Source organism: Pinus tabuliformis, chromosome X, assembly GCF_031772625.1.
Source record: "Pinus tabuliformis cultivar Carrire ecotype Pingquan chromosome X, CPIR1, whole genome shotgun sequence".
In the NCBI taxonomy this organism is placed as follows: Eukaryota; Viridiplantae; Streptophyta; class Pinopsida; order Pinales; family Pinaceae; genus Pinus; species Pinus tabuliformis.
Window position 1 is genome coordinate 320,873,828 of NC_142308.1, and position 72,089 is coordinate 320,945,916.

General features: G+C 37.5%; 2 protein-coding genes across 3 annotated transcripts; one reads left to right on the top strand and one right to left on the bottom strand.

Annotated features, from left to right (window-relative positions):
* Positions 1–22,851: 22,851 nt before the first annotated feature.
* Positions 22,852–23,367, bottom strand: LOC149139759 (uncharacterized). Its single transcript, XM_089450811.1, has one exon. It carries the CDS (start codon positions 23,365–23,367, stop codon positions 22,852–22,854), a length of 516 nt encoding a protein of 171 aa, XP_089306937.1.
* A 29,508-nt stretch (positions 23,368–52,875) lies between these two features.
* Positions 52,876–62,778, top strand: LOC149139760 (uncharacterized). Of its 2 annotated transcripts, XR_016264865.1 has the most exons (3): positions 52,876–53,765; positions 53,979–54,444; positions 62,577–62,778. XR_016264865.1 is itself a non-coding variant. In XM_089449742.1 (2 exons), exons 1-2 carry the CDS (start codon positions 53,589–53,591, stop codon positions 54,174–54,176), a joined length of 375 nt encoding a protein of 124 aa, XP_089305868.1. In that variant the 5' UTR covers positions 52,876–53,588; the 3' UTR covers positions 54,177–58,302. The 2 variants fall into 2 exon arrangements, 1 of the variants encoding a protein (XP_089305868.1); XM_089449742.1 differs by lacking the exon at positions 62,577–62,778 and having other exon boundaries at positions 53,979–58,302.
* Positions 62,779–72,089: the final 9,311 nt, after the last annotated feature.

Consider the following 72,089-nt stretch of genomic DNA (forward strand, 5'->3'; position numbering starts at 1 on the left):
TGATAGAGAACATGTAACAATACATAGTACAATACTCCTCACAAGTACTCAGTACTATCTCCACCTGTTACACACAAACTAGCTCAGATCTGAAGCCTCAAATCTCCTCCACTGTTTGCCTGCCTCCACTGTGCAATCCTGCATGAGAATCAATCACTATGTGAATTCGAATTCCCTTGGTTATACTACGCAAGCCTCATGGGCAATCTCCATGCATGCATTTGCAAATCTCATGCACAACTATAGTCACAACTGATAGCAATCTCAACCTCTAACACCTATCTCCACTGAACTATCCATGCACTGAGTTAACTGATGTGTTCTTCAGTTGCTTTATGAGTTAATAATTAGTGAATTAATTAATAATTAATTCACACAACTCATCACTAGTGTATTATGTAGTTAGACTAAATACAACTAGTTTAACCAAGTCAAACTGAACACAACTCCATCAACTCCTCAATTAACTCCACCAAACTCAACCACATGAGTTCTAATTGAATTCCACCATGTAATAGCTCAACTGACTCATAAGAAAAGCGTATTTCCTTCTGACAGTTGCATGTGCCACGTCTGTAGCTCAAACTGAAGTGCTCCAAGAGGATAAGATAATGTTTATAGTCCAAATATTATTATGAGCTAATAATATTTGACTGTTCTATTTTTAGCCTGGCAGTCTAAAAATAGAAACCGCCCATATGTCTAAAAGTAGAAGTCCATCTATTTTTACCAACATGACCAATCATCCAAAAATAGCATCCTGCAACTCATAGACCATGATCCATATGTCTAAAAATAGACATAGTCTAAAAATAGACTTTGCACCAAAAATAACTTGCGGGCCCACTTAGTGAAGGCAACTTCTTTCCACTAAGCTCCATCATCTTGTTGCATTCTCAACACTCCCTCTCAACAAGATATGGATTATCAGCAACCCCTATCCTGCCTCGGTGGTATTCGAATTTTCTCCTGGTGAGCGCCTTCGTCAAGATATCAGCACCCTGATCCTTCGTTGGAATGTATGAAAGTAACATGACTCTCCGCTGCACATAATCTCTGATATGATGGTACCTGATGTCAATGTGCTTAGATCTATCATGAAATACTGGATTAGCCGAGAGTTTAATGCAACTTTGGTTATCACAATAAATCACTATAGGCTCCAAGTGAGAACCGAACAACCCGACCAGGATCTTCCTCATCCATATAGCCTTGCATGCAGCCAAACTTGCTGCCATATACTCAGCCTCTACTGAACTGAGTGCCACGGATCTCTGCTTCCTACTGTACCAAGAAACTGTTGTCGACCCGATACTAAAGACCCCTCCAGATGTGCTCTTTTTGTCCGTTGGGCTCCCTACCCAATCTGCATCCGTGAAGCCACATAGATTCACCTCATCCTCTTGCCTGTACCACAATCCATATCCCAATGTGCCTCTGAGATAACACAATACATGCTTGCCTGCCTTCCAGAAGAGCTTGGTTGGCTAAACCATAGCTTGTGAAAGCTGGTTAACAGCATAGCATATATCGGGTCGTGTATTGACCAGATACATAAGCGACCCTACCAACTGTCGATAAACAGTGGTATCCACTACTTCTGTTGAAGTAGCATCCTCCTTCCTCCAACCTCCAGGAAGAGGAGTATCAACAAGCTTGCAGCCATGCATGTTGAACTTCTCCAGTATCTCCCGAACATACTTACCCTGAGAAACAAATAGTCCATCACTGCGCTGCCAAATTTCCAATCCCAGGAAATAATGAAGGAGGCCCAAGTCCTTCATCTCAAACTCCTTAGCAAGATCATCCTTGCATGAAAGTATCAACAGCTCATCACCTGTTAGAATCAAATCATCTACATAAAGTACAATGATAAGCAACTTACCCTCCACCACAATCTGGTATAGGTTAGGATCCGCCTCACTCTTGGAGAATCCAAGTCCGGTGAAATAATTGTATATCCGTGTGTACCAAGCACATGGTGCTTGTTTCAACCCATACAACGCTCTCTTGAGCCTGCACACATGCGACTCGCTGCTGAAGATCTCGAAACCTTCGGGCTACTCTATGTACACCTCCTCCTCAATGACTCCATTGAGGAACACAATCTTCACATCCATCTGATGAATGTGCCATCCCATCAGCACTGAGAGAGCAAGAATCGTCCGTATGGAAGAATACCTTGCGACAGGTGCAAAGGTCTCCTCATAATCGATCCCCTCTATCTGTGAAAAGCCTCAGGAACCAAATCTTGCCTTGCACTTCTCCACACTCCCGTCAGCTGCCTGCTTTACTTTGTAGATCCATCTTGAACCCACCACTAATTTCCCTTCCGGTCTTGGGACAATCTCCCATGCACTGTGTCTGACAATCGAATCATACTCTTCCACCATGGCATCTACCCATGCGGGATCCTCCACAGCTTCCTCGAAAGAGGATGGCTCAGTCACAACACATTTGCTCACAAGAGTCATGTATCCAGTGTACCAATCAAGTGACTGTCTCTGCCTGTGTTGAGTTGTAGGTGGTCCTACAACCTTATCTGCATCTTGAGCTAGTCGCTTAGCTTCTGTAATGCGCTTTCGCCCTCTGATGGTTGGCGCTGCATGAGTGGTTTCTTCCACTCCATGAACTTCGTCCTATGGCTGATCCACGTCCCGAAGCTCATCCTTAGGAACTAATATCTCCTCATCTGCATGCAAGTGCAGCTCCCTCTCAAGCGAACACTTCATGGCTTTCTCCTCCTGAAATTTTATATCCCGTCGCACAACAGTCTTGCCACTGTCTGGCAAATACACATGATAGTTGTGGGGCGTATCAGTGTACCCCACAAATATCCCAACCTCTACAGTCGACTCCAGCTTCTTCCTGGCATCCTTCGTCACATGCATGTAAACATTAGTACCAAAAATCCTCAAATGAGAAATATCAGGCCTCTTACCAGAATAAGCCTCCTCGGGTGTACTCATGCCAAGTATCCTGTGAGGACAACGGTTTTGCACATAAACTGTCGTATTTCATTCTTCCGTCCACAAGTGAAGGGGTAGGCCTTGATCATGCAACATTTCCCGTGCAGCACCCACGATCATTCTATTCTTCTGCTCAGCAACCCCATTCTGCTATGGGTTATGGGGAGCTATGAGCTCTCTTCGAACCCCTTCTACGCTGTAGAAATCCTTGAACTCGCTAGAGATGTATTCACCACCATTGTCGCTCCTAAGAGTCTTCACCTTCTTCCCCGATTCCTTCTCGACCAGTGCTTTGAACTCACAGAACTTTGAGTATGTCTTGCTCTTCTTCTGCATGAAAAAGATCCAGCACTTTCGAGAGAAATCATCAACAAAGATCACATAATACCTGTGCTTTGCTTTCAAAGCTACTGAGAAAGGTCCACACACATCTGTGTGAATTCTCTCAAGGATCGTCGTGGCGTGACTATCCTTCTCGTGAAAGGTGGCTTTCACAAATTTTCCCAAAGTACACCCCTTGCACTGATCTAACTGTGCAAGAGTGCCTTTAGGAAGCCTTGTAGTAATCTATCGTAGTATCTTCAAGGCTCCATGGTGAAGGTGACCCAATCTCTTGTGCCACAGCCCGCCATCATCCCAGCTCACCAATCCTTCTGCCTTGCATGCCATTGCTGCGCAGCCATCTACATGCAACTGATAAAGGTTCCTCACTCAAACTCCTATCTTTTGGGTTTCTCCAGTTGTCTTACTGCGCAGGAAAGCCTTTCCCTCGCTGAAAACAACATCATATCCCTTGTCTTCTAACATCGCCACAGAGATAAGATTCTTCTTCAATCCTGGAACATGCATCACTTCCTTCAATACGAAGGGTTTACCAGACTCCCTCTCAAAGGAAATGGTACCGATAGGTCGCACTGTATCTACCATCATCGCCCATCTCGATGTGCACTCCAAGATCTTTCTCCTCCAAATCAGAAAACAAATCTCGATCTCCTATCATGTGAAAGGCAAACCACTGTCCAAGAACCATACTAATCCCATCACACTTGAAACCAAGCATGCGATCAACAAAAAATCAAGCTCAAACTGCGAGGCTAAGGCCTTTCCCGCTGCAGATCCATCAGCTTGCTTATTTTTCTTCTTCTGCGGAAAATTTGTGGCATAATGTTCGTGCTGGTGACAGTGAAAGCACTTCACCTTGGACCTGTCTTGCTTCTTACCTTTCACACTGGAATGAGAAGCCTTCTTGTTCTTCCCCTTCTTTGCTTTGGTAGCCAAAGCACAATTTTCTTCATCAGTTGCCTTTGATGAAGATCCATCCCTAGTATTCCGCTAGATCTCCTCCCGCACAAGGTCTGACCAAAGTCTCTCCCATCCTGGAAATTTCTCCCGACCATTGACAGAGTCTTGATAGGAATGCCAACTCTTCGGAAGACCAAGGAGAGCCAAGCTCACCAAGTCCTCATCATCGACAGTCACCCCCACACTTCCCAGCTCATCCCTACATTGAGTGAACTTCGTAAGATACTTGGGCATACTATCTCCCTTCTCGTACTTAATGTTTCTGAGTTTATCCTTGAGCGCCAACTTCCTCTGATCACTCTTGCTTTGGAATAGATCTGTCAATGCTTTCCACATCAAGTATGGAGAAGCCTTTCCATGCAGGCTGGACACAATGTGATCCTTCTCGCCCTCCAACAGAATCCTTCGACACTTTGTTGTCTTCTTTTGCCAAGCATCAACTTGCACAGTATTAGTAGGCTTTGGGACCTCAGCCTCTATGAACTTCTTCAGCCCATTGTCATCTAACACCACCTCCATCCTGTCCTTCCATGCAATATAGTTCGAGCTGCCCTCAAGAGCATACTCCAATCACAATCCATTGAAAGACATTGCAACGTTGACACCAAGAAAACACTGCTACAAATTCGAATTCCACCAGCTCAAAACTCAACCGCCTCTGATCTAAGATTCGTGAGAACAAAGTATTTCTCATATAGAGATTGACTGTATGGGCTTTTACCGGATATCTCACCTTCCAAAGGAAGGATGAATCCAGAGGCTACCTGTCCCGATTACAGACTCTACCTGAAGAAATAAAATGTAAATACTTTCTGAATAATAGATCTGATGATCAACAGCTCTGATACCATGTAGAAATTTTGAATAATATGACACTTATTCACAAAGATTATCCTGATTATACACTATTTCGGAATACATGCATAATACATAACCTCCTCTATGTTGATCATCAATTTTGCAGCATTAAAAAATAATGAAACATCAATTGCATATGCACATAAACACAGTATGTAACCCGAGAAAAGCATACAGCTGAAAACCCCACACTATCTGTATATTATAATGATAGAGAACATGTAACAATACATAGTACAATACTCCTCACAAGTACTCAGTACTATCTCCAACTATTACACACAAACTAGCTCAGATCTGAAGCATCAAATCTCCTCCACTGTTTGCATGCCTCCACTGTGCAATCCTGCATGAGAATCAATCACTATGTGAATTCGAATCCCCTTGGTTATACTACGCAAGCCTCATGGGCAATATCCATCCATGCATGTGCAAATCTCATGCACAACTATAGTCACAACTGATAGCAATCTCAACCTCTAACACCTGTCTCCACTGAACTGTCCATGCACTGAGTTAACTGATGTATTCTTCAATTGCTTTATGAGTTAATAATTAGTGAATTAATTAATAATTAATTCACACAACTCATCACTAGTGTATTATGTAGTTAGACTAAATACAACTAGTTTAACCAAGTCAAACTGAACACAACTCCATCAACTTCTCAATCAACTCCACCAAACTCAACCACATGAGTTCTAACTGAAGTCCACCATGCAATAGCTCAACTGACTCATAAGAAAATCGTATTTCCTTCTGACAGTTGCATGTGCCACATCTGTAGCTCAAACTGAAGTGCTCCAAGAGGATAAGATAATGTTTATATTCCAAATATTATTATGAGCTAATAATATATGACTGTTCTATTTTTAGCCTGGCAGTCTAAAAATAGAAACCGCCCATATGTCTAAAAATAGAAGTCCATCTATTTTTACCAACATGACCAATCATCCACAAATAGCATCCTGCAACTCATAGACCATGATCCATATGTCTAAAAATAGACATAGTCTAAAAATAGACTTTGCGCCAAAAATAGCCTACGGGCCCACTTAGCGAAGGCGACTTCTTTCCACTAAGCTCCATCATCTTGTTGCATTCTCAACACTTTGTTTATCCAATCTGGTTGGATAATAGAAATAGCACAAAACAATGCTTCCACATCCTCATCCTTTCTTGAGAGTGCATCTGCAACAAAATTTTGCTTCCCTTTTCTATAGATGATGTCAAAGTCATAACCCAACATATTCGTGACCCATTTTCTCTATTCTTCTAAAGATAATAGTTGTTCTAAAAAGTATTTAAGACTATCATGACCCATTTTTACCTTAAAGTGTCTTCCCATTTGGTAAGGTCGCCATTTCTTAAGTGCATGTAGTATTGCCAACATTTCCTTCTCATAAATAGCTTGCTTGAGATGTAGCAGTAAAAATAGCTAATCACCTACATCAAAACATTTTTCACTATGATGTCGATCTACCTGTTGTTTCATTCGATTTTGCACCAAAGTGGAGTTATGCTTTAAAAGTTGGGGAACTTTTTGTTGATGCTCGATGTGATATTTCACTGCTTGAACCTTTTTCTTCTTGATATGTCCCTCTATCTTGAGAGTTTAAGGAGTGGTAATTTTTCCCAATGCTTTACAAGATATGGCCAGATTCATTTCTTGATGCTCGATGTGATATTTCACTTCTTGAACATTTTTTTTCTTGATATGTCCTTCTATCTGGATAGTTTGAGGAGTGGTAATTCCGGCCAATGCATTACAAGATATGGTTGGATTCATTTCTTCTTTCTTGATGTGATCTTTCACTTCTTGAACCTTTTTCTTCTTGATATGTCCTTATATCTTGAGAGTTTGAGGAGTGGTAATTCTTGCCAATGCTTTACAAGATATGGTCGGATTCATTTCTTCTTTCTTTGGGGTTGGGTCCTGGCACATATCCCCTTCTTTTGGTGTTTCTTGATCCTTTTTTCCCTCCTCTTCATACTTGATGTAAAATAATTTCTTCTCAGCACACTTATGACCTTTAGTGCATTTTCTATCACAATTGTAACAAAGCCTTTTTTTTCTTTTTTTCTTCCAATTGTTGTGGTGTAACCCTTGTAGGTTGTGGAAGGCTAGGAGAAACAACACTTCCATTATTATAGTTGTGAGGGGTGGACTTCATTTTTGCCATAATTTTACTTTCCACTTTGAAACAAAGCCCTTTTTCTCTTTCCAATTGTTGTGGTGTTGCTCTAAAGAAGGTGTTTCTCTTTGTATCCTCATAATGTGCTATCATTTCCTCCGTGAAAATTGACCACGTAACAAGTTGTTTATGAGAACAAAGCCCTTTATACCATAAAAATTGATTTGGTTCTAAATATGAAGATGAAACACATACCTTTTGTAATAGTGGTACACCATGTAGATCAAAATATTTCTCCATCTGTAGTATCCAATTTATCGGATCCTTGCCACCAAAATTCCTCATCTCACTTTTTCTTGATTTTAGGAGCTCGATCTTGAAACGACTGTAACTCTGTAATTTCAAATCTTCTAGTTCTGAAATTGTGACCTACGGTAGCCCTCTGTGTCCTCTTTCCAATGCCACCAGTCTGATCAAATTTAGATTCTCCAAGAAAGAGTTATGCACAATCTCCCAAGATGACCTGATTATATACCTTTTCAGAAGAGCGAATTTGTATGAAGTGCCATGTGTCACTGTTTTGACCTTCGAGTCTGAAAAATATACAGAGGGAACTATAGTCTGTCCTCTTTCTGTAACTTCTTATGAAATTGAAATGTGATGCTCAAAACAAAAGTTATGATGATTTTCCCAAGGTCACCTGTTTGGAATGTAATTCAGGACTCTGCAAAAAGACCAAATTCCTCAGATCATATATCTGCAAATATTGTGCAAAAAGCTTTGAAATTTGGACCTGAGGTTCAGCGTGATTTTGTCTCAAATGGGTTTTTTTTCGCTTTTGAAATGTCGCAGAAAACAAATTATAGTGAAGATTCCACGATGACCTATTTGGAGCAGTGAAACCCTAGAATCCAAAGCTCTGATACCAAATGTTATGAAACCAGCTCACAAAAAGATAGAGAAGATAGTTGAACGCCTTAGAATTCAGACTCTTCGAGGGGGCAACCTCCTTTACATTACACAAGAGAACAATTCTTTGATGATACAAATGACAAGACCCCCTTTCTATATATAGGAGTCTAAGGGGTCATAATATAATCAGAGCCAACATAACAATAATAATGTAAGGGCACAATAATAACAATATTGGGCTTCTATGGGGCACAATAATAACAATAGTGGGCATCTATGGGGACTACATGGGTACAACAAAGGGGGTTGTACTAATAACAATAAGGGGTTACACTAGTAGTATAGGGGCCCAACACTGAGGAATATTGTGTGGCTTTTGGCCAGTTTGGAGGGCTATTCTTTTTTCCTCATACAAGGTCATTTCCCTTATAATCCATGACAATGAGGTTTCGGGTTTGATTCCCCTTCGAGGAGAAAAAATATATCTACAATATCACATCATTAGAACTAGCGAAGGCCCTCATTCCTTCAAATGACATATGGGAATATGCTATAAACTTGTTTCTTCAAAATAAGATTACAAAATAGAATAGTGGGCATCATGATGCTTGAAGATCAAAAGTGCCTCATTTCTTAATTTTTAAATATGATGAACCCTCTTTGTATTTCATAAGAGTCATGTCAATGAATATTTTAATTATTTTAAAGGACTATTGTATATAAATGGCATATTCATTCAACCAACTTTTCACAAAGATGCTAATATAAGATTTCTTAAAAGGCACACCTGCCTCAGTTTCTCGAATCACAGAGAATTTCACATGTACTTTCACAACATTCATTGATACACAATTCTAATCTTTAATTGATTTTTTCTCATATTCACAATAACTTACTGATAAAAATCATGTCTCCCAAGTGCCAATGATATCTAGTTGATAGATACCTAATAATTTCCAAGCTCAGAATTTATTTCATACCATTTTTGAAAACTCAAAAGAATTTCAACTCCTTTTTCATATACCTTGTGTCTGCAAGGATTGTCATTGCTTTGGGACATTTATGTTAATGTAACTTTCTTCTTAAATTTAAACTCCTACTACACTCTTTAGAAGATATATACAAACTCAAATTCCGATTGTATTTCATTGTCTATATATTTTTCTTGATTATTTCCTTCCACATTCCCCACTTCGCCTATCAACGTTCCTTTGAACCTATCAGTGCAATTTCTAGTTAATTGTTTTTTTTTCTTTTATAAACAAATTGTTAAAAACTCATCAGCTTATTTTTCGGGGTCACTGGAAATTTTAAATACAGGACAAATTTGTCAGTTTCGACAACCGTGAAATGAAAATATGTCGCCTAGTTAGTAGCCTCCAAATTTAGAGGATTCTGCCAAATTTATCAAGTCTACTAGTTTTAGCTATGCTCCAAATTTAGTTGGCACCTTGCTAAATTTAGTTAGTAGGGCCAAGTTGACCAAAGCTTTGACTATGAATATCTTGAGCATACAAAGTCAGATTTGAGTGTTGCCTATGTTGTTGGAATGAGGACGATGAAATCTATGTTCCGGTCCTGGTTTTGACGAAATTGGAAGACCTTTATTTTTAAGCCTTTCCAGAGCTACCTAGATCATGTGTCCCTAATGACTAGGATAACATGTCTAGTATAGTGAAATATCCTCTACTATATATTTATTTTACAGTAGGAGTCAGCCATATTTAATGTAAACTCTAGCAAGTGAAGTTTTACATTTAGGGGGATTTCATCATGAAATTGTATGCACTATGCATACAAAATACATCCTATTAGATTAATGCTTACAGTGTTTAGTTACCCATGAATTCTCATAGATGGTTATTCCTTTATATGGAATTTAATAGTTTGGTAATATTTTCATGATTGAGTTATGGAGTGTAAATGCCAAGATGGACTAGAAGTAGATATGATTGATCAAGGGGTTCTTCAATTCACAGTGAAACATTTGTTCTAAAGGAGTAAATGATGAAAAAATTACTTAACAAGGACTAAGACAGCTAGTCATTTTAACAACCCTTTAAACCCATGATTTTATAATTGTGATTAAGAATTATGATGTTGAAAATGGCTAGCATGGATATCTTAAAAAATTTTATTTGATGTAATATGGATTCATTTAATATATTTCCAAAACCTAAAGAAGAGAATATCTAACATGTATCTCGTTGCATCAGACAAAGATGTAAGTGAGATTTGGAAAGTTTCATATTTATCCTGAATTTAATATCCAATTTTCCCTATTTCCCATATTTTTGATTTGGTAATTGAACTACCCAACTACCAGTAATTATGAGAAGAATTGTGAGTGGTATTTAATTTCTCCAGAGGTACATGCTAAATTGACGTAATTTGATACTTTAAATTGACCACATAGTCCAAAACTAGGACCTTGAATTCTCAAACAAGTAGATTGTGGTGTGATGTGAATGAGCAATGGTTGCAGAGCATTATGGCATGGTTGCGAACATAGAGAACAAAGAAGTGCATGCAAACTAGCAAAACCCACGGAGAGAAACAAAGACATACAAGGGTTCAAGTATTTTGACTCTAAACAGAAGGTCACATAAACACTTGGAGAAATTAAACAACCCACATGGCACCGTGAATTACCTAATTTGGATAAGAATCCAATTTTGAAGACTTTAGTTTGAGCTAGAGGGTTAAGAAAATTTCTTATTAACTTGTCTAAACTAAGCATGAATGACACTAAGAATAGAAAAGTAACAAGGACTTTTTGGATTAGAGATAAACTCTAATTTGTCCTATGTAGGCCCATTATGGAAGTATTTTAAGCGTTAGCAAGCCATGCTCAATAGTTGAAAGGAAACATATTGATTTCTGTGTGTGAAAGAGAGTGGCCTTGAGGGCATTTACCATGACCTAAACCTTGTTAATCCTTGAGTAATTCCTCCTCTTAAGGCATCCTATTTGTGTCAAGGGTGGCCAACTACAAGAAAAATGTAGTGTAGCTAAACCCATATTTTAATGGAATGTGTTTCTCCTTGTTGATTGTTTGGAAAATTTTAAGTGACATAGATAAGTGTATTTACTCCTCATTAATAAAATGATATTACTTGCTCAAGATTCATGAATGTTTTCATGTTTAGCTATTGAATGTATATGAGTGATGAGCTTGAAGTGTTGCTTAACTATGCTTGAGTACTAGTTGTGAATACTTATGAGAATGAACTCTATATGTAGAAGTAATCCTTAAAGTATGTTATCCTATAACAGTTTTGAAGTATCTTGTGTTGTGGAAAATTAAATAAAAATGGTGTAATGAGCTCTATGGATCCTTCATCTACTTTGTCAGTGTGCATGGCCTAGGGTAGTCTTATTGTAGGACAAAACAATTGTGTTATATCCACGTTTAGTGATAATAAGGCTTAAGGTTATTTTCTTATTGGGGACCCTACTTTCTCAAGAGACAAGACAAAATGTTGACTTCTCTATTCATAAGAGTTTGGAATTTCATCTGTGAAGTTTGTGTAGAAATTATGCAAATTCTCTACAAATCTAGCTCTAAGACCATGTAGAAAATCTACCTATAGGTTAACCCGATAATGCAATATAAATCAAAGAAGAATATTATAACCTACTTCTACTATCAAAGTTTTCTTTGCGGAAGCCTAAAGATCGAGTTGAATCAAGCTGAACAATATAACCATAAGAAGAAGAATCAATGCACAATACACATGAAAATACTTTGGGGAAAGCCTCAGCTAAAAACCCCACTATCTGTATTATCATACAAGGTGGAAATACATAGGAATTATAAAAATCCTTAGCTCTCACAGCTAGCTAGCTCTCAGTACAATCCTCATAGATGCTCATAGGCAATCAAAGCTTCTCTCAAGCCTTCCCCTCTGCCCTCCAAGCTCCTATTCCCTTGCATTGTTCCTCTAGGATGATCTTCTCCAACCAAGTGGAAAACTTCTTCTACCCAGTGGATGATCACCTGATCTCACACACTGTCAGAACTGAACAATCCTCAAGGAATGATTCCTTTTGCATGCATGAGTTTTCTCTATAGGAAAACACATGCAACTGATAGTACACTTTCCTTGACATTTAGCTCAACTGGGTCTTTCTCAAAATAGACAAGCATGAGTTTCTGATGAGGGAATCATGAGTTAACTGGAGTACACTAGTTGAGTGCATGCATGCATCAACTGATTGTTATCTCACCATTAGTTCCTCAAACAATTTAGAACTAATTTAACTGGACTTAACTTAGTAAACTGAGTTAACTAATTACAACTCAAATATAACTCAATGTTATCTCCTTAATTTAAGGCTTATCTCCTTAATTCAAGGGATAACTCTTGCATGACTTCAGAAAGACTTCTAACTTGAATTTCTCCAACTAATTAAGTCAAAATAACTTAATTAATTATTTTCAAGTAGCTGCTAAGACTAAATTCGATTTTTAATTCACAATTTAATTCAAGGACAAATTAAATTGGAATATTCTGGATTCTATTTTTATCATTTCTTGTTGCTATTTTCCATAGTTTGTAGTTCCAGAGTGAGAAGAGTCTCAATCAAGTGGGTGAAGTTATGTATTTGGCCATGGGGCATATCTTTGTCTTCTTTAGAGAAATAGTTTGGTTGGGGATAGCATTTTAGATTTTTTGTATATGTTAGTAAAGGCTTCTAGACCTTCAAAATTCTTTTCGGTAAGTCTTTGACCTATCAAAATCCATTTCATTCATTTGAAATCGACTTGAAATCTTAGTGAATATTCAAAAAATGAGGATTGGGACTTTGGTTGCAACCACTAGTCACATGGCCTGACATAAGACTTGACCATGGAAAAGTGGAAAGGACCAAAAGGAAAATAAATCCAAAATCCATCAAGTATCCAAATCTATCAAGTGTCGCAAATTGGACATCAATATCTATCACGTGACAAAGATCAAGTATCGAGCTTTATCAAGGGGTGAAATTGTGGGCATTTGGGAAATTATAAAGTGATTTACCAAGAAACTCATATCTAGATGCTAGAAAATAAAATCATGTAGATATTATGTGGAATCCATCTAAACACACATAATCCTTACATGTAGGGTAGTGTTGTCACAACATGATGACATATCACATCAAGATATCACAAAGGACAATTTATGGTGATGTGGCATGGCAACATCGAAAGATGATGTGGAATTATGGTGAAAAATAGTTGATTTATTAGTCAACATCTCACCTATCATGATAGATGATGTTGATCCCAAAATTCAAATCTAGAGTTTTGCGAAATTTGGCATTTTAGGTATTTTCAATCCAAATGCATTTGGATCAATATGGAAAGGCTAGAAAACTAGACATTTGAATGAGTGGAGATTTTACCCCACTTACTGGTGATGGTATGGCATGAGAGTGCCTTGGATAGTGAATCACATCATTGTTGACATGGAAGTTGTACTAGACGTGGAGATGACATGCATGGCAAGAGTTATGGATGGAAAAGATCCAAAAATTTAGAGTTTCATTTGAATGGGACTTTTAATATTTCCTAGATCCAAATATCCAAAGGGTCAACTCATTAAATATAGTGGGAATCCATAAGATTTAGAAAATCCATTGTAGCAGGAAAATGAAACCCCATATTCAGATGGACCTGAAACTTTTGAAATTCTAGGTGAAATTCAAAAGACCGGAAATTCAATTTTTTTTAATAATGGCGATCTATAGAAAATCCTAGATCTAGATATGAGTGGGATGCTAAAATTTTCAGATGCAATGGTGACACCAGGGTAGAGACTACCACATGTCAACCATAGGTTAGTTGATGTGGTGTTGTGTGGTGCAAACACATGGGCATAACGATTTTTACATGTATGCCACATATCAATGGTACATATGCTAGCATGGCACCGAGGTTGAATCTTCTTATGGGCATAAATTTGTTCTCAAAGCTTGGATTTGGATGAAATTTTTATCGTTGTAAAGCTCTCAATGAGTAGGAGACGATGACTATCTCATAAAAAAAATTATGATGGTTGAAGGAAGAAGAATTTTGATAACCACACTTCCATAAAGTAATCTTAGAGGTTAGGTGTAGACACCCTATCCCTTAAAAATCTATAAGGGGGCTAGGGATTGTTACAATCATCAAGGGTGAGTGTTGATATAAGTAGCTCCTACTTATCTTAAGTTTGATCACATTTGTAGCTATTGTCATTATTGGTCATGATTAGTACACTTGGTCTCTACAGGGAGTTTGTTTCCAAGTATAATGAACTCATAAGATCTTGGACTCAATAGCTTATCTCCAATGATATGCTTCCTAGATTGGTGTAAAGTTGAGGTATTTTCTCAATTATGTGATACTTTGATCAAAATAATCTAACTATCTTAAAAATTGTTTCATGTATTTATTTGTAACATTATCAATGTTAAATTAAATACTCAACTTATTATGTGTAATCATTTCTACCCTCTCATACTCTCCCATTCTCTACATACTTTCCCATTTACTCTCCCATTCTCTACATGAGAAACCTTATCAAATAAAACTTTTAATATTTTGCATCATCAACCATATCACATTGACAAGCTTGAGAGTTTTAAAAATGGAACATATCTAATAATGGAAGCATGGAAGCCTATAATCCTAGTTTCCTTCTAGGTCATTAGAGAAGGCCTAGACCCAATATTAACTAAAGCTTAGATTTCCAATAAGATTGGTTCCATGTTTGAATGAGGTTAGGGTTTTTGTAGAGTTGAAGAGCATAAAATCACACGAATAGACTCATTCAATGAATCATGACTAGTTGTCTTTCACAGTATCTTGAATCATGAATTATGAATGATGAAATATTTATAATTTCTTGTGTTTAGAGAACCCAAACTATAAATTACATGGGAGTAGCTATGATTTTGAGTTCATGTTTTCAAAGATTATTGAAAGACTCTGTGCAAAGCTTGGTTAAGCTTAGGCATTTTTTATATGATAGTTTAATTTCCAAATATTTACTGTATTTGAATGTCATTTTTAATTTACTGGAGGACAATTAATTTCCACATAAACTAATTAATTTGTCTCAATAACAAGTGTTTATAAAATTTTAAAAAAATCTAAATCTACATTAAACATGTTTTTAATTTATATTTTTTATTAATAACATATGTTTTTATTTTTTAAAAGAAGATTAAATTTATGGAATTAGGCATTTTGATCTTGTTTATTGTTTATTGAGTATCTTATTAGCATCAAATGATAACCTAGACGGTTAAAAGTGCCGAGAATATGGCTAAAAAAACCAAAAAATCTTGTAGTAGTAGTATTTGATTTATTTGATAGTGGAAATGGATTCAACATCATAAAAAATCTCTGAGCACCCAAAACCTTGAAATTTGACACCTATAACTTGAATTTACAAAAATTCCTTCAAAATTTTATCAAAATCTTACTAGAATTTCAATGATTTTCAAAACAAATTTACAAACTAGTTAGACTATGGCTCAGAAGATTCTTCTAGGATAAACTAGAAAAAGCAATAAACCCATTATAAACTTACTACTTAGTTCTCAATATTTACCGTTAAGAGATATGACTCCACTTTACATACTAATGGCAACTCTCCTTACAAAGCCCTACCCTTTTCTTTTTCTCTTCTTGATCCAGTGACCAGGCATGTCTCATAGACAAGCGTCTACGAGAATTGTGGGCAGTGACAATCTCTGCTCTCGATTGCTACAGTTTTGTGCCACCTTGGCAGCCCGCAACCGAACGCAGAAGGATACACCTTATTTTTATAAATTAAAGTAGCCATGAGCACCCCTGGGCTCACTTTTTGAATCATAGGTACTTACTTTGATTTGTGTATTTTTATTTTGATGTTGAATTTTGAGAATTTTTAAAATCAGATAAATCGGAATAGTGTAGAAAGAATATTTAAATACAAGTTCAAATAGTTAACAGAATTTCAAAATATTCATAAATCCATAATGTAGATGAATTTAGGAACTCAACTTTAACCCAAACTATCCTTAGTTTAGCAAGGTCACCGGTAAGAGGTCTTAGTTAAACATAGACTTCGTTACCTTTATTAAATTTAACTATATCTAATAATAGATAAATTGATTATTTTCAAATGTTTAGTTATTATTTAGTTATTAATTTTAATTAATTAAAAATAATTTAAATTATATTGTTGTTGGTGATGATGATTAATGTTTTACTAAAATTAAAATAAATTTAGAGATTTTTAAAAGTTAAGAGATTATATTGTATTTTGTTTCTATGCTCAAAAAAGTTGGTAGTATGTGACTATAGGTCTGTTGAATTTAAAGGTCAACAAAGTTGGTAGTATGGAAAACATTTAGAAATATAAATTTAGTGCGAGTATAATCTCGATAATTTAAGAGAAAATTATTTTCATCTTCAACTCTCTTACTTTTGCAAAGGTAATAGAATTTTTCAACCCATAGTGTTTTCTGAATTGGCAAACATCTAATTGCAATATGAAGTTCAAAATTTGTTCTTAGTTTAGTAAAGTTTATTTCCTTCTTTACATGAATCAAGACAAAGATATTTGTTTATTTTAGAGATTTGGGATCACGAGCTACTAATTCTTATTTTGTAGCACTTTACAAGTTTTCCTTAAATTTTGAAGTAATAATATTTCAATATTATCCTTATTCTACAAAATGATCTCCTCCTTTATCCTCCAACCCGAAGGTGGTGGTTTTGGCTAGAAGGAATTATAGGAAATCTTTTTTTCTCCATGTTCTTTAATTTTAGCTTATACATAAAGTACATAGTCATAGCCATGCTTTCAATGGGGAAGGGGAGCTTCAACCATGAGAATATGATAGGGTTATTCCTTTAATCTTGAGATTGTAAGTTATGAACCAAATTGTTGTCATATATTAAAATATTATATATGACTATCATTGTCATATATGAATGCATTATATATAATTTTTTTTGGATTTAATAAACATCTTTTACATAAAGAAAAAGAAAATATGACTATACTAGTGATTATGAATCAACACAATCTTCATCTTCTAAATACTTTTCTAACTTAAAAATACAAAATCCATTTAAAATGATCCTATTATATTTAAATAAATGCTTCTATATATATATATATATATATATATATATATATATATATATATATATATAAACTAAGATAAATTATGTTTTTTCATTATTTAATATATTTTAAAATTTAAAGTTTTATATTTCTGAAAATAAATGTTAGGATATTATCTAAAATTTAAATTTATTTATTATATTAATTATTTTCTTAAAATATTCTTTTAAATTTTTAAATATTTTCTATACTTTCTCTCTAAATAATAATTTATTTTGTATCCTTTATATTATCCCCTTATTATTATAAAAAAAAATTGTAGGTAAGGTACTTCCATTCTTTCTATTCATGCTAAACATAGAGACCAGATACAACGTTTTGGTGGCCTCAACCTGCCCCGAGGGGAAACCAGGTCTGTTGGCCACCTAAGTTTACTATAGGCATTCCAAAACCAAAATTTGATAATTCTGTCCATACTGGCTATATATACCAAACAACTAAAACTACCTATTAAGCTTCTGTTCAGCATAAAACTGTAAAAGTAGAGAAACACAAAACCTCCAGCATAGCTTCCAGAGAATCATGCCTTTCTGGTTCCAGTATCCTTGTCTGTCTCCATGGGGGAATTCGTTTGTTCTTCCTGGCTTGGGTGCGAGCCTGCCATCTTGGACAGAATCAGGGACATCTCCTCCAGCTTATTATTCTGGTTGATCATAATAACTTGGAAATTTTTCATTTCCTTCTGCAGGTGTGGCAGCCCATTGGCAATATCTGCCATTTCTTTTGCAACTTGTTCCAGGGCCTTTGCCAGAAGGCTCTTTAGGACCCAATAAATGTGCAGAGACCTCCGGTAAAGAGTCAGTCTACCCCTTGTGTATCCTGGGTCACTTACCATAGCTGCCCACTCTTCAGTTTCCGAGTCTGACTGTTCTTCCAGGACTCTGGACTCCAGATTTTGGATTATGCGACGAATGTCTTCGTCTGTTTCTTCCTGATAGGCGTGGGCCGCCTCTTGAGCTTCGGTCTGGGTGGACCGCCTCCCTCTGCATTGGTTCCCTGGTTCTTCCACAGGCCTGTCATCCGGGTTGCTTTGCCTCGGACGGCCTCTGCCTCCACGACCTCGCCTCCGGCCCTGCCGAGCCATCCTGTCCTCTACCTTCTCCTGTTCACAATTATCAATCACAGGTGTTAGTTTGTCAACATTTTCATCACCGTCATCGTTTACCACTTGACCTTTGGAGGCTTCTCTATTCCTACTGCACTCCCCTTCATTTTTTTTCTCTGATCCTGATATCCCTTCCCCGAGTGCAAGAGATGAATTAATCCCTCTGTCTTATGTGTCAGATAAAGAGTTAAGGGCTCTATCGTCGACTCCCCGCTACCTGACCTCCCCTCGGTTCCTACCATAGGGTTCACTCGTTGGTTTCCCGCATTGCTCCTATGACTTTGCTCCCGATGGCAATTTCCTTTTTCTTCAGGGTACTCACCCTGGGACCCCTCCGGATGACCCTCGCAATGAGATACAGGGGGCCGGACCAGCTTTCTCAGGCTCTTTTCTACCTCCAGATCCTCCCAAGACTGACATTTATCCATTCTACTTATAATAATGGTTACAAGTAAGATGGAGAAAGCAGTATGCACATACCCAAGCTCGCAGATCACTCTGGTAATGTTTCCGACCTGCTCCTCGTTCCGCTCCTCCTTCAATCTGTTCGCATTATCCTTTCCTTTGCCCCCCGCCACCTTCATATGATGCCTCTTCGCCGTCCTTCTCTCCCTGCCATTACCACCGCCATTTTTCCTAATCATCTGCACTCCTCCTGCCCCACTCCTGCCACTTGAACCTTGAGTTGGCCTAATACTCATTGCTTTTGTTGGGAAGGTAGCCTGATCCCTATGGTCACGTCCGACTGTCTTGTCCTTATGATAAATGCACCTGCCTTTGTCACCTCCACGCTTCCTCATCCCGATCGGGAGCCATCTATCCCTACTACCTTTGGGTCGTGTCTTCATGGTTGTCTTGGTTGAGAATCGTACTTAGCTGTTCAAATCCTGAATCTTTTGAATAGCTCGTCCATAGATTATCCACTTTTCTTCCTTGTTCTTGGCATCCCCTATTCGCAAGGAAGTCTGCTGCTCTATTTGCCTCTCTTCTAGCATGTTTGATAATCATATAGTCGAATCTCCGAAGAATGATTGCCAATTCTTGTATTAGGCTGGCTGTCCTCCAGCTCTGAGTGACTTTGTCCTAGGAGGTCCCATTATTGAGTTTTTTGAGTACTTGTATAACCATTAGAGAGTTTCCCTCCACTTCCAGGTTATTGTACCCATTCCTAATTGCTATCTTTAAACCCTGGCGAGCTACCATCAGTTCCGCCTCATTGTTACTCATAATACCTCCGTTGTCTGCATAAATCCATTTCGTTCTTCCTTGTTCGTCCCTAAAAAGACCTCCAATCCCTGCTGGGCCTGGGTTCCCTTTGGAGGCACCGTCGAAGTTTAGCTTGATAAATCCAGCCGGGGGATTAGTATAATGCATGGTGCCATTGTATGCCGACCTGGGTTCTTTCCACAGCTGGGGGGCGACCATCCCTTGATTCAGATTGAGTTTCTTAAGGATCTTCTCTTCTTCCTGTGTCACCTCCCAGTCTTCTCCATTCCAGGTATCCGCTAGTATAGTTTCTCGTATATGGCTCACGGTTTTTTCCCAGAGTTGGTTCTTTGTCATCTCTCTGTTTTGGAAGATTCTTTTGTTTCTCTCTTTCCAGATCATCCACATGTTCATCCCAGCTGCTAGGCTCCATGCCCTTCTTACCACCTGGCTCGTGAATTGACCTCTTCCCCAGATTTTAATAGTGTTTTTAATGCTCTGCTGGTCTCGGTTGGTTTTGCCGAAGAGCCTCCTAACCTCTTCCCACTGATGCTGGGCTTCTGAGCATGAATTTAGGAGGTGTTCTTGCGTCTCCTTTTCCTGTTTACATAGAGGGCATCTTGAGGGGCCATGAATGCCTCTTTTTTGGAGTTGGTCCCAGGTCAGTATCCGGCCTTTGGCAACCAGCCATAAGAAATGGGCCACTTTCGGCCACCAGTTACTATTCCATATTTGCTTCCAGATATCTAGCATATCCTCTGGATCTCCTGTGTTTAAAAGATGGTATGCTTCCTTAATTGAGAAGTTTCCTTTAGTTGTGTGACCCCATCTTAAGATGTCTGGTCCATTTCTTATGGGAATCCTCCTTGTCTGCATCTCCTTTTGATATATCTCTTTTTGTTCTCCTGTTATCTGATCCATCCATTCTTCCGAGCTCTTCCAGGTTCTCCATACTTCATCTTGGCTTTCCCTCTTCCAAAAGTCCCTGACTAGAATCATTCCTTTCTCTGCTGCTTTTTGGCCTACTTCCATTAGGCCTTGCAGTCCATTCATTCTTTCCCTTTGTTGCCAAGCCTCATCCCAAAATTTTGCTGAGCTGCCTTCCCTTATTTCCCAGAACGCATGCTTAGCAATCAATTCTTTATTGAGACTGGCTAGATTCCATATTGTCGACCCTTATCCTTAGTATTTCCTCTGGTTTTGTAGGCATGTTATATTTTTTTGTCCATATTCTTTTCCACAGGTCATTTCCCCCATTTAGCCACCGCCACCATAGCTTTGCTCCCAAAGCCTGGTTCAGAACATAAGGATCTCTGAGACCTAATCCTCCTTCCAGGATACCAGGGAGAATTTATTTTGCTCTTTCTGGCCTCCCCATATAAAATTTTTGAATATCTCTATCATCTTAGCACACGCTCCTTTAGGGGCTGCCATTGCTGAAAGTTGGTAGATTGGTATTGATTGGAGAACCGCTTTAACTAAGACTATTCTACTTGCAAAATTCAAAGATCTGAAGGACCAATTTGCTAGTTTCCTGGCGATTTTCTCAAGATTTTGTTGCCAGTTAGACATCCTCAGGGGGTTTAGGGCCAGCGGGGTTCCAAGATACCTGGTTGGGAGTTCCCCTGATTGGAATCCCAAAGTTCTAGTCAGGAAGTTTCTGATGTTTCCAGTCGTGTTGAAAAAATACGTGCAGGATTTTTCATTGTTGATTTGGGTACCAGAGGCTGACATGAAAAGATCTAAAATTGCCTTGATTCTTCTGGCTTCTCTCAGGGACACCTTACAGAATAGCATGATGTCGTCAACAAATTGTTGATGGGTAATTGGGAGGTTATTTCCCCAAAGTTGGATTCCTTTAAGCTTCTTCTCTCTGACTTCTTTTTTAATGTACCTTCCTAGCCCTTCTACAGCTATGATGAACAAGAATGGGGACAGAGGGTCTCCCTGACGAAGACCTCTGGACGCTTTAAACGGTTGGGAGGGAGTTCCATTCACCAGGATAGAGAAATTAGTTGAAGAGATCGTGGATGCGATCCATTCAATCCATCTATTACAGAAACCATAAGCTCTTAAGATTTCTCTCAGATATTTCCAGTTTAAACTGTCATAGGCCTTTGAGAGATCCAATTTGATCATCATGCCTGCTTCCTTTTTAACTTTTAGAGAGTGCACTATTTCTTGGGAGACCACCAGCCCGTCCAAGATTTGCCGACCTTCAACAAAACCTGTTTGTTCCGGGGAGATAATGCTAGATAAGAGGGGTTTGAGTCTTTTAGCTATTAAGGTAGCTATGATCTTATATATCACATTACAAAGGGCAATAGGTCTAAAGCCCTGAGGGGTTTCAGATTTAGCATCCTTAGGAATTAGGGACAAAAGAGTTGAGTTAAGGCTTGTACTTACCTTTTGGTTCCTTCGTGATTCTTCCACAACATCCAGGATATCTTGTCCGAGGAAGTCCCAACCAGCTTGATAGAATTCCGCTGTGAAACCATCAAGGCCTGGGGCTTTATTCTTTTTCATGCCTTTCACTATCTCTTCGACTTCTTCCAGGGTAGCTGCCCTCATCAGAGCTAGGTTTTGTTCTCTAGTGATCCTGCTCGAAATTTCTTTGCATATTTCCTCTATCGCTTCTCCTCGGTCGACATTTGGTTCCATGAGTAGATCCTTGAAGTGCTTTGACAATACTTGCTCTATTTCCTCATGCTGCGTGACTCTTGTCCCTGTGTCATTTTTAATAGAGAATATTCTATTTCTTTGCCTCCTCTGGATCATTGCTTGATGGAAGAACTTTGTGTTTCGTTCCCCTTCTCTTAGCCAGTTAACCCTGGATTTTTGCCTCCACAAGATTTCTTCTTGTTTCTGCCTCTCTTCAAGTTGCCCTAGAACAAGATCCCTTCCTCCTTGGCTAGGTCCTCACTCCTACCTGTATTTATTATTTCTTGTTGTATTTGCTTCATCCTTTGTTCTAGCATTTTCTGGTCCTTGAGTATATGACCAAACTCTTCCTCATTCCACTTCTTGATGTGCCCTTTAAGCTCTTTTAATTTCATCTGAAATGTCTGCATCTTATTTCTTCCTCTCTGGCTGCTTTGTTTCCACCAATTCTCTACTTTCTTCATAAAGTTTTTGTCCCTAAGCCAAAAGGCCTCAAATCTGAAGGGCTTTCTCTTAGGGCTTGCTTTTATATCCATTTCGGCTTTAACCGGCTAGTGATCCGATCCCATCCCAGGGAGGATCACAGCTTCAATGTAAATATCCCAATTCATGATCTGTTCTGAGAGGAGGAATCGGTCTAGTTTGGAGGCGATCTGGTTTCTGCCTCCCCTCCTGTTATTCCAAGTGTGTATTCCATTTGTAGTCTGGATATCTACAAGTCTTTGCTCTGCTATCCATTCCCCAAATGCTTCCATGTCTGTCTCCGTTCTTCTGAGCCCGCCTTTTTTTTCGCTCAGATCTTTTATCATATTGAAGTCTCCTCCCACTATCCAAGGAGAAGCATGGTAAAGGGAACGCATGACTGCCAAGTTCTGAAGGAAAACCCTGCGTTCATTCTGTATATGAGGCCCGTATACATTTGATAATAGGATCCATTCTTGAGAGCCTAAAATTCTAAATCTCCCTGAGAGGATGCGGGGTATGCTGGTCCAGTCTTCAAATTGGACTTCCTCTGGGTTCCACAGAATTGCTACTCCCCCAGCACTGCCTGTTGCATCTTGTCCCATGATCTCATAATACGGTTTAAAATTTTTCATCACTTCTCTTAGTTTACTTTCCTTTAGTTTTGTTTCTTGGATTAGCATAATATTTGGCTTATCCCTTTTGAGTCTCTCTTTCAAATATCTCTGCTTACCTTTGCTGTTCAGTCCTCTGATATTCCAGGTTGTGATTATCATTTTAAAAGTTTTGAGGGTTGTTGGAAGACCTCCGACAATGGTACAACTTTCCCTGAATTCACTAGCATCTCTCCTACCATTTGAATGGTCTCGCTCATAGGCCTTCTTCCTCTTTTCCGTCCGCCTTTCCCTGTGGTTCCTATTTCTGTGTTCTGGTCTCCTTGTGATCCGAGTTGCTCTGGTTGTTTTGCTGTCCATCGTCCTCGTTTTTCCTTGTATCTTTGGAACATATCCTTGTAGAGTTGTTTTTGATCCTCTGGTATAAATCGTTCATCCAAATGCTTCCACTCCTGTAGTAGTTTCCTCATTATCTGTTCTTCCTCTCCTTCTTGTTCCTACTGCGGGTCTATTTCCATTTGGATCTGTTCCTGAATTCGATCTTGTTCCCTATCATCCTTTTCTCCCTCTTTTTCCACTTCTATGTTCTTCGCTTCCTTGTTATCCTTTCTGTAGTCTTTCTGGATTTCTGTTAGTTCCTCTTCCTCTTCTTCTCGTTCCTCCTCCATTTCCAGATCCCGCAAGATCTCGAACTGATTCAAATTTCTCTGGTTGCCTTCTGGATTTGGAGGGTTTATTTTGGTTTTTCCTTTTTGAGATCTCTTTCTTTTCTGTACTTCCGTGAACCCTTCTGTGCTCCCTTCGTTCATCTACCTCTCCTGCTCTGTCCTTTTCTTTTCCTCCCCTTGGTTTGGTGGGTTATTTCCTTCATTCAACGGGCAATGTTTAAACAGATGGCCATACTCATGGCACCGTCTGCACCTAAATGGGATATGTTCATAATCGATTGGTTGTTTCCATACTTCATCATGGTATTCTACTTCAATGTGCTCTGGCAGGGGTTCTGTAATATTCATGTAGACGCAGATCCTGGCGTATGATGTATATCTTCCTCTCTTGGTGGTTTCTGCAACCTTTACAAAGGTCCCAATCGAGTTCCCAATTCCTTCTAAAATTTTTGGGTCCCAAAACTCGATCGGAAGTCCAAACAACCGTACCCAAACTGGTGCTGCTAACATCCTTTCTTTTTCCGGATTGTAACACTCCTCCCATTGCCGCATGAATAGGCCTGCGTTGTTGAAGAAATATGGCCCTTCCTCAAATATCCTCTCCTTATCCTCCAGGTTTGTAAATATTACTGTAAAAAACCCTTTTGCTCCTAATTTGAGATCTATATGGCCTTTGGGTTTCCACTTTAGGTGTATCCATTTCATTAACTCTTTTTCAGACGGCCATGTTCCTACAAACTTGCATATAAGTGCATGATCCTTCATATAACCTCTGTACTCTTCCAATTTGTTATTCGGGACTACGAACCTGGGTTTTTTGGAAGCCCTCGGTAGGCATTTGCTTGTTGTTCGCGCCTGCCAGGCTACTCCCATCACCGGTGATGTCTTGCCGCGATTTCCTAGTCCGCCATTTGCTCCGACTCGGCTTGTTTCCCCTGCCGTAACCTCCTTGTAGGAGGGGATCTCTCCCCCCCCACTTACTTCCGTCATGTCCTCGCAGTCTGACTTAGATACTGTGACTGCTCCCCTCGTATTCTTTCACCGTTGTTATGTTTTCATCCCCTTATTATTATAATTAATAAAATTGATATGTTTTTTAAGTTTCTAATGTTTTCTTCTCTTTCTAAACATTTTCTTCATTTAAAAACAATTTATTTTATTTTAAGAATAATTTATTTTGTTTTATTTTTAATATTTTTTTATTTTCATATTTTTTGTTTTTTATATTTCGTAAATTTTTTATTTAAAATAATTTATTGTCATTTTATTATTATTTATTGTTAGAAGTAATGGTTTCATGTCATATCTAGATGTCATTATGAACCACCATGAGTCAATCTAAATGTTGTTACTTTTTATGTATGATTTGTAGTAGTGATTTAGATGTGTCAGAGTCACTTATTTATGCTCTATATATTTGTAACTATTGTGATCAATAAAAAATAATGAGTGATTGGTTGTGTATTTAATGTCTCAACTCTCTCAATTTTTTTAACTTTTATAATAATATGAGTTTTAATATATTTCCAACATGATTATTATGTTTTTGAAAGTTAAAAAAAAATATTGTTTTTTTAGTATAATTTTTTTTGTTAAAATTAAATTTTTTAAACGTAGGATCTAATTATATATTTATAGATGTAATTATATATAATTAAAATATTGTTATTATATAATTAAAATATATTTATTATTTAAATTAGTCAAGATTCAATTAATTTTGGATTTATCAATTCTGAAGACGGATCAAATTTCTGTAATTCTTTTTGAGTGCAAAACCTAAAGAAAGGTTTGCATCTTGAAAGATTTGGTCCTTCTTAACACTTCATAGAACTTAAATGGATCTAGACATGGCCGTGTGTGTGTGTGTGTGTGTATATAAACCATATTGGTATTTGAGTCAAAAGGTGAATAACAAAATATTTTTTAAGCTTTTAAATATGTTATATTACATAACAATACTATTCTTAAAGCTATGTGTTTTTAAAACAAGAGACCCAAATCTTTATGAGGTCCATTTTCACAATATTTATAAATATAGTTTGTTAAAAAAATTTCATTCTAAATTATTTCATCTCCCTAATTTTTAGTTGTAATTTGTTTACTTGTTTTTTTTTTCCGAAGAAAAAGCGAACTTTTTATTAAGAGATAAAAAGTTACATTGCAAATGCAAAGCATTCCTTTGTTGTTATGGAGTAGTCCATAACACTGCTATGAAACAAAAAACTGTCCTTTTGTTAAGGACCACCTGTCCATAAGCTTGCAAAACTGTTCTACCCAAAAGCTAAAGCTTTTCCAGCTATTAGTTTTACGAGCTCCTCCCTAAAGAGGTTAAACAAACAGTCAATGAAAACAGGTCTCCTCAGAAGAGGAAATCGACCTTTACAGCAGAACGTATTTGCTGAAAAGTATTTTGTTTTATGATTACATTCCCCTGAGTTCCAAAAGAAAGACTTTAAACGCTGAGCTAAGACGGCTACCTGGACATAAAGCGTTCTGAAACCAATTTCCTAAATGTAGGGGGGAATCTCTGACACTCGGATCTGTCCGTGCTCTTCTGCAACGATTTTCCAGCTGCCCATATTCAGCTGCAGACCTTCCTTAGATAGCTTATCTGTTGTATCATTACGGTCCCTGTATATGTGGGATAGAGAGAAGCTGTTAAAAGAAGTTTTTAGAACCTGAATATCATCAACCAAAGAAATTAAAATATGATTTCTGCACATGCTTTGACCATTAACCCAGTTAATGACATTTAAAGAATCTCCGAAGATCTGAATCCTGAAAATGCTCCTTTGGATGAGCCAACAAAGAAGGAGTTTTAAGGCCGATAGCTCTGCATAGTTGTTCGATCCGGAACCTAGACCAACAGAGGCTTTATAAGTCTGATGAGTATTTGTGTGAAAAACTATTCCTGCACCTGCCCTATTGTTTTGAGAGGCCCCGTCGAAATATGCCCAGGGAATGCCTTCTTGAATTTGTTCTATCCTATTCTGTCTCGGAACTTTGTTCTTCTCTGGTTCAGGGATATTTGAGTAGATCATAATACTTTGTATTGCTATAGTTGTTCCCTGGAATTCCTTATCTTGAAAAATGCTCCGATTTCGTGCGATCCATACCCCCCAACAGATTATAAGAGGTAAGTTCCGCATGTTGCCTTCCGGATAATTTTGCCACCATTTGTCCCAGGCTTCATTCAGATTCCTTCCTACCCAATCTATCTTCTTATTCATCAGTTTTTCTGCCTCTGCCCAGACATTTTTGGCTACTGGACAAAAAAGAAATAAGTGGTTGATAGTTTCAGAATCCGTTCTACATAAAGTACATCGACCCGGTCCTTGCAAATATCTGGCTTGTAGAATATCCCATGTAGGTATTTTCCTTTTTAAAATGCACCAAAAGAAGAGCCTGGCTTTCGCTGGGCATTTTAGTTTCCATAAGTTCCTAGCCCACCATTCAGGCTCTTCCCATCCTTTTCTTGACATGATGAATTTATATCCATTTCGAGGGGAGTACTCTCCTGTATCAGCATGAGCCCAAACCAGCTGATCCAATTCCTCTTTTATTCTGACATTTGTTCTGGATAGTTCTTGGATATATGCATTCCATTCGTTCCACCAAGGGGCCTCTAAGTCCAAATCTTCGCCTGATTTCCAAGCTTGTCCCCACATTGAAGAGTGCCCAACTTTCTCCACCTGGTTTAGGGAGAAAATACCTTTTGATTCTAACTGTCCAATTAGTCCAGGGGATAGGGCATAGTTTTCATTGCAGCCCACCCAAGGGTCTTTTCCTAACTGCAGATTTCTCCCATTCCCTATCTTCCATGCCAACCCTTGTTCAACTACTTTGAAGGATTCCACCGTTGCTTTCCATACCACCGAGACATTCTTCTTTTTCTTGTTTTGGCTCCTAATCCAGTCTTCTAACGGGATCAGATCTATATATTTTCTCTTTACAACTCTTGTCCATAAATTTTCCAACTTTATGAGCCTCCATCCTGATTTGGCTGCCAGCGATAGACTGAAATCATAAAGGTTTTTTATTCCCCATCCTCCCCATTCTTTTGGTCTTGCCACTTTATCCCAGGCAACCCATGGGAGAACAGAATCTTCCTTCGAGCCTGCCCAGAGAAACCTACTACAAATTCTTTTTATTTTCTCCAGTATCCCTTTTGGTACCCAAGTTAAAGCTGCCCAGTAAACCGGCATGGCTAAAAGCACTGCTTTGATTAGGGTCAATCTCCCTGCTCTGGACAACCATTTGTAGCTCCAATGCGCAATTCTGGATTCTATTTTGGCTATCAACCAGTTCCAGTCTTCTTTCCTGTATGCGTTAGGCTTCAGCCAAAAGCCTAAGTACTTAAAAGACACATCCATATTGCATATATCAAAAGGAAAAGATGAAAGGATCTGTGCTTTCTCTTGTCTGTTTAAACCTTCCTGAATTATCTGAGATTTTCTGTAATTTATGCACATTCCTGTTGCTTTCAAGAAAAGGTCAAAAATGAGTTTTAATTCCTTTATTTCATTGGAGGTTCCATTTGAGAATACCAAAATATCGTCAACAAAAAGAAGATGGGATATGAACATATTTACCGCCACTTCTATCCCTTTTACCTTGCCTTCCCTTTTGGCCTTTTTAATCAGCTGGCTTAGTCCTTCAGCAGCTAATAGGAAAAGCAGGGGTGACAAGGGGCATCCTTGCCTCAAGCCTCTCTGTCCTTTGAAGAAAGAAGTGGCTGCCCCGTTTATGAGGACCGCATAACTGACATTTGAAAAGCAGCCCATGATCCAACTGATAAAATCCACTTTGAAGCCTAAATGGGTTAAAAGCAGCCTGAGATAATTCCAGTTAATTCTGTCATATGCTTTTGATAAGTCAATTTTTATTACAGCTCCCTTCATGTTCTTCTGCTTAACACTGTGCAAGGTCTCCTGCGCCACGCCTATAGCTTCATGTATCTGTCGCCCATTTAGGAACCCAAATTGTTCGCTGGATATGCATCTTGTCAATATCGGCTTTAAGCGAATCGCAATCACTTTGGCAATAATCTTGTAAATACTATTGCATAGTGAAATGGGCCTGAAGTCTTCAAATGTTTCAGGGTTTTCCTTTTTAGGGATGAGGGCTATAAAAGTTGCATTAAACGGACTGTATACCTCTCCCTTTCTTCTGGATTCATCAACCACCTCAGTTATCTCAGAACCTATCAAATCGAAAAAATGTTGGAAAAGCTCAATGGTCCACCCATCCGGACCTGGGCTTTTGTCTTTGGCCATTGATTTGATGACATAGCTCACTTCTTCCTGAGTGACTTCGCTCATCAGTTCCTCTGCTTCTTCCCCTTCCACATACCGAGAAAAACATTGAGCGGTCTTGATTATTTCAGCGATTGTAATCTCTCCTTGGTCTGAATACAAGCTTTGGAAGTGCCTTTGCCCAAGCGCTGAAAGGGACTCAAACGTCTTTATCTCCCTACCCTCTTCATTCTTGAGGTTCCAGATTGTGTTTACAGATTTCCTTCCTTTTGCATAGTTATGGAAGAATTTCGTGTTTTCATCCCCTGACTTAAGCCAAATCGCTCTGCTCTTTAGCCTCCATTCCTCCTCTCTTGCCAAAAGTATTTGGGATTGGCGTTTTTCCAGGGAAAGGATCTTCTCTTTTGATTCTTGTGTTGCATAACTATCCTCTTCTGTGCTTTCCAACCTTTGCAATTCCTCTGTGATCCTAGATAAATCTTCATTCTGTTTCTGCTTCCTGTCCTTTGCCCATTCAATAGTAGCTTTCTTTAGTTTCTTTAAATTTTCCATAAACAAATACCCCTTGTCCTCGGTTGTATTCCTGTCTGGGTGTTGCCATGTTTCTTTGAACAGTTTTTCAAAGGATTCCTCTTGCAGCCATGTAGCGTTGAACTTGAAAGGAGCTGCCGGCTTAAGTGGAGGCCTGGATATTTCTAGAGAGATTGGAAAGTGATCCGAGAGTCCTCCCTCTTCGACCCATTGTCTGAACAGGGACACTCTGGAGGATAACTCTTTGTTTATAAGGAAGCGGTCCAGGCGTTTTGCAACTCTTGCTTCTCCTACTCTTCTGTTCCTCCATGTCGGCTTGATCTTGATTGGATTTGCATCTATCAAGTTGTTAGAGATTAAAAGATTGTGAAAAAAATCTGAGAGTGAGTCCTCTCTGGCTGTTGGGCCCCATGCCTCCGCCCTACCAATTGAGAAATTCAGATCTCCACCCAAAATTAGATTTTTGTCTTTCACCACCGATTTTGACAGAAATTTTGTCCAAAAGGATACTCTTCCCTGACAAGGCCCATAGATATTAATCAAAGTTAAGGGGAATGCAAATTCTGGGGACTGAAATTCAATGCCCATTGCATGCTTCATGCCCCATTGATTTGTAATCTTTAATTTCCCTTCCCTGTACCCTACCGCCATACCTCCTGAGTGTCCTACTGAGTCAATAGCTGAGAAATGCCAGCCCGGTAAAAGGGAATTCAGTGCAGCTTCTACTTCTACACCCTTCCCCAAAGTTTCCTGTAGTAAGAAGATATCCGCCTTTGAATTTAAAATCATCTCCCTGAGCGCCAGTTTTTTGGGTTTACTGGCTAAACCCCTACAATTCCAGGATGTGAAAATCATTTTAAACCATTGTCAGGGGCCTGCACTGCTCTAAGTGCCCCGAGAATTGATAGTTGTTTACCATCAGCTACATCATGTTTTGCTTTGACTTGGGCCTTGGAAAGCTTTGATTTCCTTCCTCTAGACTTCCTTTTTGAACACTGTGCAGAGGACTGACCTATTCCGCCAACAGAGTCTAAAGTCTCAGGCTTGTTATCTAGGGATCTAAGATTATAGTGGCAGAAAGGAGGAGCGACTGAGGGGGAAGGCTCCTCATAAGGGCCATCATCACGATTCAGATTTATGGAGGGAATAGCAGCCGAAATGATTTCAACATCATTTTCCATTTGATTTTCAATATGCATTTCCATAAGATCATTGTCTTCAGTAATACATTTATTATTTTGTACTTCAGACTTCAAGCATTCATCTTTTATTTCAGAAGGAAAAGATGTATTGCTTGGGTCTAAACCCATACCCTTTGAGTCCTCGACTTGAGAAGGATTTTGTAATTCTGCCGCTTCCTTGCAGATCTCCTGAGCTGCTCCTTCGATCCCAGACACAATTGCAGCTTCTTCCCTACTGACCATATTGACTTGAAAAGTTTCCTCCGATGTTTTCCCCTCTTGCCTAGTATCCACCTCCATGACCCCTTCTGGTTGGATAGACGAAGGTTCTGTCCTCTGGCTTGTTTGGTTTTGATTCACTACCTTCTCAATCTGAGCAGCTGTCTTCTGAAATCTCCTACGTCTTCTCCCTAAAGGGCATTCCTTAGCCAAGTGTCCATAGGCATGGCACCTATGGCATCTAAAAGGCAAATGTTCGTAATCCAGAACCTGTTCAAAAACGTACTCTTTATATTGAAGATTGATTTTTTCTGCTAGGCCTCCACGCGGATTTAGACTGACTAGAATCCTTGCCATTGCTTTGTTCTGTGTTTGCAAGAAAGACATGTCCGCTTCCAAATATGTGCCCAACCTGTTCCCTATCGCTTTAAACACTGATTCCACCCAGAGAAAGGATGGCAACCCCGGAGCCCTAACCCACACCGGGAAAGCATCTGTTTTTTCATGCACCGCATCGAACATTGGGCTCCATTTTTTGAAAAGAACAGGAATGCTTCCGAAGGCCCAGTTCCTTCCTACCACCCAGTCTGCCGCTGTCTTGTTCTCGAAGCGCACCATGAACCATCCTTTGGCTAAGGCCGAAACCTGAAAGCTTTTGATGAGTTCTGACTTCTAGTTTTGATCTCCCCATGAATTAATATAATTTGTTGAGTATTTATACCCCCTCGCCCGACCTACCAAAGTGCATTCAGCCACTTCCAGCGCCTCTTCTATCTGCACATCCATACCCAACACTAGATTTCCTTCGAGTTCCTGTGAAATTATCGTCCTCTGTTTCTTTCTTTTCTCCCCTGTTTTCCTTGCCCCTTGGCCCTCTGCTCTTGTTTGCTGACTCTGTTCAACCCTCTCTTGCAGGTCTTGCTCGTACCCCAGAATAGTGGATCTTGTCGCATAAGTTGCTGTTACTGTATCACTGGTCAAAGCATTGGCTTGCTCGAGGGAGATCTGAGATGGATCCTGGTTCAGTAACTCCGTTCCTATATGATTCTTTTGTAGATCTGGAATGTCGTCAGTTCGTGCTATCCTCCTTCCTTCACCCCTGATGGGGCTTCCCGATCCTTTTGCAATAGAAGCCCTGGTAACTGCCAATGCCTTCCCGGAACCCTCTGCAAAACCTATTCCTAAAGACGTTCCGCTATTTACGATTTCCTCAAGACCTCCTGAGAGAACTGGCCCGATAGAGATAACCTTACCTTTGTGGCTTTGGACCCGTGGTTGGAAACCTGCATGCAGCTCAATCCCTTCCAATTTTCTTGACTGCTGCACTCCCTTGCTGCCCTGATGGGTTGTTTCCTTCCCTTCCAAGTAAGCTGTTGGCTGGGGTATGCATTGCTTGTTATCCTTTTGCCCTTCCGGAGAAGTCAGGTCGATGCCACAGCTTTCTAACGCCCCAAAATACCATTCCAGGTTTTGAGCGGATGGATCCTTTCCCCAGACCGATAAGATGTCTTCCGGGGCTGGGTCCAGATCCACACCTTCTCTTGGATTAAACATGGTTACTGTGCCGAATAACTAAAAAACGCTCAGATCAATCTTACTTCTCCAGGATCGATGCTGGGTCTGTGTCAGCTCAATACACTATTCCTTTGTCTTACACTATTCCTTTGTTTTCTACAGTAAAACCTCTTACCTTCCAAAAGCTCCTGTATTTCCCCAGCTTTTTTGCCTCCTGGGTGTTGTCGCCTTCTGTCCAGCTGCCAGCGTCTCCGTCCGCCGGTGTACAGCCCTGCTTAGTCATTTCTTCCTGCTAACAATGGTCTGATGGGTGCTAGGCCCTCGGCCCAGCCCGCCCTGGGTCCAACCTGCGCTCCTCCATCCTTTTCACTTTGTACCTTCTGTAATTTGTTTACTTCTTACATAATATAACATTACAATATTTTTTCATACTTAACATCTCAACACAATTAATTTATAAATTTTAATAAAGAAAAAATTAATCATTATATTTTATTATTTTATAATAAAGTTATACATATTAATATATTTTTCATTATCATTATTTAGAAAATAAAATATATATATTAAAAATTATAGTAAAAATAAATATCTTGCAATTCAAATTGGCAATAATCACACGTTAAACTTGGAAATTATTATAAAATGATGATAAAATATTTCTCCTTTAAAAAAAAATGCTTCAAATTCCCAACCACCACCTTGAACAGACTGACAAACACCATGCTTGTCCACGCAACCACTGCAGATTTTGTTTGCACGGGAAAGGACTAAACAACCTTGACCATTTGGAAACACAATAGAGGAGTTAAGGCATTTAATGAAGTTTATTAAATATGTATGGGCAAATATTCACTCCGCCACTGCTGCCCACACTCCACAACACCTGCAAGTTTAGAAAAACATTTACTATGTAAAATCGCCCATGTTGTGTATTAATTATTTTCCCTGTTATGTATTAATGTCAAGTTTGTATGTTGAGATAAATATGGATGTAAAATTCATTTGTGATGTTAGAGAGTGATAGTTTGTGAGGTAGTGAGGAGGAAATAGTAGAGGAAATATTGGTGTATGTGTGAAAACGCATTTTATAGAAGTTTACTCCACATCCCCAGTAATGGATAAATGCAGTAAGTTTGTTGTGTTTTTCACTTGGAGTTGTAGCCTCCATTTATCACTCGAATGTATTTCTTTATGTTTTAATATATAATATAAAGTGTCTAGTTGGGTTATGGCATTAATCCTTCGCAAGTAGATTTATGACAACCTCCTTTGTTTTACTCTGTTTTGCTGTGCTTAAAATTTATGTTTTAATTAAGTCCCTGTGTGGTTACGACATCCTTGCTGCAACGTATTTCTGAGCTAGTTGACTTTGCCGCAACCAATTTCTGAGCTCCTTTGCCCTCGTAAACTTTTCTAACATGGTATGAGCATGTTAAATATTGTTAGTGTAAAAACAAGTGTTTTTATTATCAATTGAAAATTGTTTTGAGGGCAGATTTTTTTTCCTTTGGAGCGAATTTACCATAAGGTAGAAAGTTTTTTCTCACACTCAGAAATGGTAACATCAAGCACAAGCTTGACTAATCCTCAGATACCTCAGCTTAATGGAAAAATTAATGACTATTGGGCTATTACAATGAAGGCCCTAGACATTTGGGATTTGGTGGAGAATGGTTTCCAAGAACCAGCAGATGCAGCAACATACAATGCCTTGTATCAAGCAGAAAGGGATTTGTTAAGGGACAACAGGAAGAAGGATTCAAAATCCCTGTTCTATATTTTCCAAGCAGTTCATGAAAGTATTTTCCCAAGGGTTGCAGTAGTAATGAAGTCCAAGAAAGCATAGGACACCCTCGAGACAGCCTACCAAGGCATGGAAAAGGTCAGGACAACAAAGCTACAAATGTTGAGAAGAGATTTTGAAACACTTTGTATGAAAGAGTCTGAGAATGTAGACTCATTTTTTACACATGTAATTGGGATAGTTACTCAAATCAGGTCTCATGGTGAGACACTTGAAGAAAGGAGAATAGTTGATAATTTTTTGAGAAGTTTGCCAACAAGGTTTGATGCCATTGTTGTGGCCATAAAAGAGACAAAGGATCTCTCACAGTTCTCAGTGGATGAGCTTCATGCATCACTGATTTCACATGAACATAGACTGAATAGAGCAACAAGCTCCTCATTGGAGCATGCCTTCAAGACACAAGTTTCCTTTGGTCAAGGTAGAGGTAGAGGAAGGTCATATGCTAGAGGAAGAGGAAGAAGCCCACATAGAGGTGGAAGAAGCAGCCCTTCAAGCTCAAGTGCAAGAGACAACGATCAAAATCCAAGTCAAGGCCCAAGCCAAAATCAAGCACAAGGTCAAAGGTATGATAAATCTCAAGTTCAATGTCATTATTGTAAGAAGTATGGTCATTATGAAAATGAATGTAGAAAGAAGAAATTTGACATTAGTAACAAACCAAGTGTAAATTTCACAAAGCAAAATCATAACCATGATAGCATGCTTTTAGCTTGTGATGTAGCACAAGAAAAACAAAGTGATATATGGTATTTGGATTCAGGGTGTAGCAACCACATGTCAGGGAATGTAGAAATGTTTTCCAGCCTAGATGAAAGTGTGAAATCTGAAGTGACATTAGGGACATATAGCAAAGTCTCTGTCATGGGCAAAGGAAAAGTTAATATCCTAACAAAGAAGGGAGAGAAGAAGTACATCTAAGATGTTTACTTTGTCCCTAGCTTAAAGCATAACCTCATAAGCATTGCACAACTCATGAAAAAGGGCTAAAATGTCTTCCTCAAAAATGATGTGTGCACAATTTTGGATAGGCCTCCAAGTAGACAACTGATTGCAAAGGTTCAGATGTCCAACATTAGAATGTTTCCCCTAAAGATAAGATCATATTTAAAGGAAGAAGGTGCACAAGCACAACTATTAATGAACTCACTAGAGGATGGAAGAAAAGATGCAGCTGTAACACAAGTGAACTATCAAGCAAAGGTCAAACATGAAAATTGGTTATGGCATTTGAGATTTGGACATATCAACTTTGGATGTTTGAATTTGCTGCATAGAAAAAGCATGGTAAAGGGATTGCCACTCATAGAAAAACTGAACAACCTATGTGAAGGATGCATCGTAGGTAAACAACGTAGAGAGACGATTCCAGCAGGAAAGTTAGTAAGGGCAAAGGCACCTTTGGAGATTGTACACTTAGATTTATGTTGATCCAAAATGGATCTTGGATAGACTTCTAAGTCTAAAGTGTTCCTCATAGAGAAAAATGAAATTCAAGGGCTACTCTTGGAAATAGTCCCATTGCGTAGATCTTTTCACTATGAATCTACTGCAATTTGAATGGGCTAAAATGGACTTTAGATGAAGAAGTTATCGTAAAAAGAAGTTTGCCTTTGTCCTTTGTAAAGGAGGCAAAATCTTATGAAAATGGGCATAAGGCCTTATATGCAAAAATCACATGTGAAAGGTTTAAAGGGCGGACCTGAAATATTACGTTCCATAGCCTAAACCATTATCAGATCCATGTGATGTATCAAATTGGAGCAATGAAGGGATAAAGGCCCGACGGGAGGACAAGGCGACATGAGATTAGCGACTGCAATATCGGTGATCTGGGCGATCGACGATCAGAGGAGCAGGGACATAGAACCTTGCCGATGTGATATGCGAGGTGTGATATCAGCGATCGGCTGATCGGCAGATCGACGGTCGACATGGTCAAAGGGAATACCCCTGGGACCGTTGCAATTGCGATGTGTAATATAGCGACGGGGCCGATAGTGATACGCCGATATAGGCGATTGGCGATTGACGATCGGTGATCCCGATACAAGGGTCGTTGACATGTGATGTGTGACTACGATTGTGATAACTGATAAAGGGCCAGACCTTATGGGATTATGGACCTGAGTTCATAAGTTTTGAAATCCGGGAATTCAAGATTTTCAATGTATTCTCGTGTATTGAGGTTTTTGACCTCCCGCCTATGTGATTGCGATATTCCAATAAAAGGCAGACCCGATAGGGTTTATAGGGGTGATTCGATAATATTTGAAGTTCGGATTTCACACCCGATAGTGTATTTCCACACATATTCTCTGTTTATTGGAAATTTGGCCATTTTCAGGATTCTTACATAAGAAGGCCAAACAACCGAGTTCTCCATGCCCGCTAGTCCATTGCCATTGGGAACAACCATCACACCTATGTGTTATGAAGCACAGAGAGCCACAGAGGCGAAAAGGAATGATTCCTCATGATTGGGTATAGAGGAACGGATGGGAGCCGCAGAGGTGAGGATTCCTCAAAGGCCATAGATCCAAGTGAAGCAGACTAGTTCTTGTTTCGGAGAGCACAACTGCAGAAAGTTGTTGCTGAAGGTCGCTGGAAGGTTGTTGAGAGTCGCTTGGAGGTCAAGCGAACTACAGAGGCACGCAGAGGCTGAGAGAAGCTCAGAGCCGAATAGCCAGAGCCGAGAGCCAGAGCCAGAGCCAGAGCAAAGAGCAAGAGCCAAAGCCAAGAGCCAGAGCCCAGAGCCAGAGCCTAGAGCCAGAACGAGAGCGAGAGCTAGAGCCAGAAATCCCAAGAGCTTCAGAGCCAAGGACAAGATGGTGTTCTAAGCCCATTGTTTCTGTGTAATCTAATGAAGTTGAGCATGGAGCTTGGAAAAGAACTTATGCCATAATCCCAGAGAGCCTAGTTGAGTTGACTGGAGCTCAAGGAGACGTAGCCTAAGAGGTTTGGGTGAACTCCATATTAATATTGTTGTTATGTGTGTTTTTTTATTTGTTGCATTGTTTACTGTCACATGTATTTAAATATCAGCAATAGCAACAGAACTTAAAGCACTTAACAGATAAAGGGAATCATAAGCATACACCCATTTGAAGCACTAGTAATTCCACAATTGGTTAATCATAAGGTCTTGGGAATATTTAAGCTTTGGAAGTGGGAGAGGTTATTGTAAGCTAGACAACAAGCCTTTAGTGCCCCATTTTCAGATCAGGTGGTATTGGAGCTTAAGTTTGATTAAACCCACCTTCAAAGAAGGTGATATCAATGTTGATTATACCAAAGTAGGTGATATTAGATCAGAATGCTTGTTTGACTTGAAAGGTGTTCAAATAGTAGAAAGGATTTTGTTGTTTATTTTTTGTAAATTGACTGTTGTGTGAGTTTGAAGAGGTGAAGGGAAAGCTACTGATAGCTAAGTCCAGGAGAGGACAAGAAGGAAGAAGGGCTGAAGGCATTCTTCTTATCCCAAAGAACCTCAAGGCAATCCTTAAAGCACAAGAGGTTTGTTGCAAAAGGTTTCTGAATAAGCTCTTTATTAATCTTGTTTGAAGTTCTTTTGTTCATTGGCATAATGACAACTTCTACAAGTGAGTCCTCAAAATCTTCTTTCTTCACAAGATTCTTTGATGAAGACATGAAGCAAGACTTGGTCATCATGATGGACAAGGTGAGAGAAATGTGTGAGGATGCAAGGGAGAGCAACAAACTTAGAGAGCAGTTGAATTCCGTGGAGGAAGAGAAGTAGTCGCTTTCTGACAAATTGCAGGAAATGGAAAGACAACTTCACATTGCAAACATGAACCTGGAAAGGATGCATGAGTTGGAGACACAACTATTTGTTGCAAAAGAAGCCTTAGTCGAGTATCAGCCTGAAGAAGAGGTAAATAATTCCAGTTTGTCTTCAATTTCCTCTAAGAATTCTTATATTGGTTCTTTTAAAAAACATACCAGAGGCATAGCTTCCAAGTTAATGTCCAAGATCGGCTATGAAGGAAAAGGCTTGGGTAAACATGCAAACGGTATTGATGAGCCAATAATAGTTGAGGAAAGGCTGAAGTATTTGGGTCTTGGCTATGGACAGTCTTATGGAGAAAGTTTCAAAGCTGCCATGAAGGTCATTGAAACAGTTCCAAGAAGGAGTTTCATTTCAGGTCTTCTACCTCAAGAGTGTGAAGGTTGTATTCGTGGAGAATGCAAAAGCTTGAAACATCATTTGCAGGATGCAGGTGTTCATAAGCATACACTTGAACCAGAGAGTTGTGGAAACTCTGAAACCATTGAAGTGGTTGATGGTGTTCCAAAGGGAGCCACTTCTTCATTTGGTTCACCTCCTCATGAAGGCAATAAAGGTGAAAAAGAAAGGTATAAATATGGTTCTTATCATATTCCTTTTGATTATGTAAAGCATGATAAATTTCCATATAAGTATGGGAAAAGAATTGCATGTTCCTTTTGTGGTTTGAATAACCATAATGTTTCTAGATGTTGGAAGAGAATGGCCACATACAGGAAACTTTTGAAGGAAAGGAAGCAAGAAGCCAAAGGTCCATTCGACAAGGAAAATCATGCTATCAAGAGGATGCACATGTGTTGCACCTACTGCCATAAGCAAGGACACATTGTTGAAAGGTGTTGGACTCTGAATCCAAAAATGCTTCCATGAAACTTGAAGAAGGTGGAAAGAGAAAATGGCAGGAATGGAAAGGAAGATTCCATGATTGATGTGTTTCAGGATGATTCACATGTTGATGCTGATGTGCAAACAAAAGTAGCACCTTTGAAATGGTTTGGTAAGAAATGGTTAGAGTTCTTATCCAATTAAAGATTGCATGTCTTTTGATTTGATGCATCTGTTTGCATTTCTGTGTTAATGGAATGCAAGTTGCATCATTTTACCAAAAAGGTGAATTGAAAAGTTGAGTAGGAGACTCACTTTGTTGCTGCAACATTATATTCATTTCAGCGTTGAAAGTACAGTGTGCTTAAGCAAAAGTTGAAGGATGAAATTCATGCATGAGAATGATGTGGATGAACACAAGGATGTTGATGATTTCCTTGTATTTGAACATGTATGTGTAATTAACTTGCAGGGTTGATTTCTTTGTTGTAGACATGCATGTAATATTGACATGATAAAAGTTGATTTGGTCTCCAAGATGGAGATAATGATGAAGTGTTTCATCTTTTGAAAAGTACCAGACCAGGCAGTAACTCCTCAAAACAATTTGTTGATTTCATTTAGGTTGGTGTTTATTATATACATGAGGGAGAGACTATTCATTTCATCTCCCGGTGACTATTCATATTCTCTATTATTTATTTACATCATTTTCAGTTATTCACCTAATCCTGATGATTAGGTGTCAACATTCCCCCCCTTAATCTGAAGGGATGTTCGTGAGTCCAAGCATCGTTCTGAATCTTTCAAGCTTTTCTCTTCCAAGCACTTTGGTGAAGATGTCTGCAATTTGCTCGTTCGTGGAACAATGGTGGAGATGGATTGTTTTGGCCTCAACATGATGTCGAATTAGATGATATTTAGTATTGATGTGCTTCGTTCGATCATGGAACTTTGGGTTCTTGGCCAACTTTATTGCAGAGGTATTGTCAATCATGATTGGAGTTGATTGTACTTGTTTTACCTGCAAATCTTCAAGAATTTTCTTGAGCCACACAATTTCTTTTGTTGCCTCAGCTGCTGCCACATATTATGCTTCTGTTGTGGAATCGGCTGGAACTAATTGTTTGCGTGATCTCTAGGAGACAGCTCTTGATCCAAGACTCATAGCATATCCTGAAGCAGATACCCCAGTTTCTTTGTCTCCATTGAAGTCTTAATCAGAGTATCCAATCAAGTTGAAGTCGTCCACCTGTGTATACTTGATTCTAAAGTCTTAAGTTCCCTTCAAGTACCTTAGAACTCTTTTTGCAGCAGACCAATGCCTCTCACAAGGCTTTTGCATAAACCTAGAGAGGATTCCAATAGCAAATGAAATGTTTGGTCTAGTAGTAGTTAGGTAGTTGAGACTTCCTACAAGCTGTCTATACTTTGTTGCATCCTCAAATTCTTTTCCTTCAATAGATGTGAGCTTTAAGTTTTATTCCATTGGAGTAGTAAGAGGATTTCATTCTTTCATGCAAAACCTATTCAACAGATCTCCAATGTACTTCTTTGGAAAAAGAAATATGGACTTTGGATGTTGAGTTACTTCAATACCAAGATAGTAATGAACATAGCCCAAATCAGTCATTTCAAAACTTTTCCCCAATTCCTTCTTTATGGATGCAATGTAGCTTTCATTGTTCCCTGCCATCAAAAGATCATCTACATATACCACAAGATATACAACTATTTTTCCAACTTTCTTGACAAATAAAGTTGCATCATCAAGATCATAATGTTTGAAATTGAGTTTCAGAAGATGCTTAGTTAGTTTTTCATATCAGGCTCGCGGTGCTTGTTTGAGGCCATACAAGGATTTCACAAGTTTGCATACTTTATGTTCATGTCCTTTTATAGCAAATCCTTCAGGCTGGGACATAAAAATATTCTCTTTTAGATCTCCATTCAAGAAAGCAGTTTTTACATCCATTTGATGGACTTTCCAACCGTTTTGAGCTACTAGGGCAAAGAGTGTTCGAATGGTAGCCCATTTTGCTGTGGGGGCAAAAGTCTCCTCATACTCGACCCCTTCCTTCTGTGCAAAACCTTTTGCCACAAGCCTGGATTTGTGCTTGTCAAGTGAGCAATCAACTTTATACTTGTTCTTGTAGACCCACTTGCAGCCAATTGGTTTGGTTCCTAATGGAGGATCAACCAGCTTCCAAGTGCCATTATTTATGAGGGCATCATACTCCTTTTGCATTGCTTCTTTCCTTTCATCATGAGAATCAGCTTCTTTGAAGGAAGTTGGTTCAAAATCTGTAGACAAATTCAATTCACAATCATAAGAAACATCACCTCCATTTTGCCAGTTTGAATTTCTATTTCCTATCTTTCCAACCTCATCGGGATGAACACTCCCAAGTGTCTTTATCAGCCACTTTGGAGGACCTTTCTCAGATGGTCTAGGCTACTCCGTTGATTCAGTTGGGATTGAATCAAGATTGAGTCTCCCAATTCTATCAATCACATCACTTAAAACATCATCCGTTCTTGGAGTTTCATGCGGGGGAGAGAGTTCTTCAGAAGAAGATTCCACATGTTGATCTAGTATAGGAATCCCCCCTTCAAGATGTGGAATCTCATTATCAAATTCTTGAACTGATTTTGCATTTGCGAATCTATCCAATCAATCAAGTTGCTGCTCAACAACATTGTCAGTTTTGGATGATTCAAGAAAAATTACATCTCTAAATACAACAAACTTTTTATTGACTTCATCATAGAGATGGTATGCTTTGGAGGTGTTTGAATACCCCAAGAAGATACACTTTCGACTTCTTGCACCAAGTTTGTTTCTATGTACCTTTGGTATCAAGGCATAACAGGTGGAACCAAAGACCCTGAGATGCTTTACCAAAGGAATGTGCCCATACCACATTTCATATGTAGTCTTGTTTCTAATAGCATTAGATGGACATCTATTCTTTATATATGTAGCACATAGAACAACATCAGCGCAAAACATTATTTTTACATTTTTGAAGAAGAGCATGGAACATACCATATTTAAGATTGTCCTATTCATTCTTTCAGCTACACCATTCTGTTGGGGATTATAAGGCACAGTTGTTTGATGTTTGATCCCATGTTGGCGGAGATAGTTTTCAAATTCATTTGATGTGTATTCTTTTCCATTATCAGTGCGAATAGACCCAATATGATATTGTGCATCATTTTCAATTCATTTATGAAAGTTCTTGAATGTTTGAAAAGCATCAGATTTGTTCTTCAATAAATAAACCAAATACATTCTGGTGTAGTCATCAATAAATGTCATCATATATTTATTTCAATTTGCAGAAGGAACAGGCATTGGACCACATAAACCTGATTTAATGAGCTCAAGTTTTCTATGTGCTCTTGAATGTGAATCATGAAAAGGCTATTTGCTATGCTTTCCTAAAATTATACTAGGCAGTAACTCCTCAAAACAATTCGTTTCTGTGAGTCATGTGGAAATTTGCTCCTGAATCAAGCAACCAATCATTTTTCCAAGAAGCAAGTGAAGCCCTAAATAAATATTCATTTACTCCAATATTACATTGTGCCACCACATAATGAGCGGATTCAAGGGCTTTACCTTTGTCTGTATCATTAGTTTTACCTTTCTGTTGGTTTCTTTGCTGCTCAATTTTGTCCCATGGTAACTTGCATGTAGAGGCATCATGTGATCCATTTCTTTTGTAGAATATGCAGTGAAAATCTGCCTTTTCTCCTTGAGAGTGTCTGCCCCTCCTACCTCTGAAATATCTTCCTCTTCCTCTTCAACCACCTCTTTCTCTAGAAGAATCTTGAGCAGAATTATTTTCTTTATGTCCAAAGCACACATCCTCTTTAGAAGATTCAGGGTCTATATTCTTTCCAAAAGCTTTCTCTCTTTCAACAAATTTTTTCACAAGAGAGTCAAAAGTAATATCTTTGAGATTTCCATTTGCTTGCAATGACTCAAGATAATTGGAGTAAGTAGGAAAAAGTTCCTTGAGAAAAGTGATGAGAGGAATATCCAATTCAACGTTAGTGGCTTTGATATCATGCATTATAGATTTTACTTCGGATGCAAAAGCAAGAGGATCATTATTTTGCAATTCAAGAGTGAAGAGTTTAATCATGAGTTAAACAACTTCAAGTGTAGAATGTGAGTCATAGAGTTCTTTCAGCTTTTGTAAGGCTCCGAAAGCAGTTGAAAATGGAAAAATATGGCAACTCACCTCTTTACTTACAGATGGTGCAATTAATGCATAGGATTTGTTGTTCTTATTTTCCCAAATGGCAAGCTCTTTGTCTGAGGTAGGATGTTCTGGCTTTTTGTCTCCGTCTCCAATACACACTCCTTTCCACAACTCATTTAAAACGAGGATGTGTTTTATCATCCAGGTCCACTCAGGATACTTCTCCTTGCCAGTGAGAACTATTCCCACAATAGATATGATTAAATGCATACTGTAACAAAAAACTTCTGCTGGCAAAATGTGTTGAATGTTTAATATTGTGATGAGGGGAGGAGATGGCTCTTTTATATTATGCGAACCAATGGCAGAGGACTGTGGTATGATGGATTATACCATAGTTATATTAAAAACGCAATGGCACTACAATGGTATCAAGGGATATATATATGGGCGGTATCTCAATGTAATAACTGATATCAAGCAATATATATGGATAGTATATCAATGTATTAAATGGAGTTGGTATTAAAAAAATGGGAGCGGAGGTGTGCGATACGGTGCATGATCCAGCGATATTCAACGTATAACCAACATTTATAATCGGTGGAAGGTTAAATGATATGGGATAAATGATTCAGTTTATCGTGCGGAGTATGGGATAAACCCCACGACCACAGTTATATTAAAAGCGCAGCAATAACATTCAATGGACAATGTAATAAATGGGAGCGGAAGTGTATTAACCTGGAGCAGTGATTAAAAATGGGAAGCGGAAGTGTATGCGATACGGTGGTATGTAACATACAATGCAGCATGGAATACGACCAACCAAACTAGGAGCGGGATATGGATGCGGAGTATGGGAATAAACCATAGTCAACGCAACCACGACCGAACTCAAGCCCATTCAAAACAGTAACACACCATTCTAGCATATCACCTCCACGCTCAACGCACCATTCTGTCAATTAGAAACAAAATGAAATCCAGGCTTACCACTCTTCCAATTCTTGCTCTCTAGTCTCTCGGAACAGTGAAGACAACCGTTCACCAACCACTCTTCGAGACTGGATTTACAGTCGCCAGAACGCTCTCCTCACTTCCACCCACAATCGACACTCCATCTCGCACCTTGAGTAGTAGAGGATGTTGTGACTGGTGGTTTCCAATGACAGATCCTTTGTTTCTGGAATATCTGGATGTTACCAGAGGCGTTGGAGGATTTTTCAGTCAATATTACGTTTGAAATAAAACTAGGTGCATGCAAGGAATATTATAGAGAAGAGAAACATATTATATGAGGGTGATTATGAATAAAAAACAGCCAGAGAAGACTAGAGGAGCAACGCTCTGTATGCAAGGCAAAACATAGCCAGAAGAGGGGGTTACAAAGCAGAGGGAAGCCAAGAATGGTGCTGGCTCTGATACCATGTTAGACCAGGCAGTAACTCCTCAAAACAATTCGTTGATTTCATTTAGGTTGGTGTTTATTATATACGTGAGGGAGACACTGTTCATTTCATCTCCCGGTGACTATTAATATTCTCTATTATTCATTTACATCATTTTCAGTTATTCACCCAATCCTGATGATTAGGTGTCAACAAAAAGAATCCTTGAGATCTTTTATACATGCTTTACTTGAAGGGTCATTTGTTTTAAAGGCATGTTTTGTGGGCTTGGTATCTAGTCCATCATTTGTATGCAGATGTATGACATGGAGGTAATTCACAAGATGTGAAATCTGTCTCTTTTGTTGAAGCATGAGTTTAGGCCATCTAGTTGTTGTTTGTATTTCTATTGTTGTTAACAGTGGTTGTTGACAGCATGTCAAATAGGTACAAATGTAAATTTTTGTGAAGCTGATGTAACTTCACATTTGTTTGAGCCACCTTGGATCAATAATCAAGGAAGAGAAGTTCAAACTACCTTTTGTGACCATCTAAGTAGGAGTTCTGCTGGAAGGCAAGGAGGAAGATAGTTCTTCCCAGGGGGACCAGCGCATCCAGGAAGGAAAGTGGTTAGAGACATTGGTTCAGAGGCACTATGTAGAGGCAAGTGTATGGAGGCTGAAAGAAGAGGGTGAGGTACTCTCATTTACTGTTCAGATCAGTATGTCAGTCTTTTGGAGACCAAAAGTTCATTAGTGGGAAGGCGTGATCCAAAATGGATCTTGGATCGACTTCTAAATCTAAAGTGTTCTTCACAAAGGAAAATGAAATTCAAGGGCTGCTCCTCGAAATAGGACCATTGTGTAGATCTTTTCACTCTGAATCTACTGCAATTTGAATGTGATAAAATGGACTTCAGATGAAGAAGTTATCGCAAAAAGAAGTTTGTCTTTGTCCTTTGAAAAGGAGGAAAAATCTTATGAAAATGGGCTTAAGGCCTTATATGCAAAAATCCCATGTGAAAGGTTTAAAGGGCAGACTCGAAATATTATGTTCCATAGCCTAAACTCTTATCAGATCGGAGCGATGAAGGGATAAGGGCCTGGCGGGAGGACAAGGCGACATGCGATTAGCAATTGCGATATTGGCGATCGGGGCGATCAACGATCGGTGGAGTAGGGACATAGACCTCGACCGATGTAATACGCGAGGTGCAATATCGGCAATTGGCGGTCGGCATGGTCAAAGGGAACACTGTTGGGGTCGTTGCGATTACGATGTGCGATATAGCGACGAGGCTGATAGCGATACGCCGATATCCGTGATCGGCGATCGGTGATCCCCGATACAGGGGTCATTGACATGCGACGTGCGACTCTGATTGCAATAAGCGACGAAGGGTCGGACTTGATGGGATTATGGACTCGATTTCATAAGTTTTGAAATTTGGGAATTTAGGATTTTCAATCTATTCTTGTGTATTGAGGTTTTTGACCTCCCGCCTATGTGATTGCAATATTCCGATAAAAGACGGACCCGATAGGGTTTATAGGGGTGATTCAATAATATTTGAAGTCCAGATTTCGCGCCCGATAGTGTATTTCTGCGCATATTCTCTATGTATTGGAAATTTGTCCATTTTCAGGATTCTTGCATAGGAAAGCCAAACGACCGAGTTCTCCGTGCTCGCTGGTCCATTTCCATTGGGAACAACCATCACACCTGTGCTTTATGAAGCACAGAGAGCCACAGAGGTGAAAGGGAATAATTCCTCATGATTGGGTACAGAGGAATAGATGGAAGCCACAGAGCCAAGGGTTCCTCGAAGGCCATAGAGCCAAGCAAAGCAGACTAGTTCTTGTTTTAGAGGGCACAGCTGCGGAAAGTTGTTGTTGAAGGTTGCTGAGAGTCGCTTGGAGGTCAAGCGAACTACAGAGGCACGCAGAGGCTGAGAGAAGCTCAGAGCCAAACAGCCAAAGCCGAGAACCAGAGCCAGAGCCAAAGCCAAGAGCCAGAGCCAGAGCCAAGAGCCAGAGCCAGAGCTAGAGCTAGAGCCAGAGCCAGAAAACCTGAGATCTTCAGAGCCAGGGATAAGATTGTGTTCTAAGCCCTTTGTTTTTGTGTAATCCAATGGAGTTGAGCGTGGATTTTGTAAAAGAACTTATGCCATAATCCCATAGAGCCTAGTTGAGTTGGCTAGAGCTCAAGGAGATGTAGCCCAAGAGGTTTGGGTGAACTCCATATTAATATTGTTGTTATGTGTGTTTGTTTATTTGCTACATTGTTTTTTGTCACATGTATTTAAATATCAACAATAGAAACAGAACTTAAAGCACTTAACAGTTAAAGGCAAACATAAGCATACACCCATTTCAACCATTAGTAATTCCGCAATTGGCTAATCATAAGGTCTTGGGAATATTTAAGCTTTGGAAGTGGGAGAGATTCTTGTAAGCTAGACAAGAAGCCTTTAGTGCCCCATTTTCAGATCATATGTGGACCAATGCAGGCACCATCAATTGGTGGCAACCACTATTTATTGACCTTCATAGATGACTACACAAGGAATACATGGGTCTATCTCCACAAACAGAAAAGTGAAGTGTTTGAGCGCTTTCGCCAATACAAAGCTCTTGTTGAGAAGCAAAGGGGACACTACATCAAAGTCCTAAAGACTGATAGAGGTGGTGAATACATCTCAAATGAATTCCTTCGATTTTGCAAGGAACATGGAATTCACAAGCAATTTACAACAAGATATACACCTTAGAAAAATGGTGTAGCAGAAAGGAAGAATAGGACCATTATGGAAATGGCAAGGAGTATGTTGAAGGCAAAACATTTGGCAAATGATTATTGGGCTGAAGCTGTCGCATGTGCAACATATATCTTGAATACATGTTCAACCAAAAACATCCATAATATAGTTCCTGAAGAGGCATGGAGTGGAAGAAAGCATAGTGTCACTCACATGAGAGTCTTTGGATGTGTGGCATATGCACATGTCCCGAACGAGTTGAGGAAGAAGTTGGACAACAAGGGGAAGAAATGTATATTTGTTGGATATAGTGATGAATCCAGGGCATACAAGCTCTACAATCCATTAACCAAGAAGGTCATAATCAACAGAGATGTGTAGTTTATAGAGGAGGAATTATGGGATGGAAGTTTAGAAAAGACAGTCAATGTCAAAGCATTTATACCACATGAGGAAAAAGAAGAATTAACAGTAGCAAGTAATTCCTCAATAGTGACTCCCTCTACTCCTATTCAAGCACAACAAAGCAGGTAGCAAGAAACACCATCAACAAATAGTGGGATAGTTTCGCACAAACAAGCAAGTGCTTCTCTAAGCACACCGTAAAGCGCAACACCAATTGACATGTCAAGCCCATCTTCAACAAGTACAAGAAGACCAAAATTCAGAAATTTAAATGAAATTTATGAGCAAGATGAAGTTGATAAGAGTGCTGGTTTGAATTCTTTATTTGCCTTGTTTTGTAATGTCGATGACCCAATACATTTTGAGGATGCAGTCAAAAAAGAAAAATTGGTTGCAGAAATGGAGGAAGAAATAGAAGCAATAGAAAGGAATGACACATGGGAGTTAGTGAACCTTTTGAAAGGAAAACATGTCATTGGAGTGAAGTGGGTCTATAAGACCAAAAGAAACATTGACGGAAAAGTTGAAAGGCACAAAGCAAGCCTGGTTTTCAAAGGGTACAAGCAGTAGCATGAAAGAGATTACGCGGAGATGTTCGCACTAGTCGTGAGGATGGAGACAGTGCGCGCAGTTGTGGTGAGTGCCACACAAAATAAATGGAAACTTTATCAAATGGACGTAAAATCAGTGTTCTTGAATGGGGTGCTGAAAGAAGAAGTGTATGTTGCACAACTCCCTGGTTATGACGTAGAAGTCCAAGAAGACAAAGTGTATCGGTTGAGGAAATCTCTTTATGCGCTTAAGCAAGCACTACACATGCGGTACAATAGGATAGATGCCTACTTGTTGGACAATGGTTTCAACAAATGTGAGGGTGAACCCACTCTCTACATCAAAGAGAGCGAAGGTAAGATTCTCATTGTCATCTTATATGTAGATGATTTAATTTTTACTGGCAGTGATGATTTCCTCATCACTGATTTCAAGCAAGTCATGAAGAGTGAATTTGAAATGATTGACTTGAGATTGTTAAGATATTTTTTGGGCATAGAAGTGAAGGAAAAAAAAATGGCATTTTTATCTCTCAAGAAAAGTATGTGGTAGACATTTTGGAGAGATTTAACATGCAGAACAACAAGTCCGCACCAACTCCAACTGTCATGGGGTTGAAGTTGAGCAAAGAATATTGTAGCAACAATGTCAATCCGACATTATACAAAAGCATGATAGGCAACTTAATGTATTTCATCACCACTAGGCCGAATATAATGTATGCAGTGAGTTTGATGTCGAGGTTCATGGAGACACCCAAGGAGACACATTGGCAAGCAACAAAAATGATTCTAAGGTATGTCAATGGGACAAAACAATATGGCGTTTTGTACACAACAAGAAGTGATTTTACGCTGGTTGGTTACACTAACAGTGATTGGGCAAGAAGTGTCGAAGACAGAAAGAGCACGTCAGGATATGTTTTTCATTTGGGTTCCGGGGCCATTTCATGGGCTTCCAAGAAGCAGCCAATAGTGTCACTGTCAATAGCAGAAGTTGAATATGTCACCGCAATAGCAACAACGTGTCAAGAAGTTTGGATGAGAAGGATGTTGAGGTATCTTTGCCACGACCAAGAGGGAACAACAACTATTTTCTGTGACAACACATCCACAATTGCATTGCCAAAGAATTCAGTGTTTCACAAGAGGACCAAGCATATTGATGCTAAATATCATTTTATCAGAGAATTGATTAACAATGATGAAATTAAGTTGCAGCATTGCAGGTCACAAGAAAAAGTTGTTGATATTTTCACAAAGCCATTGCCACATGAACGTGTTTATTTCAAAGACAGTTTGGGAATTGTCAATGGCGGCAATTTTTATTAAGGGGGAGTGTTGGAAATATTAATCCCAATCACCGCCTTGAACACACTGACAAACAACATGCTTGCCTAGTCAACCACTACATGGTTGTGATTTTGTTTGAAGGCGAAAGGACTAAAGTCAGACCATAAGTACAACCCTAACCATTCCACAACACAACAGAGAAGTTAAGGCATTTAATGAAGTTTATTAAATAAGGATGGGCAAACATTCACTCTGGTAGTGTTGCCCACACTCCACAACACTTGTAAGTTCAAAAAACCATTTAATATGTAAAATCTCCCATGTTGCGTATTAATTATTTTCTCTGTCATGTATTAATGTCAAGTTTGTATGTTGAGATAAATATGTATGTAAAATTCATTTGTGATGTTGGACAAGTTAGAGAAGGAGAGTCTATGAGGTAGTGAAAAGGAAATCGTGGAGGAAATATTGGTGGGCTTGTGAAAACTAGTTTTAAAGAGTTTTAGAGAAGTTTACTCCACAACCTAGTAATAGGTAAATCACTGTAAGTTTGTTTTGTTTTTCACTTGGAGCTGCAACCTCCATTTATCAAGCAAATATATTTCTTTGTGTTTTAACATATAATATAAAGTGTCGCTAGTTACAACAACCTCCTTTGTTTTATTTTTTTTTACTATACTTAAAATTTATATTTTAACTAAGTCTCTGTGTCGTTGCAATATCCTTGCCGCAACTTATTTTTGAAATAATTGACTTTGCCCCAACCGATTTCTGAACTCCTTTGCCCTCGTAAAAATTTCTAACAATAGCGAAGGTCCAAAAGAACACCTAAATATATAGTTTTGAAACACATGCTAAAACGAAAAAATAAAATAAGCGGTCTCGAAAGTAGAGTGTAGGAGCACCTGGATGGAGGAAAGCATTGAACTCGGGATACCAAAATAAGCAGCCATCCGTTGCAAGTTTATCCACCTAACTTGTTTTTTAAATTTAGATTCTGAATAATTCCAATAATATAAGCATGGATAACTCCACAATGCACCTCACTAGGTCCTTGAATTTACATGGCAGCCATGTGTTGCACTGGCACCATGCTGTTTTCAAGGACGTGATCAACTTAATTCAATGAATACTAATTTCGGTTATCATAGTTACTCCATCACTTATCATAGAACTTCGAAAAAACAAAAATCAAAATCCACGTTAAAAATAACTAATAAACTCTCAAGTAAGATGACCACTTTCGCAACGACCACAGGTGTAAACCAAAAGAAGGGATGGCTCTAACTCACTCCTGTTAAGCGATATTCCCTTAGAAACTCTACGTCCTCCCCAATATTGACGGACTAACTCCACCCAAATTCCAATGAAAAGCCTACTAAAATTCTAAAAAATTAATGCCTACTCGAACATCGAATCCACATTTACCACCCTACCTGAAAGGCTTTCAGCATCTATTAACTCACACATAAGAGCGAATAAGGATTGATATCCCCCAGTATCGGTGCATTGATGACGATGGGCGGACTTCACCTTGTAACTATGCATGCATATTGATACTTGTGAAATTGAAATTTTTTACGGAGTTGTTTATGGAAGTGGAGGAATTGATTGGACGGTTAAAAATAGGTGGAAACTAGGTGAAAAATATTCAAAAAATCTTGTAGAGAAAGTGTTTGAATCATGTTTTTGATGGTGGAAATGGAGTCAACACCATCAAAAACTTTTAAGACACCTAAAATTATGAAATTTGACAGCTTTTAAATTTCCATAACTTTCTAAACCAAAAACATAATTATTAGAGTAAAGCATTTTTTATTTCTATGTGAACAGTAAAATCCATTATTTATCATTTCATTTTGAATTAATTGATAATTAGTTTTTTTCGTAAGAAAAATCAAAACTTTTAATTAGATTCTTAGATGGTTAGTTTGAGTTTTCATGATCATTTAAACAATAAAAAGTTAAATAGAGCTCTTTTTCTTTCCAGCATTAACCAGAATCATGAAAGTTTTAATAAAACCAATTTTTTATTTTTAAAATTAGAAAGTAAAGATGTTTTATGAAAAAACATGAATCTCTATTTTATTAGATTTTTGTAACCATTTAAACCCGGAAAAAAATATATTGAATTTTCTTTTCATCACTCTTAATAATCACGAATTCGTTCACTAAAATCATTTGTTTATTTCTTAAAATTCAAAAATCTAAGTTTTTTTTATAAAATTCACGTCTTTCCATTTTTTCCAGGAGAATTATTTGTTTATTTCTTAAGATTCAAAAATCAAAGTTTTTTTCACGATTTCGTTTACTAAAATCATCTGTTTATTTCTTAAAATTCAAAAATCGAAGTATTTTATAAAAATGATCTCTTTCCATTTTTTCATGAGAATGATTTGTTTATTTCTTAAAATTCAAAAATCAAAGTTTTTTAAAAAATTATGAATTTCCATTTTATTATTTTATCATTGACATAATGATTTAACCCACTCTTGTCAGCTCATTCACTTTCTGTTTGTTTATGAAAAGTTCGACGAGTATATAAATTATTCTTTACCATGATATTTTAAGTAGAATTTGCTTCAAAATTTCATTATAAAATTGATATTAATTTGATTTCCTAAAGTAATTGTTCTTATTCTTGGAATAGTTTTAATTCTCCAAAAGAACTTTCATTCTCATTTTTCTATATAAAATTTTAATAGAAATTTAGCAATACTAAAGCTTACTACATTGATTTGAGTTAACATTAATCATCATCAATATCAATATTACTTTGAATATTATGACTTTTAATTTAAAAAATATTTTATATTTATTTTTAGTTTTTAATTATTTTTTATTAATATTGGAAACCATAATACAAATTTCTTTTAAATTAACGGTCTTATATTTATTATGCTGTAAGGCGTTTCCCTCTGAAATCAACTCCCCCAACTGCCTTTCTGTCATAATTTTGACCGTCAGATCCATTGTTAGCCGATTAAATGTGTTTCCACCATTAGATACTACTAACTGTCAATGAACTAATTCTTGATTTACACTATTATAACCATAATCTTATTTGCAATTCTTTCAACTCTGTTCGTTGGCTCGGCTGGGTGCATCTAACCCTAACCCTGTTCCTAAGCCTGTTCATTACCAGATAGCCTGAGGAACAACTCGGTATGTATGGGGAGTTGTTTATTACAGTGTTTAGTGTAATTTTGTTTGTATTCTTCTAGTTCCAAGAACGGTGCTCCTCCACTTTGAGCCATGTAATTTTCTAGGGCATCGTCCGCCATGACTGTGACTCCTCTATTCTTTATATTTAGACTTCAAAGATCTGATGAGTACCTTTGTCCAATCATCAAAGCGATGCATTGGAATGCAGATGCAAATTAGGTCTTCTTGCATGGATCTCCAAAGAATATGATTCAGAGTTTCACAAACTGAAGCAACACAGAATTCCACATGTATCACATCCTCCGACAATCTCTCCTCTGGCTCCTCTCGAAGCAACAGGTCCACTTCCTGGTTGTAGCCATGGTAGCCTTTTGCCATGCAGTTCAGACATGGCAGTAGGCACTGGGAATGAGGCAGTCATTTTAGGGTTCTCGACATCCTAAGAGCAAGCAGGTTTATGACCTCTGCCATTGTGAAGAATACAATGCATCTGCAGAGGTCCAGGCATCCACATTTCTCTGAACATATCTCTCAAAATCAGGACTGACATAAATGTGCCAGTAGCTGAAGCAGCTGGTGATGCTGTTGAAACTGAACAAGCTGACTCAAGCTGTGGAAAGATGTCTAGTAAGAAAGGTAGTGAACAAATGAGATATGAGTCAATTGAAAAGGAAAGTAATAAGGCTATGAATGGAAATGGAACCAGTAGCGTAAAGCAAAGGGGAGAGCCAGTGTCTTCTCATGTGGCTTCCACCACTTTTCCTCTTCTTAATAGATTGGATCATCTGGATATCGTTGTAAGGGCCTTTCAAATCTTATTAATCTTAGAATATATATGAACGTTGTAGTCTATTTGTTATAGGTAGTCTACTTGTTATAGGTATTTGTTATATGTAGTCACAGACGCAAAGCTTGAATTTTGAGCATTTGGGTAGCTTAAGCTGCCGCACATCTGAATTGGGTTGTCCTTGGATTCCTTTGCCATGGCCTCTTCCTTGACTATCTCACAGGCTTCTACAAGCTCTGTCACTGCCACCACATTGAATAATTCCCCACAGTCTGAGCGCCTGAGCTCCTCTGCCTCGCCAGCGGGGTTCAACTTCAGTAAAGTCACAAGATTGAAGCTTTGGTCACATGGTAAGGTTGCCTACTCTTCCAGAAGCTCGTCCCATAGGCGCTTGAGATTTCCGGCCCCCAAGGTCATCTAGGCTGTTGCGGTTGAGACCCTGGGGGCCACCAGCATTGGGCTGGCGGAGAAATCGATCAGTGCTATCTGTTTTCTAGCCATCGATGCTATCAAGAAGGGAAATTCTAGGCACCCTAGGTTGCGTATGGGCTGCACCCCAATGGGTCATATATTGTATGATGCGGTCATGAAGTATAATCCTAAATCGGGATCAGTTTGTGCTAAGTGCTGGACATGGGTGTATGTTGCTGTACGCTCTCTTGCATCTGGCAGGCTTCGACAATGTGAAGGTTTGTATGCTTTATCTTCATTTCTGCACAAAAAAGTCATAAGCTAATTGGGTTTTTCGGTTTGCTTTGATCAGGTAGTTTTATTGGTTTATAACTATTGTCAGAACTTTATTTGGAATTCTAAGAGAGATTGAGATGGACTATGTTTGGTTTTTTTATTTTAAATTGAGATATTTGATGTGTATTAGCAAAGATCCATCTAAATCTAGGGTATTCACTTCGAGGTTGTGAAGGTCAAGGTTACATACTCAAAGGTCCAATATTTTATTGGTTCACTATATCTGTGAATTTGAGATATGTGTCCTTATAGAAAGTGCATATCAAACCCAGTTGCAGACATCTTTGTGCTGATGCCCATATTCAATGAACCCAGTGCACAATCTAGATTTATTTAGACTCACACATACATGAAGGGTTGATGGATCAGCTCTCCTGCCCCCAAGAGAGGGGTGGATGTTAGATGGAATTTTGGGGTCCTACAATAAGAAAACTAGACAATTGAAGGTTGGTGGGTGGGGATCGCCAATTGAAGGTTACTGTGTTGTTCAAATTTCTATATTAATATTGCCCCCTGCTGTCTTTGTTTTGATTTTGATTGAGTTGTCGAAGCCCAAGGCCGAAAACCTGACAGTGGCTTGGGAGGTTTGAACTGGTCCATTATGAATTTTCCATCATTTTGGTCTATCCACTAATGATTTCACTCACAATGGCACAATGACAACATGGTGATCTCGGCAACTCCTTAAATCACCTCTTCAAGGAGGATACTGCTAAGTCACTTGAGTGAAGATGTGTGAATTGTAGAAGTCCATTGTTCTTCCTTTGCAAGTCTGATGTGAATGGTAAAAATCAATGAATCTACCTCTGCATACCAGGACTGGCATGAATGGTAAAAGTCAATGAATCTGCCTCTGTGTGCCACTAGAAGATGTTGGATGAAAATATCTGTTTTAAAGGCAAGAAATGGAATGGTTTTCTTGTTTTTTGGATTACCAAAAGAAATGGCTTAGATAAGATAGCTTACAAATGGAGGCACAAGTTCTGAGGCTCTCATGTTCTTAGTTCAGTGGTGTTATTTCAATATATTGGCCCTGTTCAAGTATTGAATGATTCAGAAATTAGCAGATTTGTTAGCTAGTGGAGGCAGGAACTTTGCACTTCTTTTCTGTCAAACCTGGTCGCTGATAAAAGATGAGAAGCAGCCTAATCACACATCTGTTGGTAAAGGACTAATACTAAGAAAGTAGGTAGAAGTGGATGATGTTCATATGCTTTATCTTCATTTCTGCACAAAAAAATCATAAGATAATTGGGTTTTTCTGTTTGGTTTGATCAAGTAGTTTTATTGGTTTATAACTATTGTCAGGATTTTATTTGGAATTCTAAGAGAGATTGAGATGGACTATGTTTGGTGTTTTGTTTTTAAATTGAGATATTTGATGTGTACTAGCAAAGATCTGTCTAAAGCTAGGGTATTCACTTCGAGGTTGTGTTGTAGACATCTTTGTGTTGATGCCCATATTCAATGAACCCAGTGCACAATCTAGATTTATTTAGACTCACACATACAGGAAGGGTACGGTTAGACATTTTGGTCTAACTTGTCCAAAATAAGTTGCCCAGGATGTCTAACCTGTCCAGAATAAGTTGCCTAGGATCCCACAGGCTGGAATAACTCTACTGAATCACTTCACAATTTGAAATAACTCTACTGAATCACTTCACAATTTGAGTAGCAACTCTACTGAATCACTTCACCATTCGAGTAGTCACAACTCTGTTGAATCACTTCACAATTCGAGTAGTAAGAACTCTGCTGAATCACTTCACTTCCATAGTTAATCACTTGATTAATTAATTAATTTTGAGTTAATTAATAAATTTTGAATCGTCCAACTCTCCATGATCAGAGCCCAGAGATTGTCCATGGTGTTAAATCCATCGTGTTGAATCCATGGTGTCAAAGTTGTTCTTCAAAGCTCTGCCACATTTGAATGTGGGGTCGAATCCACTGAGATAGTTAATGTTTCTATGACTTCCACCACTGACTCCCCTGAAGACCACTGCCAGGAATTTGTGAGTTTTAGCTCTACCAATCACTCTGCACAGGAAATTGATCCCAAGGCAAATAATGATGGGAGCTTAGAACATATCTCTCAAAATCAGGACTCTGACATAAATGTGCCAGTAGCTGAAGCAGTTGGTTTCTGTAACATCAAATCCGAGCAACCCATGACCAAAGCAATAAGAATGGCTGTCATTATCACAGCGACTCTAGCTTCAGAGGGTTGCATGGAGTTATCATACCATTCAACAGTACCTCCTTCAAATATAAGAAGCAGAGCCCAAATAATAGAGCAAATCAAATTTTCAAAACCAACCATAAATGATAAGGTTCCAATGTCCAGAAAATTACCTCTGAATTTCAACACTTGGCAAACATCTGTGTTATTGGAATTTGACTTCACCATAGGTTTGGTTTTAAATGTGTTGGCAGTCAACCCACTTCCTTTGTTGTCCACAACATAGTCTCGAATTTCCCTTCTTTAGTACTAGATTATATGCCTTCCAACTCTTGAGTGGACGGGTGTCGGTGGCAAGCTTGGGTGAGAGTGTTGATTTCACTACTTTCTGTGATTACATTGCATTTCAATGGGGAAGAGGAGGCAGAATTCCATTTCCACATTTCCACAAATGTACTTTTGCTTCGTGACACTAGACCATTAATTATTTATTTATTTTAATTGAAGTTAGTTCTTACAACCATTTTTTCTTTGTTTAGCTTTTGTTGTAGGAGGGAGACTTCCACCACTGACTCCCCTGAAGACCAATGCCAGGAATTTGTGAGTTTCAACTCTACCAATCACTCAGCATAGGAAATTGATCCCAAGGCAAACAATGATGGGAGCTTAGAACATATCTCTCAAAGTCAGGACTCTGGCATAAATGTGCCAGTAGCTGAAGCATCGGGTTTCTGTAACATCAAATCCGAGCAACCCATGCGCAAAGCAGTAAGAATGGCCATCATTATCACAACAACTCTAGCTTCATAGGGCTGCATGGAGTTATCATACCATTCAATAGTACCTCCTTCAAATACAGAGCCCAAAAAATAGAGAAAATCAAATTTGCAGAACCAACCATAAACGATAAGGTTCTGATGTCTAGAAAATTACCTCTGAATGTCGACACTTGGAAAACAAAGCCCAAACAATAGAGAAAATCAAATTTGTAGAACCAACCATAAACGATAAGGTTCTGATGTCCAGAAAATTACCTCTGAATGTCAACACTTGGAAAACATCTGTGTTATTGGAATTTGAATTCACCATGGCTTTGGTTAGAAATGCATTGGCAACGAACCCACTTCCTTTGTTGTCCATAACATAGTCTCGAATTTCCCTTCTTTAGTACTAGATTATATGCCTTCCAACTCTTGAGTGGACAGATGTCGGTGGCAAGCCTGGGTGTGAGTGTTCATTTCACTACTTTCTATGATTACATTCCATTTCAATGGGGAAGAGGAGGCAGCATTCCATTTCCACATTTCCACAACTATACTTTTGCTTGGTGACACTAGACCATTAATTAATTATTTTAATTGAAGTTAGTTCTTACAACCATTTTTTTCTGTGTTTAGCTTTTGTTGCAGGAGATATACGAGGGCTTTCCCTAGATATAGTTTTAGTTAGAGGAGGGATAATTATATGTCTAGGAGGGATAGAAAGGGTACGAGGGCTTTCCCTAGATATATTTTTAGTTAGAGGAGGGATAGTTGTATGTCTAGGAGGGATAGAAAGGGCACGAGGGCTTTCCCTAGATATAGTTTTAGTTAGAGGAGGGATAGTTGTATGTCTAGGAGGGATAGAAAGGGTCCAGGGTGGGGTGGGATTTGGATTTAAAAATTGCCTCAAAGGTGGTGTTGGGTTTTAGATTTAATTTTACATTGGTTAATGGTATTTTTGTGTAGTTTGTAGATTTTAATATATTTTAGAGATTTGACAATTTACTCGTTTTTATCCATTTTTCATTTGCAAACTACATATGATCAAGTCAAAATTTGTTCTTATTTAAAATAGTGAAATGTGGAATGTGTGTGATAGACTACTCTCATGCAAATCAGTGGAATGAATGTGATGGTCTAGTGCAAAACAGTGGGATGAGTACGTGGAATGAGTATGATAGATTAGTCTGTTGATAACAGTGGAATGAGTATGATAGTTTAGTATGTTGATATCTATAGTGGAATGAGTGTGACGGTCTAGTGTGTCGATATGATTTTGATAGCAACATTTTGAGTTGATATTTAGTCTGTATGATCTTGATAGGAGTATTTTATAGTTGAGTATATTATTTTTCCATCCAATATAAAAATTAGATTAATATCAAATCAAAATTTACTTTATATCTAGTCTTGCATGATCTTGATTCTGCTGATTTTGATAGCAGCATTTTACAGTATGATGTATTTAACATTAAAGCTATTTGCTTGCTGAAAAAGAAAGAACATTGTACATAAAAACTCACAGTAATATTAAAGCTATTTGCTTGCTGAAAAAGAAAGAACATTGTACATAAACACTCACAGTGTTACTATCAACATTGTGAAAAGATATATATATATATTCTTGTATTTTGATTGAATGATATTCAATCTTGAACATTCTTAGAAAAGTTAGGCATTCTATGTAGATTGCAGATTTTGGGAATATTCTAGAATTTGATAGTCTCGAAAGGGTAAAAAATTCACTCATTTTCTGATATTTTTCAGCATAAATTCAATTCAACAATAACAACTCAATTCCAGAAGAAAAACTAAGAAAAAAAATCATACTTAGTGATATGGTATACAACCTTGACTATTCATATTTTTCAGCATAAATTCAATTCAACAATAACAACTCAATTCCAGAAGAAAAATTAAAAAAAAAAATCATACTTAGTGATACGGTATACAACCTTCACTGTTCAAATTGCTGAAAAACTCCTCCTGAAGAACACTTATGAAGAGAGTAACCTCCAAAATAGCTTAAGAAAAATAATTTGTTATACCAAATATCATCCAAAACTGTCAGTACATGATACATCTAGATTAAAAGAATTCCGAACTCTACTAGAGTACATCAAAATAAAAATTACTTTTATAACATACATGTTGCCCTCATAATCACTGACCATCTTATATCCTATAATTGTAAAATGCTTTCATCTTTAACCTACAACGCTATTATCTTGACTTGGAGATGTATTAATGATTGAACCGTAGTAATACTTTGCAGAGGCTTAGCTTTAAAATAACTACACCACATCTTTGATGGCTCACAAACGCACATGATGGTTCTCAGGTGGTAAGATAATGGATGGAGTTTTTTTATGATTACACCAATTGATTCTTGCAGGATAGCGAGTGTAGAAAGTTATGCTTGAAGAAGAAATATTTGGAGAAAGTGCAATTGCCCAATATAATATTGGTTTTGGTTTTCAAAGGGAGTTAGTGAGGCTTGCACTTTCTTATTATTCTTGTTACTGGAAAATATATATAATTCAGATCATAATCTACATAATGTAATAAAGACAACCATAAGTGAGGCTTGCACTTTCTTATTACATAATGTAATAAAGACAACCATAAGTGAGGCTTGCACTTTCTTATTATGCTTGCCCACTGGAAAATATATATCTACATAATGTAATAAAGACAACTACAAAAAGCTGTATTTTATTATTATATCTTATATCATCTAGAAACATGTAAATATCTTAATATCAGCATCATGAATCATTTGACAACCTAAATAGCTTAGATGATTTATTAGCAAAGTCCATTATATTCATCATGTCAAAAAAATTGCAAGTTAGATTTTCCCATTCCCACGTCTTGATTGTTCCTCAATTTATGCCTCACGGCCTTTCCTTTGCAACATCTGGTGCAAATGCTAGTTGTAACCTTACTGAATAATAAACCCACCACCTCATTAGTCTGAATATTACCATTTTCAATGTAATTATTTTTTAATAACATTTAATTATTTTTTATTAATTTCTATAACCAGCATACAAACCATATTTATTGTAACCTACTTCATAATTTTATAAAAGAAAAATATGCCTCTAAATGTCTTCTTTTTCATTTTAATTTGACTATATATATATATATATATATATATATATATATATATTAACCACATGGTGAATCGGTAACTGCCAGTCCTAATCTATGTGAGACCCAGGATCAATCCTCGTAGCTGCCACTATAACACCAAGAGTACATCCAACTACCTCCCACTATAATACCAAGAGTACATCCAACCACCTGCAAGTAGATATACTAAGATCCTATGGTTTTAGCAAAGCTAGACCAAGGCGGGGGTGTGGAATTCCACCACAGCAGGCCTGTTTCTGGAGCATCCACCACAGCAGGCCAATTTCTGGAGCATCCACCACAGCAGGCCAGTGTACTAAATGAGTCTCCAAGTTATATCAAACCACACACCACACTACAATTTGAAAATAATATATTATGCCCAAATAAACTTATTATCAAACCACACATCACACTACAATTTGAAAATAATATATTATGAAAAAGATTGATTTTATTGGAGGTTCCTCTCATCCTTTTGCAGAAATACTACACCCAAGTATTTAAATAACTTTTTAAAAAATGGCTTTGTAAAAGGCTTTTCTTATATCAGTATTTGTGTTCTGTTAATAGTAATCGTTAAGTTTACTAAGTCCATGCCCCGACACACTGGACAAACTTCTAGCGCGTTCATGTAAGCATAAAATTATTGAAGGATAAATCAAATTATTCCTTACATTATATATTACGACTAAATTTCCCTGTTGCTTTTAGTTTAGCCTGTAATGTCTTCCCAAGTTTAGCCTGTAACATCTCCTCTCAGCATTACCTGATTTTAACTGGATTATCTTTTTAGTGTCGATAAACGAAGTAAGTTTTGTATTGGAAATACTTTTCAATTTATTCTGTGGAAAATTCGGTTAAAAAAAGTTGAATAATATATTTGAGTGGTTCAATTTATATGATGATAATGATTTACATTTACTAAGATTAATGTGGTTTATTGCATTTTATGATAAGAGATTAATTGAGATTTTTTAATATTTTATTTTTATGACTGAAACGAAGAGAAAGAAATGTCTCTAGATCACCATAGTTTCACTAGTAGAGAAAGTTGATAGTGTAACAAATGCTTAGTAAAGTTGACACATTCTTTCATCCCAAGGTATTTTGGGAATAGAACAACCCTTGGTTTAGCTTCAATGGGCATGCCAATTAGTTCTTACTTTTGAATTGTTCATTTTCTTTTACTCTTGGTCAAGAGAAAAAGATAAATTTGATTAGCAAGAATGCAGTTTATATAAGTTCATTGTTTTATATAATACATTTCAGATGATTTCACTTCTGATCAAATTTCATATTATGCATGCTTTTAACTATGTTAATTTTCTAGTTTAAATTAAAAGTTTTACATTTTTGTCAAATATTTTCCTTTCACTTTAGCTCAAAATTAGTTTAAAAGATTTAAATTTTATTATTATTTTTTATTATTTAAAATTGCTTAATTTAATTATTAAGCTTTTTATATTTTTCATGAAATTAAGTTGATATTTTTTTTGAAAAATTGTAAATTTTTTATTATTTAAAATATTTTTATAAATTTAACATCTTAAAAAACCATTGCACTATTAAAAATTTACTAAAATTTACCATTCTAAAAACTCTCCACTAAATTTTAAATTTATTTGACCACACAATATATTTAAAAAAATTATAAAATAATTATATATAAGTTATATTATATTATATTTTTTTATTAAAATTTACCATTCTAAAAGCTCCAGACTAGATTTCGGGTATATTTGACAACAAAATTTATAAAAAATAATAAATATATATATATTATTTTTTATCAATTTTATTATTGTTAAATAACATCTAGGCGTGGATGGAGATTTTTCACCTTTTCTTCTTTTCTTAGAAAAATTTCGTTTTTGATGATTGCTCAATTGCAGGATCAATAAGATTTCTGTTAGGACTAATGTTAATTTTCCGTTGACATTGATTTTTATTATCATAATTATATTCATTTTGTACTTTCATACCACAGGGTTATTTTTTTTGGTTGATAAGTGGGTGAATCCTGAAAATCACTTTGGATCGCACCTAGCTTGAGCTGCACCAACACAAAACATGCTGGATATTTTGGTATCGGCTAGACTAGAACCGGTGACCTTTCCTTACGGAGCGCTTTAGCAGCGGGCTCCTTCACTGACCATTCTAAGTCTCTTTGATTTTATACCACAGTTTTAACTGGCAATGGAATTTGTTAATAAAAATGGATTGATCTAAATTCTAATTCGAAAGGTTGCAAATTATAAGTTTACATTGAATTGTGCTTTGATTAAACTAGAACTGTAGTTTAAATTGAAATGTAGTTTGACAGGTTATACATTATAATTTTAAAATATAAATAAGGTTGTATAGCTAGTGTTACCGGAAATGGAATTTGTCATTAAAAATGGATTAATTTGAATTGTAATTTGATAAGTAATATGTTATAATTTTAAAATATAAATAAAGTTGTATAGCTAAGTTAAATTATTGAACTTTGAAAAATATGAATTAACTATCACATTTGAAAAAGACGTACATTATAGATACTTTTACTTAGTTTAAGTATACTTAAATTAGAGTAAAAAACAACGAAGGCATACATGAATTGATGAACAAAGTGTTTTTCAGTATTGCTAATGACCTTTGACTTATAGTGTCTGGACATTGGAACCAGAATCCTAGTACCATAGGTAGAAACCCAAAAAGGTTTCTACCTTAGAATATCGAAAAAATTGTAAAAAAAATATTGTTAAGTTGCATTGGAAATATGCTAACTAAAACTGCAGTTTTAGTTAGCATATTTCCAATGCAACGTAACAATATATTTTTTTTACAATTTTTTCGATATTCTAAGGTAGAAACATTTTTTGGTTTATATATATATATAGCATATTTCCAATGTAACATAACAATTTTTGTTTTACAATTTTTGTGATATTCTAAGGTAGAAACATTTTTTGGTTTATATATATATATATATATACCTCTCATCAAATTCTATTTTTACACAATATTACATTTCCCAAAAATGTTTCTACCTTAGAATATCGAAAAAATTGTAAAAAAAATATTGTTAAGTTGCATTGGAAATATGCTAACTAAAACTGCAGTTTTAGTTAGCATATTTCCAATGCAACGTAACAATATATTTTTTTTACAATTTTTTCCATATTCTAAGGTAGAAACATTTTTTGGTTTATATATATATATAGCATATTTCCAATGCAACATAACAATATTTGTTTTACAATTTTTGTGATATTCTAAGGTAGAAACATTTTTTGGTTTATATATATATATATATACCTCTCATCAAATTCTATTTTTACACAATATTACATTTGCACGAATACATTCACTCTAAAGTTAAACATCACAAATATTCCTGAATATATTAAACATGAGTAAAAGGTATATGTTCTACACAACTTAAACAAACACTCAAGAAGAGTTTTTTATCAAGCACAATAAAGGAACTAATAAATTAAGAAAATGTTGATATTATAATGCTAGATCTAAGACTTTTGTAATCCTTACGATGTGATTAATCCGAAAGATTGATATCTACATTATGGATCACAAAAGTTTTAGATCTAACATCCTCTATTATACTGTAATCAACTCCAATACCATGTAGATTTTCCTGTAGATTCACAGCTCACGTAATTCCCTAAAACACAAGACAGTAATCTACTCTACTCTTTATAACGGAAGTCCATAAAGATTGATGAAAACAATAATTGAAAAGAGGAAGATAATGAATGGTACATAATACAATACTTATCTCGGGAAAGCCACAACTCAAAACCCCTACTATCTATATTTCATTAATTAGAAATCTGAGTGAAAATACAAAGTGTGATCTCAATAGAACAATTCATGCACAAGAACAATCAACTCTCTACTCACAAGCTAGCTCAAGCCAAACCTTACTCTATTCTGTGGCTCTCCAAGCCCCTATTTCCTTGTGCCATTCCTGGTTAAAGAATATGAATGAATACAATATGCTATTCTCAACCTGCACAAGTATTTCCTATTCTCTGCCTGATGACTTCCTTTGACCAATACTTAGCCAAATTGATAGCCTTAAAGCTTCTTATTCCTCATATAATTCCTTAGAGATTTAACACGCATTTAAAGGGAAATTGTCACTTCATAAATGTGAAATCCAAACATAGGTCCTCCTCTGATTGCATGCATAATCTGTACATCTCAGAAAATCATACAAATGATAATACACAGTCACTGCACTCTAGTATCAACTGGGTCTTCCTCTGAACTCACATGCATGAGATTCTCATGAATTAATCTTCAATTATATGGCGTAGCACCTAAGGATGCACCATTGCACCAACTCACTACTAATCCTCTACTAGTTCCACAAACAGTTAGAACTAGTTTATCTGACTACAACTCAGTCAAACCGAGTTATCTAATTACAACACAAATAAACTCAATCTAGACCCGTAAAAATTCGAGATCACGCTTACATGACTTTAGATAAACTTCTGACTTCAAATTCCTAAGTTAACTAAGTCAACTTAACTTATTTAGCTATTACAAGTTGCTATGAGAAAAGAATTACAATTTTAATTCAAGGACAAATAAAATTGGAATTTCTGGATGTTATTTTTAACATTTCTTGTTGTTATTTTCAACACTATCTTTAGGAGGCTAATTTACTTAGGAATTTTGCAAGGAAATAGGAGGCTTGGTGAGAAAATAAGTGGCTAAGTGTTGGCAAGTGTTTCTTTTTTAGCATAGAGAATAGTTATTCTTTTGCAGATTGAGGTCAAAGTTAGAGCTAGAAATTTTAAGCATTTGTCTATTCAATTGATTAATGAAAAGAGGTGTGAGGAGTTTTTCCTAGTTGGGTTCCCTTAGAAATCATTGTGTATTTTTGGTTTTGATTATTTCATGTCTATCCATGTTGTTATAAATTTTTATTTCCATTTCGTATATCAGTAGAGTAAAATTATGTCTCTTGTTTCTCACTTTGAAATCTTGAGCAGTTGCAATTTCTATCAAATTTCTACATGCTATGAGAGCCCTAAAATCACATTAAAAACAATATTTCAAACCTGTCTCTTAAGAATTTCTATTTGGCATCTTCAGTGCAACAATTTTTCTTCAAGATCGGGAGAATGTCTTTCAACTGACTAAGATTGGAGCATGCCCTAGAGGGTAGCTCAAATTTCATAGCCTGGAAGGATCGAATGGAAGTAGTGCTTGATGAAAAGGGTGTGTTAGAATATGTTAAAAACAATATTGCAAAACCCCAGCAGTTTGATGCACACCGATTAGCCTAATGGAAGAAGGATGTTGCAAAGGCCATGATAACTCTTTTGGAAGGTGTGAGAGACCATGTGGTCTCAAATTTCCATGGAAAAGAGACACCATTTTCTATGTGGAAGACACTAACTCAGGTATTCGAAAATAGTAGTGACCTTCGAAAATTGGCCTTGAAAGATAAAATTCAAAAAATAAGAATGAAAAACAATGAAATTATTCCACAATATCTCTCTAGGTTTACAAAAGTTCACAATGAACTTGGAGGGGTTGGGGTGAATGTTGTAGATGATGAACTAGTGAGCCTAGCTCTTCTAGGCTTTTCAAAAGCTTGGCACAACTACTAGGAATATGTGAATGAAAGGGAGAAAATACTAAATTGGGAAATTTTGTGGTCCGATTTGGTTTAAGAAGATATGAGGAGAAATAACAGAGATGTAACATCATCCAAAGTTGAGGATGAGGAAAAAATTTTCTTTGTTGGAAAGGGGAAGAAGTGTAAAGGGAATAAGACCCAGAGAAAAATTGAATCCAGCAAAACTAGTGATAAGAGGAAAGACTTAAAAAAGATAAAATGTTTCCGCTACCACTAATACAAGCACTATGAAACAAAATTTCCACATAAGAATTCTACCAAGAAGCCTTCAAGAGGAGAAAAAGGTGAGGCAATGGCTTCACAATTTGAATTAAACTTCACCCTAATAGCATGCATGTCCAACACTATTATGGGGAGTGTGTTTTACCTTGATTCTAGTGCCTCGTTCCATATGACAAGGTCCAAGCCATTTTTCAATATCCCAGAGGAGAAAGATCTCTAGATGCATATCAAAATGGGGGATGATGGGAGGTACAATGCTACAGGAATTGATTTTTTCACCTTTGAGAGGCATAAATATTCTCCTCTTCGCCTCAAAGATGTTATCTTTGTAATTGAGCTCAAGAAGAACTTGATCTCATAGAAGTATTGGAGGATCATGTCTATGATGTTGTCTTTAATAAAGGGAAATTATTTCTGAGACACATAGCTATTGGGCAAGTAGATTCGAGATGTTGGAGAACTCTGGCACAAGAGATTGGGTCATCTACACAATGGTGCCTTAAAAATCATGTAGAAAATTACCATTGATCTCCCTAAAAGCTCCTTTGACCAGCAAGATGTATGTAAGGGTTGGGAATTGGGGAAATACGTCAAATCCCCTTTACTTTACTGAGAGAGTAGAGAATATGAAATCTTGGAGCGATCCAACTCTGATGTTTTTGGACCCTTTGCTACAGCCTCCACTGCAAAACACAAGTATTATGTTATTTTTATTGATGATTTCTCTAGAAAATGTTGGATCTTCTTCTTGCAGAAGAAGGATGAAGTTTTCTCAAAATTTGTTGAAATCAAGGCATTCGTTGAGAAGGATACTAAGAAGAAGGTGAAGGCTCTTAGGAGTGACATTGGAGGTGAATTTTTTTCGGATTCCTTCAAGGAATTTTGTGTGAAAGAACATATTAAAAGGGAATTGATAGCACCCATAACCCACAACCGAATGGGGTAGCTAAGAGGAAGAACGAGAGCATACTGTGAGAAGGAAGGTCCATGTTGCATGATTAAGGGTTTCCATTGCATCTATGGGAAAAAGTATGCAAGACAGCAGTCTACTTACAGAACCGGAGTCCTCATAGAATTCTTGAAATGATCATGCCTGAAGAAGCCTTCTATGGGAGAAAGCCTGATGTGTCTCATTTAAGAATTTTGGAGCTTCATTTTATTTCCATGTCTCCAAGGATTCAATGAAGAAAATTGAGCCTACAGTAGTGTTGGGAGTTTTTTAAGGATACACTAAAAATCCACACAATTACCAAGTGCATTTTCCTTCACTGAGGATGCAAATTGTGGGGAGAGATGTTAAGTTTGATGAGGAGAAGGCTATTATATGCTCTCTAGAACAAGAGTTGAGTATCCCACAAGAGTAAGAGCTTCTAGATCCAAAGGAGGAGCCTTAGTATGAGCTTCAATAGCTCGTGGAATAGCCATCTTCACAAGGGAAGACATGCGGTTGAGTAGAGACACCCACTCACCCAAAATCTTCCAGAGAGGAGAGAAAGAAAACCAGAGAAGATGATAGATTTTTGTAGGATGCTAGGGAGAATGTGAGAGCCCCCACATCACAATGTAGGTAGAGGGGCACTTGACAGAGCTCATTGAGACAGAGCCTTATTCATTTGAGGAAGCAATTTCTAAACCTGTTTGGGTTGATTCCATGGTGGAAGAGTATGAATCCATCATGAATAAAGTTGTATGGGAGGTGGTGTCGAGACCAAAAGGGAAATCAATGGTTGGTTCGAGATGGATTTTCAAAGTGAAGCCTGTAGCTAATGGGAGCATCAAGAAGTACAAGGACAAATTTGTCGCCAAAGGATTCTATCAGGTAGAGGGAGTGGACCATGAGGAAAATTTTGCACCGATTGCAAGATATTCCTCAATTAGATCCATTCTAGCATTGGTTGCATAGGTGGGTTTTCACTAGATGGATGTGAAGACCACCTTTCACAATGGTGTTGTTTAGGAGGAAGCTCACATAGCTCAACCAAATAGATTTGAGACATATGATCGAGAGTCACATGTGTGGAGACACAAGAGAGCATTTTATGGTCTCAAATAGGTGTCTCAAGCATGGCTCACTCATATTTACAAATGTGAACCTCTATTACATTGTGGTAGATGGTAAGTTTCTTATTCTCGTTTTTTATGTTGATGATTTAATATTGACAAATGATGAAAAGCTAATCCACTCTTACAAAGGGAGTGGAGCTCCAAGGCTTCACCGATGTAGATTGGGAAGGGAGTCCATCATATAGGAAAATTAATTCAGGTATTATCTTCAGTGTTGGGTTTGTGGCACTCAGCTCAGCAGAGGCTGAATATATGGCTACAATGCAAGCAACATGTGAGGCCATATGGATGGGGAAAATACTTGTGGGTCTTTTTGGTTAAAAGATGAATTCGACATTGATATATTGTGATAATTAGAGTTGCATTAGGCTCTCTGAGAATCCGGTATTTCATGAAAGGTCCAAGAACATTGACATTTGGTAACATCATTTGTGGGAGTATGTGTAGAGGAGAATTATGTTGTTATAGTATATTCCAATTGAGGAGAAAGATGTTGACATATTGACAAAGGCATTGTCAAGAGGTAGATTTGAATTCCATAGGTGCAGCATAAAGGTGGTGAAAGATCCATTTCTTTCTAAGAGGGATTGTTAAAAAATGTAGTAAGAAAGGCTCAATTTGACTTTAGCCTTTGTCAGTTTGAGTAAATTGGATTTCCACATTACCAGGACAACTTGGAGGTAGTTAACGTGGAGAAATTCAATACCACTTCCCTATTCTTCTCATAACTACTAGAAGTTAGGCAGTTCAACTTCCAAATCAAAATATTTAATTCAAGGTAAGATAGGAAATTTCCAAATCCCTCTTATATGTTTTCTCTTAGACATAAGGATCCAATCTGGCCACTCTCTTTTTTAGCTTTAGAAATAAATTAAATAAAGTGTTAATATTTATGACAAATGAAGATTTGGAAAAATATTTGTGCTGGTCATCCAACATTATTAGTCTTAATTATATATTACAAAAATTAGATTTTAAACAAGGGTGTTACATTATATCTATAAATAATTATTTTGTTCGTATTAGGGACCATTCGGGTGAAGATAATATTCCTCCCATTGATTTTTTTGGATAACAAATTCTTGGAATAAAATAATACGTTGCACATGTATGTTGATGAATCTAAATTAAAAACAAGAATATATTCTTTCACTTTATTATTCATTTAAGTAGACCTTAAAAATGTCCTCTAGAGGTCACAAATGTTGAAGTGAAAGGGGTGGCAAACACTTAGAAGCTTGACTATGAGAAAGTATTCTGTAAATGTAGCCAAATCTATAAATATCGCTATTTCATAAAGAATTACCCCCAACAAGCTTTTTCGCTTCCTAAAGCTTAGTGAACAAAAAATGTGTTCCAAAAACTCCCAAAAAAAGAAATAGATATGAAAATCTAGGGAACTCATATCTAAAAGTGGAGGATCCAAATGTCAAGATTAATTGTGTAATCACATGTAAAAGGAAAAGGTAAAAATCATTAAATAGAGGTCGGATGAAAATTTTATCTTAGCATATAGCGTGGTGTGTAAAATAGTTAAAGAGGAAAGCATTTGGGCTTTTGAAGAAACCTTTGTAAAAGGAAGACAAAAATTGGTAACCAATAATGCACATGAATTACATAATGCCATGCAATATTTTATTTGAAATCACAATTTGATGTAGGAGCATTATGCATGAGATTAAAGATATATATGCATGATAGATAGACAAAAAAGAAACAAATTTGTGGATACAGGATGACATGAGTGCATGAAAAGTGGAAGTATGCATAGGTGGTAGGTGGGATATGTAAGAAAAATTCCACATAAAAGAATAATAGGTTGGCATAATTGAAAAAACAAAGCATAATTGCAATGGATTCATAAAGTAGAAATTCAAGCATAGAGGATCAACAACACATAGAGAAGGAAATTATAGACAAAATTGCTTTTGTACAAAAAAGGAATGTGTACAAGATGATATGGTAGATGCGATAATGTAGAGTAGCCAAAGAGATGCATAAGGAAGTTGAACCATTAGTTAAAAACTTTATAGAAGTAAATAATTACGATTCACTTGTCCAAATGTCAATTGAAGTTGATGCAAAAAATGTTATAATAAAGAAGAGCTGAAAGGACATTGGGTTGGATGCCAAAGGAACGACTTTTGGCATAAAATTAATTGATTGATCTATAGGTTTTTGAGAGGTCCTAATAAGCTAAAATCAACTTAAAAATAAAGGGATAATGGTGCAAAGGTGAAGACTAAAGTTCTGATTGTATATTCCCTACATTGTATTTGGATATTGTTTCTTTTTGGATTCAAGTGTTACATAGTATTCAAATTTTTTGAGTACCATTTAAAATTGACCCTAAAGTAGGGTTGTAGGATAACTAAAATCTAGTTTCACATTCCATTCTTCACAAGCCTTCCCTTGGCATATCATCAATTACCTCCTTGCTTAACTATGTTTGTTGGACATTAAAAATCCTTCATTTGAACCTGTTGACGGTGTTGGAAATATGTCAACCAAGGGGATCTCCCTGATATGAATTTCCAATCAAACCTCACACCATTTGGTTTACGAGTCCCATCTGGTATAAAGGCTAGTTTTCCAAATCCTTAAAGATTTTCCTTGGCTCTAGATGTTAGCACAAGAGAGCGATGCAATGGTGTCTTTGAAAAGCAAGGGGAGTGTTCCTGGTGAGTGTACAATGCAACTATGTTGAGGTTCTTCTACTACAAAAGGGGGGAGAGAAAAGTGGGCCTGTAAGTGGGAGGTAATAGTACCACACAAGAAGAGACACACATGAACTAGAAGGACCCATCTAACATCCAACAGAATAGTCCACAACATATCTGACAATTGTTACAACCAACAAATAACGAAAGATCTATCTAGTATCCCACAGAATAGTCCACAAGGATGGGACAATGATAACAACCATTACAACACACTCTCAATAAGATAAACACTAATATAATCTAAATAGTTCAACTATCTTAGTACATGTGAAAGCAAACATGAAATACAAACTTCCATAGAATAGTATTACAAACATTCATAGACCATGCATGAACAATGTGCTGGCCTTAAAAGGCTTCTGTTATTAAGAAAATTTTCCAAGACACAAGTTTATAATGTAGATCACTAGCCCCAATAGTGTTATATTGGAGCCACTCCTTGCTCCTCAAAGAAATATTCGATCGCTCTAATTCCTTGTGGGAGGAGCCAAGGTGAAAATTAATTTTCTCTTACAATGAGGGGGTATATATAACCAAGGGGTGATGCTTTCCCTTTTGAATCTTTGACTACCCTCATGACTATTCAATTTCTTGTGACTTTTCAACTTACATGACTCTACATACTCATGTGGATCCTTTGGATTCCAATTTACAATATATTTGAATATAATGCACATGGTCCACAATAGAGATGTGGCATATGATCACTCATGACATGACATGACACTACTTACATGGACTGCTTGGTGATGTGGTAATGCCAAGTCACTATTGATGTTCTTAATGATGTATTCTTGAGAATACTCTTTTATTCTAGCTCCTCATGTGTTGG

What these genes read in the sequence shown, in the direction of transcription:
- LOC149139760 (XM_089449742.1), top strand. Translation starts at nt 53,589, where the DNA reads ATGTCTAGTAAGAAAGGTAGTGAACAAATGAGATATGAGTCAATTGAA. An exon ending in TGGATCATCTGGATATCGTT is followed by an intron (nt 53,766 to 53,978) that starts GTAAGGGCCTTT and finishes ACTATCTCACAG; the next exon opens with GCTTCTACAAGCTCTGTCAC.
- LOC149139759 (XM_089450811.1), bottom strand. Translation starts at nt 23,367, where the DNA reads ATGGGACAAGATGCAACAGGCAGTGCTGGGGGAGTAGCAATTCTGTGG.